The sequence below is a fragment of the Camelus bactrianus genome, chromosome 5 (assembly GCF_048773025.1).
Source record: "Camelus bactrianus isolate YW-2024 breed Bactrian camel chromosome 5, ASM4877302v1, whole genome shotgun sequence".
Lineage (NCBI taxonomy): Eukaryota > Metazoa > Chordata > Mammalia > Artiodactyla > Camelidae > Camelus > Camelus bactrianus.
In genome coordinates this window covers 91,886,980-91,959,068 of record NC_133543.1, presented here as the reverse complement: position 1 = coordinate 91,959,068, position 72,089 = coordinate 91,886,980, and the positions used below count along the sequence as shown (strand labels likewise).

Sequence of the window (72,089 nt, the reverse complement as noted above, 5' to 3'; positions counted from 1 at the left end):
TCTTATAGATGAGAAAATGAAAGCACAGGGAGGAACAGGAACTTCCCCAAACTACAGAACATATACCCAGAGATGCCAAATTCTGACATCTTTTCACTACAGCACAACGCCTTTCAAATGACAAGTATGTGTCATCATTCTGTCACAAACCTTGGGGAAGACTTATCCTTCCAGGGAATTCTGAGCTTCAAGATGCTCACAGGAACCAAAGTAAAGAGAACCACAGCTGCAGCTTGCTGATACCTTTTTTTTTTTTTAATGGGAATTCGTTTCCTCTCTCTGCCTCTCTTGCAATGACTGCTACTCTTTGGCATCTGAGCCGCCCAAATCTCCCCATAGGTTTTTTTATGTACTGGTAATAAGTATAGAGAATCCAGCAGTGTGTTAGGAACCCAACAAGCATCAGAGACCACGTCTTGCCTTCCAGCGGCTGTCTCAAATGGGAAGAATTTTTGGTAATCTCCCCTCAGAGGTTTTAAGTCTTTGATTAAGTAAATTCTTCAAGACAGCGCAAGATCCATGTGGTTTACTTTTTTACATAAATCATATTATGGGGAACTGATAACATTCCAGCCACTCTTTGTAGTATCTCATAATGAAGTCCCTTCTGAGATGTGCTAGCCAGGAAAGAATGCCGTGTTCTGGTGAGGCTGGCTGAAAGCTGCCATGTGATTTAGATAAAAGATTTCCAATGAGCATCTGGGTCACAAATCATTCATTTAGTGATTTAAAATTATCACGAGGCATCTGCTCCCCCAACCCAAAATGTAAAACACCGATAAGCTCTAAAATAAGAAAAATACCCAAAGTTAAGCACAATTTATTAGCTTAACATCTATTAATTCTGCAGTTGTCATCATCAACAGAATCAAATGGTGACTTCCCACCATGCTGGGAAAAGTGGAAAACTTAAGACAAAGTGCCTGATCTCAGGAAACTCATACTATAGCAGACACTATTCCTTCTGCCTCAGTTTCTCCACCTGAGAAGTTTTCTCTAAATGAGAAGGTTGGATTGGAGACTGTCCTGCAGGATTCTGTAAGGGTTATCCAGAGAAACAGAACCAATAAGATACATATGTGTATATACACATATATATATGCACACACACATATATATACATATACATACACACATACATAGAGAGACAGAGAGAGATTTATTATAGGAATTAGCTTACGCTGTTATGGAGGCTGAGAAGTTCCACAATCTACCATCCACATACAAAGAACTAGGAAAGCCAGTGATACAGTTCAGACCAAAGACAAAGGCTTGAGAACTAGGGGTCTACTGTGTAAGTCCTGGAGTCTGAAGGCTTGAGAACCAGAGGCTCTGATGTCCGAGGGCAGGAGAGATGGACATCCATCTCAAGAGGTGAAAGAGAGTTTGCCTTTCCTCTGCCTCTTTTGTTCTGCTGGGGCCCTCAATAGATTGACTGATGCCACCCACTCTGGTGAAGGTAGATCTTCTTTACTTAGTCTACGGATTCAAATGCTAATCTCTCCTGAAAACACCCTTACAGATACACTCAGAAATTATGTTTTATCATCTATCTGGGTATCCCTTAGCCCAGTCTAGTTGACACATAGAACTAACCATCATAGAGAATATATTTAAGAGATCCTATTCAGTTCAAACTAAGTCCCCAGAGAGCCTCTTCTAATGAACCTCTATTTCTTGCTCTCCAAATGTTGGAATCATACAGTCTTTTATTTTTAGAAATATGTAACTGGAAAGAACCTCAAAAGATCTTCAACTCCAGTCTCCTGCTTCATAAAGGTTTGTAATTTATGTGGTTTTTGGAGATCTCAAGAACCTAATCCATAATTTTTTTGTTGATTAAGCTATTTATGGGCTCCAACAGTCTAATAAGACACTCTTTCCAGAAACTTAACCCCATGTTCTGTTGGATTCTATACAGCTGGAGAAGTGTTGACTTTTTATAGCTGAAAGAACAACCATGAAGTCTTCACTGCTTTTTCTTTCACAAGCTGTCTTAGTTTCTTAGAATTTCTTCTAACTTCTTAATTTCTTAGAATTTGTTCCACTCTTGACGCATGGGTACTTCTGTGTTCTTTTAGATTCTTCAAGAGCTTTTCTCTGATTTTTAAGGATCCTCACAATTAAAGAATAACTAAACTAATGTATACCAACAACCAAAACATCCTAATAAGCAGTTTATCTTTGGTGATATGAAATAATCTCAGATTTTTTTAAATTTTCTTAACTCCTATCCACTAGTAGCCATTCCAACATGTCTTTAAATTCATTTAATGAGTTGAGATACTTTTAGGTCAGGTAACAAAATACCATGATTCATGTCTTAAACAATAGGAGATCTTATCTCGCACACACACACGAAGTCCAGACTTAAAGTGAGCTCTGGTTGTGCTACATCAGGACTTTCACTCTATTACTCTGTAATTCCCTTAGGTCAGCCCTTCTCCAGCTGGCAAAGATGGCTGCAGAAACTTATAGCAATTTAAGCAAAAGTTAATACAATTAACTTTGTATCCAGAGAGGGATTTTTGTTTCAGAACAAAACCTTCCCCAGTGGCACCTAACAGACTTCTTCTTGACATCTCACAGTCCAGAATCGAAGCAGTCATCCGTCCTTTAATCACTGTCAAACAAAACAGACTGCCTTTGGTTTAGACTCATCATCATGTTGCATTTGCTAAATTCTAGGTTTAGGAGGGGAAAAATGAGAATGAAAATGGACATTAAAGTTTGATATTAAGAATTCTATGATTTCCCTCTGGGAATTGTAGCATTCTGTACCACTCTTATTGTCCTTACCATATTTTTTCATTCAACCATCCAGCCATCTATCTATCCATCCAAGAAGTATTTATTGAGTGCCAAGCATGTGCTAGGCATTGTTCTAATTGCTGAGATACACAAGTGAACAAGACAGAGTCCTGCTTTCATGGAGTATGCATTCTTCTAATTTGTATTAGAGTTATTCTGATACTGCAAAAGTCAGAAATCTCCAGAGAAACAGAACCAATAGGAGATAGATGATTGATTGATAGATAGATAATAGATAGATAGATAGGTAGATAGATAGATAGATAGATAGATAGATAGATAGATAAATAGATAGATAAATAGATTTTAAGAAATTGGCTCACACAATTTCAGGGGCTGGAAAATCTAAAATCTGTAGGGCAGATCAGTGGGCTGGAAACCTAGGTAAAAGTTGGTGCAGTTTTGAGGCAGAATTTTTTCTTATTTGGGAAAATTCAATTTTTGCTATTAAGGCTTTCAACTGATTGGATGAGGCCCACCCACATTATCAAAGCCAATCTCCTTAAAATCAACTTATTGTACATCTTAACCCCATTTACAAAATACCTTCACAGCAACACCTAAATTGGAGTTTGTTTAAATAACTGGGTACTATGGAGTAGCCAAGTTCATACATCAAACTAACCATCACAGATGGCTTTCCCAACTCAACTCCACTGCCAGCTTCTTTAAAATGATTGCATCATATATCTGTCAGCCTGTAACCCCCACAGAGCTTCACATGATGCTTTGCAGCTAGTGGATGTTCAAGAAATACATGCCATTGGTTACCTTAAGCTCAATTTTATGCCACATGCTCTGTCTGCATGTCTGTGAATGAGAAGGGAAGTTCATATCAAAGAGTATCACCCAGAGCCGAAGCAAGATCACAAACTGTGAAACAAAGGCAACGACCTCCCCATCCACTCAGCCTGATCTGAAGATTCTGTCTTTTGAACCACACGCAGCATCTTGACTCAAGAGCACACCCCAGACCATCACACCAATGTCAAGGGATTACATCCCTCTAAAAAATGCCATTAAGTACACCATGCACCTTTTTTGGGAAATGAATTTAAGCCTAGGGATTAAGAGACTTCATTTTTTCCCATCTGACTCTGATCTGTTCTTGAGCCATCTGATCTGCTTCTTTTCATAAAGCAGATGTTCCTAGAGAGATTGCACAGGAAGCCAGGGGCCAGAGCCAGCCTTCTGATCTGCATGTGTCTCCACTGGCCACCCATGGGGCACTAGGAAAGCTGTGGCCTCAGTAAGTCAGAATCTGGCATTTCTAAGGATTCCATACACCTGATCTCTTATTGCATCCCCCACCCCCACCCAATCCTTAAGGAGAAAGACACTTGCAATGTGCTCTTCTGGTATGCCTGACCCACGAGGCATCTTACATGAACTGTTTTCTCCACGGAGTTAATCTAGACACACTCTCAAGGCTTGACCCTCTGTGCTCAACATTAAGAAAAAAGTTAATAAATCTTAGCTGAGTACCTACTCTCAGCCAATCACTGAACAAGGCACATACACATAGTTAATCTCTCCCAAAACTTTAAGAAGTAAGTGTCGTTATGTCCATGACGCAAATGAGGAAATTGAGGCTGGCTGTAATTCACAGCACAGATTGTAAGTCAAAGAAAAAGGCAACACTAATCTCACACCTTCATTCTCTAACTGACTGAACAAACTAATCCTAGGATAACTATGTGCACTTACCATTTGAACAGACTATAATCCTGTTTAACTCAGAGTGTTCTGAAGTATCCAAACTTTTCCAAAGTAAGTGGAGCAAGCTGGTTTGTTGGGGGTGGAGGTGGGGTTAGATTTTTTTTTTTTTTTAATATGAAAGGAGTGATGTGTGTGTGGAGTGGAAAGTGAATTCAAACATTTTTTAAAATTCTTTTCTGAAAGTATATAAATCGGTCATTGAAAAAGAAGCAATACTGAAGTCACTATTTACAGGGATATAGATTTTTGGTATGTTTTCCAAAGCCACTTTCTCTTTGGAGGAGAGTCGTTGTGCATATTTCCAGGCCTCGACACACAAGATCCTATTAAATAAGAATTAACTGAGTTAGCCAGTGAAAAACACATGTTCTATAGTATGTCTTCAATTAAGTTTGGTTCACACCACAGAAAATCCTTCTGCTCACAAGCTAAGAAAGTAAACCAATCAAGACTTGGTTCTTACCTCATACAACTCAATAACAAAACAAAAAAAAACCCAAACAATCCAATCAAAGAAGGCCAATAGACACAAAAGATGCTCAATTTCACTAATTATCAGAGGAATGCAAATCAAAACTACAATGAGGTATCACCTTATACTGGTCAGAAAGGCACCATTAAAAATGATAAATGCTGGAGAGAGTATAGAGAAAAGCAAAGCCTCCTATACTGTTGATTGGGATGTAATTAGGTGCAGCCACTATGGAAAACGGTACAGAGATTTCTTTAAAAACTAAAAATAGAGTTACCATATGATTCAGCAATCCCACTTCTGGGCATATATCCAGAGAAAACTCCGATTCAAAAAGATGTATGCACCCCAGTGTTCAGAGCAGCATTACTTATAATAGCCAAGACATGAAAGAAACCTAAATGTCCATTGACAGATGACTAGATAAAGAGGATGTGGTACATACATACAATGGAATACTACTCAGCCATAAAAGAGAATGAAATAATGCTGTTTGCAGCAACATGGACAGACCTAGAAATTATACTAAGTGAAGTAAGTCAGACAGAGAAAGACAAATATCATATCATATGATACCACTTATATGTGGAATCTAAAAAAAAAAACACAAAAATGAACTTATTTACAAAGCAGAAACAGACTCACAGACAGAAAACAAACTTATGGAAGCCAAAGGGGAAAGAGATTGGGAGGGTTAAATTAGAAGTTTGGGATTAGCAGATACAAACTACTATATACAGAATAGATAAACAAGCTCCTACTGTATAGCATAGGGAACTATATTCAATAACTTGTAATAACTTTTAAAGGAAAAGAATCTGAAAAAGAATATGTGTATATATATAACTGAATCACTATGCTGTACAACAGAAACAAACACAACATTGTAAATCAACTATACTTCAGTTTAAAAAAACACAGCTGGCACAAAGAAAAAAATTTGGCTCTTACTTCAGTGAGTTGTTGAATGAAATGGGTGAATGAATGAAATTCTGAGGTCATGGAGGCTATTTCATGGAATGCTGCAAAAAAAGAGTATTACGAAAGTAGAAGGACAGTCCTCAAAGTGAGAGAAAATATTTGCAAATCATGTATCTTATAAGGGACTTGTATCCAGAATATATAAAGAACTCTTAAAACTTAATAACAGAAAGATAAATTGGAATTGGAAATGAGCAAATGATTTGACCAGGGATTTTTCCAGAGAAAAAAATCTGAATGGCCAGTAAGCACATTAAAAGATGTTTGACATCACTGGCCAGCAGGGAATTGAAAATCAAAACTGCAGTGAGATGTCACTTCACATCTAACTAGGATGCCTGCCATCAAAATGACAATCACAAGTGTCAGTGAAGATGTGGGGAAACTGGAACTCTCAGACATTGTGGTAGGAATGTAAAATAGCGTAGACATTTTGGGAAACAGTTTGGCAGCTACCCAAAAGGTCAAACGCAGAGTTAGCATATGGCCTAGCAATTTCACTCCTAAGTACTCACCAAGAGAAGTGAACACATGTGCTTCCACAAAAGTACACGAATGTTCATAGCAGTATTATTCATAATATCTAAAAAGGGGAAACAGCCCCAACATCGTTCAATTGATGAAGGGATAAACAAAAAATGAGATATATCTGTATAATATGAATGCTATTTGACAATAAAAGGAAAGAAGGATAGATGCATGTTACAACATGGATGAACATTGAAAACATAAGTGAAAGAAACCAGTCACAAAAGACCACTTTTTGAATGATTCCATATATATAAAATGTCCAGAATGGGCTAATCTATGTAGACAGAGAATAGATTAGTGGTTATTTAGGATTTGAGACAAGAGATTTGGAGAGTAATGGGGAATGACAACTAATTGGTATGGGTTTTTGGAGAGGAAGAAAGAAAATTTTCTAAGATTGATTATGGTAATGGTTGCACATCTCTGTGAATATACTAAAAAGCTTGAATGGTACACTTTAAATAAGTAAATTGTACAGTATATGAATTATATCTCAACAAAGTTGTAGTTGTTTTTTAAGAAGTCATTTATCAAATTGAGAATAGCCTGAAAAAAAAAAAAGAGATTTTTATCCCAAGGATCTAAACAGAATTTTTCAAAGTAGAATGGATAATCCTTATACTATTTGGCTTTCTTGGAGTTGTTATATTTTTAACAGTTTTTGGATGAAAAATTAAGGTAAATAACATCCTTTTTCTCAGTACCATAATCTGCAGAAAAAAGAATATGGAAATATTCTATAGCAACGATTTCTCAATGAATTTCTATAGCAATGTATTCATCTTTACCAATTTTACTATTGCTTAACATATTTTTAAATCAACTCATTTTTCTCTTAAAAATACATATGTATATTTAAAAGAAAAAGTATTTCCTCATTATAATTAGAAAACTAGTTTCACTTGCCATAGATAAAAGATGACTGTTCAGTACAATAAAAATAAATCAATATTTTTAAATCTAGAGAGCTAACAATTGCTACCAGAAGACTCTAAGCCTGGGATTTGTTATCTTTCTTGTTAAAATAAGACATTAAAACAAAGAAATATTAAAACTTAGTACAATTGAATGACACTGTCAAAAAATAAAAAATAACTGAAAAGGAAACCATGTAGGAAGCCAGTGTTATTTAACGCTATATTCATGAATGACCTGCAGCTCTCTCTTAGCCATCTGCCTGGCAATCTGATGAAGGCATCTGGTAAGTGGGTGTCTCTTCTCTAAGTGGCAACTCCAGGTCCAGGTGCCTTCCCTCTTGTGACTCCCCTAGAGTCCTCTGCACCCAACTGAAGAGTGGTCATAAAAAATACACACCCACTTCCGAGAAATCCTGGCTCAGAGTTAGTACACATCTCTTTTGGTCATACTCCATCAAGGAAAATTCATCATATGGTCACTCCTAGATGCAAGAGGGACTGGGGAATGTGGTGCCTACCTGAACCATCATTTCCAGGGCAAAAGCTCCACACCACGAAAGGGGAGCAGATAATGGGGTGGACAGCTCTCTGGATCACAACCTTGGCTACTCCTGGGAATCCTGTAAAGATAAGCCATTATCTATAGCAGAAATGACTTTTGAAAGAATGCCAACGTGTCATATGCCTTCTAAAACAAACTGTATTTCAGGATATAGATTTATTCAATGGGATGGCTATTTAAAATTAAATGGACATTTAAAAAAATCTCACTCAAGCCACGCAATTTTAGATTCTCCTAGTTGAAGGGACCCCAGAGAGCATCTACTTATCACACAAAATATTTCACCCAGAACAAATGCTTAAAGAGCAGGTACATAGATTGCCTTCCCTTTGAGACTGACCCCCTGGGGCTTCATTACCAGGTTGGTATGTCCCTCTTTCCCTTAGCATCAGCAGCAAAATGTTCCTGTGGCTAAACTGAAGCAGATAAAAATTAAGAAACATAGGCTGCCTGCCTCACTTAGTGGTAAACTGTAAAAGGTCTCAGGCACCATTACTTCTAAATCAATAGAAAAGCATTTCTAGGCTATCCGTTACTCTCAGGAAATCGGTCTTGGTGGATAGCTCTTCTGGTTAGTGCAGTGTATCCTCTTTACAACCAATACTTGTTTCTAAAAATTAAAACACTAAATGTACTATGTACTTCATACCTTTTAATGCAGAAAACTATGTTATGTACTTCATATCTTTTAAATGTGTTATGTATAGTTATATCGATCTGTGTTAATGCATTACACACTTCATACATTTTAGACCAGAAAACCATGGGACAGTAGGCAATCTTCTCCTGATGACTCGGGGATTATCAAGAACATTCGTGTAATACAAGACCTTCCTGCCCTCACATTAATGACCAAGATGGGAGTAGCTTGGAAATCCTTATGGCTTCTCTTATTCTTCAAATGTAAAGCTGCCCCAGTCTCGCCTCATTTCTCTCCTCCTGCCAGGAGTAGTGGCTCCCTCCTTGCCAAGAGACATGCTTTTTATCTGCTGTCAGTTTGAAAACAAAATAGCAAAACTGCTAGGAGCATTTTGACTTTAACATTACACACAATCCTAAATAAAAGAGTTGCCTTTGAGTCCATCTTAGAATCTACAGTGTGTATTGCATGACACTGCTTTTGGCTCTTCAGAGTTCCCTCAAGCTCAGTTCACAGTTTTCTTCATGGCATAGGGTTGAGTGATTGAACAACTGAGTTCCAAGTGAATGATATGGTTGACTCTATTCTTATCATCTATTAGTTAGGACTCTTATTTGCAAGTACCCAAGACCAAATCAAACTGGCTTAAGCAAAATAGGGAATGTATTGACTCACACAGCTGAAAAGTCCATCTACTTCAGGCATGGCCAGATCCAGGTGCTTAAATAATATTGTCAAAGCTCCATCTCTTAACATCTTTGGCCCTACTTCCTACCATGTTGCCTTTGATCTCAGGCAAAGTTGGTGTGAGCTGGCCTTGAGATGAGTTAAGGTCGTGGGACCCAATGCCACAATCAGAGCATGTTTGTAGTATGCAGTAAATATTTGCTGTATGCATGCATCAATTATATAAGATTTAGAATAAAGAGAATAGAAGTACGCACGTGCTAGAGATATTCTGTAAGCCTAATGAACAAAGAAATTCACACTGTGCATGTGCTGACTGAGAACAGATAAAAAGCAGGGCAGGTGCATCATGGGAGCACCTCCCTGTGGCAATAGAATAAAGTGTTGTTAATCCCTTGGTGTCTCCTGCTGATGTCTGTCCGGTGGTATGGTAACTTCTCTTGCATTTTTTCGTTTGGGCCATTCACCTCCTAGAACCCCACATCAGCCTCCCTTGGCTGACAGTTGGCCACCAGCATCTATGGGTTTACATACTACCAGTTTACCAATCCCAACAGAAATTATGTACCTTTTTCTCAGTAGTTGAATAAGTCTTAGTGATTTTCATTGACCAAATTGGATCACATAACCTTGCTTGAACCAGTCACAGTGATTGATTGGCCATGCTCTAATCACATTCCCAATCCTGGAATTCAGTCCATCCAAAACTACTTGAATTTAGAATAGGAAAAAATGAGGTTAATTCCTTAAGATGAAATCAAGGTGCTATTAGCAGAAGAGAGGACAGATTCTAGGCAGGCAAGAAAAAAAAGAGAGAGGGATGTCTACTTAAGTTTATTGTAGGCCATTTAATCTAGGGGTTTTTTTTGTTATTGAAGTAAAGATTTACAGTGTTGTGTTAGTTTCTGATGTACAGCAAAGTGATTCATTTACACATATATTTCTTTTTCACATTAATCTTAGTTTCTAGAGGTTCAAAACCAAGCCAATTTTTGAATAATCATTCTGCTGTAGAGTCATTCCTGTCAGTAACACTCCTAAAAATTTCCTGTAGGCAGGAAGACAAATTTGGCCCCAAAACTATACAATACACCTCTGACATTAGGCCTTTTTAAATAGAACATATTTCTGTTTCCTGATTACAGTATGTTTCTATCATCAACTTTATAATAATTTTCACACTTTTTCTTTCACTTGAAGTAAAAATTTCAATGTGAAATTTCTCTCCTGTTTCAATATCAGTATGTGAGCAGTTTTTAAGTCTTTGTAAGTCTTTCTGAAATACCATTTTCTTCTAAAACAGGAAGTATGTGAGCCAAAAATAATCTTTCCTTTTAGCCTAGCAGCTTTCCAGTGAGTGATGCTGGAAGCTTTAATAAAAGGTAGCATTAGCAGCCAGGGCACTCCAAGCTGGTACTGCTCAGAAGGCATCTGTTAAACTCCTTTGGGTATTGATCTCCCAGGCTGATGTTCTTCTCCCTGTTTCCACAAGGAATAGGCCTGGCTATACCTTTGGCATCAAATAGAATCTTCTTGGATGCTGAAGGAATGCACAAAGTGTAGCCCTACTCAGTTCTGTGGCCAACACACTTACATGGTAAGGATTAGCTAGGCACCCTCCTGCACATCCCGCTCACCCACTTCCATAAATCCTACAGTGGTGTAGGGGCCAGGAAACAGATCTGTTCTCTATTCAAAGGCTATGGAGCCAAGAACTCCCAAAGTCCTTGCGTCAGAATCACCATTCCCTAACTCCTCTGGGCGTTCTTCCCTGACCCCACCTGGCAAGGGACCACAGCATCTCTTGGAGGCATCCACCTCCCCATGGTTCTGGGGGAGGAACGCAGCATTCACAGTAGGAAGACTGGGCTTTGTAATTTAGTCCTGCCACTTACCAGCAGAGGGATCATTCCTATTCACCTCTGCAGGTCCCTTCTCTCCCTTTTTGGCCACAGTCCCTGTCGTCGTCCCTGTTGTCTTTTAGCGCTCCCCTCTTCCCTCACCACTGAATTTATGGTCCAGGGGTCTCCCCAAGATGAAACCAATCAGCACATCTGCATCCCCCTGGCCACAGCCACTGGTTGAGCGATGGGCCCTGTTCTAAGACAAATGGGCATGAGCAAGTCAGAACAGTTTGTAAGAGTTACTCATAGAAAGTGTGCTCTCTCCTGCTGGACTTGAAGCTCATATGATGCTGGGAACCAAGTAATCACAGTTTGTCTGGTACTTTCCTGGCTTTAAGATGGAAATATGTCTAGGGACCCCCTTCCATCCCAGGCAAACCAGGGCGGTTGTACATCCTGGTTGTGAGCACTGGATATGAGGGCTGGAGCTGTTACAGCCATTTTGTTACCACATAAAACCTGACAATGAAACCAGCACAAATGAAAAGGAGCTGAGAGATGGAAAGAAGTCAGTTCCTGGTCACATCTTCCAATCCCTGGGTCCAGCTACATCTGTAGCAAAAAGCCCTTGGAACCTCTCATTATAAGAGCCAATACATTCACTTTTTGCTTAAGCCAGCATAACTTGGATTTACTGACACTTGTAACAGAAAAACTGCTCATTAATATATCAGTTATATGTTACATGAGTTGCTTAACTTCTGTGATCCTCAGTTAGTTCGTCTGTAAACTGGAATGATATTTCCTGAAGATTAAAGGAAACTACAGAGTCAAGTGTCTGCCTCAATGTCTGGCATATAGTTTTGTTCCCTTCTCCTTTGTAAGCTTGAACACTCATAAACTCTAGAGGTTGAAGGCTAGAAAGGAAAGAGATGCACTTGTTCCAATGGCTCATTAAACAGATAGGGAAACTGAGACACAGATGAAAACTAACCTCCCTAAAGCCTGTGGCAAAGTCAGGACTAGAACCAGGCTCCCTGAGTTCTGCCTAGTGCTGTTTCTGTCGCATCACGAACCCGAAATTTCATTTTGCCTTTGAGAGGGCTACCTTACCGATGCAAAGAGGAGGGCAAGTCTCTCACATCTCAAGGAGACACTATCCAAATATGATGGCTACAGCATGTCGGGGGCAATGCCAGGTGCTGGCCCAGAGCAAGGGCTCATCTGACCAGTCTTTCTAACTAGACATCAGTTTAGTATCTTCATAGGTCATTATCAACAGGTTCTTCTCCTGCTCCAAGACACCTGCCCCAACCAGAAGTCATCTTCTAAAGTGAAGACTTGAATGCAAGCCTGAGGGACCCAGTCTTCCAGCCACTTAATAATAAAATGTATCAAAAAGCAATTAGTCATTGCAAAATTTAGAAGCTACCTTTCGACTTGGTTTCCTTCTTAGGAAAGTAAAATTCATTCTCAAAAGAATGTGCTTGTAAATGTCTTTCCCAAAGCAAATGACACTAGGGGGGGAAATGGAGAAGAAGGACAGTGATAACTGCACCACCCTCGATTAGGGGTGGGACTGGGGGGAGGGCAGGGAAGGCTGGGCACCTTGTTGTCACCTGAGGGGGCTGTCCAGTGCTCAGCTGGTCTGCTTTCTCATTCCACAGCTCAGAGGCATGGCCAGGGGTCCACCGGGGTATGGAGAGGCGGCGCTCAGCTGTCTGCTGTGCGGGTAATTTATTTGCCCTGTCCACAGCCTGGCTAGTTTGACTCTAAGCTGACTTGAGATCATAAAAGGAATAGTCTCCTTGACTGCCACATGTTTGGGAGGGAGACTGGGACAGAGTGGCCAAGTGATTCCCCCAGGACTGCTGGGCTTCACTCCAGCTGCTTCAGAAAATCTTGGAAGAATGTACAGTACTGAACTGAAAGAATTTTCCTCTCCGTCGACTAGCGGTATAACCCCTGTGCATCAAAATGCGTCTGCCAGGTTCTTAAGGGCAGGGACCATTACGGGGCAGGACCTCCACCAAGTATCATAAGGCTATGTGTTAAGCACATAGCAAACTGAGTGAGTGTGAGTTTCACGGGTGTGCTGTTTAAGGGTCCATTTCATCACATTTCTCAATTCTATACATTATGGACCAATTGACAAGAGTCAGATCGCAATCCAAGCATCAGCTCTATCCTTAGTAAAGCTGGATCAGAGGCCTTGGCTTAAGCCTGGGGCCAAAAGAAGCTCCTTCGTCTTTCTTGTTACCCTCTCAGCTGGGCCCACTGACCCAGGGAGAGGTGAAACAACTGGACACCTGCCTGCTGCCTCCCACCAGGTCCTGCCATGACGGGCCTTCTCCAAGGAGAAGCGGAGGCCTATGGGCAGGCAGCCCTGAAGGAAAGAGCCATCAAGGACCTGAGTGTGATGTGCTGCAGGACTTCCTTTCCCCCATCCACCAGTTAGATAAATATAAATCACGCCTTATCCCAGGAGAAGAAGTCGGAGAAGGAAGTACAGAAGGAATTCGCCCACTGCCTTAAGAGGTTTGACAATGTTGCCTTTGGAATTCAGAAAGCAGGCCCACCTTAGAGGAAAAAGTGTCTTCTTGCTAGGACTCTAAGCTCTCCTGAAAGTAAACTCCTTAAAAGGGGCTCTCAGATGAACCCGCCTTGTCCCCAGGTCCACATGAAGACAAGGAGCCCCACAGCAAACCTCTCACACCAGTTTGTCCTCTGCCATGCCTTCACCACATTCATGAGTTCAGAATAAAGAAAGGAAAATTTCATTTAAAATGTATGGAGACCATCAGCTCTGTTTCAGAGTATCTGATAGCCCAGCCCAGGCATCAACAATCTGAGGCAGCTCTGGTGACTTCAGTCATGGGGCCAGGTTTATGGGGGAACTACAAGTGCTTAATTAAGTCTCAGGACCCCTCACTCACACAGGCCCTGGGGGGAGAGGGGAGACTCTGGGGACATCACATAGTGGTAGGTTTGGGGAAAATTTGCAAAGATAGATTAAATTAACCCCCACTGGTTAACATCACTGTCCATTTCCACTCTGATGTCCCCTCTTCGCACTCGCCTCCATGCTGAGTGGTATTGGAGTGACCATGGAATTTAGGGATCTGGATGGAGAAAAATTAATTTAGGAATACATTGGTTTGGGCTTAGCAATAATACATGTATGTAGTCTGCAATCCTTTCCATGTATAGTTAAGTTATTGCTAACTGTTGTAGAGTAGAAAGAACTCTCAGGAGTATTTTTTAATTTATTTTTCATTGACATTTTGATCGGGAAAATTGTAGATTCACATGCAGTTGTAAGAAATCATACAGAAATCCCTTGTACACTTTGCCCAGTTTCCCCTGATGATAACATTTGGCAAAACAATAGTCTAATATAACAACCAAATATTAACACTGATACTATTCACTTATCATATTCAGATTTCCCAGTTTTATTTGTATTCATTCTTGCGAGTGTATGTGTGTATTAAATTCTATCAGTCCTATCACCCATGCAGGAGCATGTATCTATTACCATAGTTAAGGTACTGACCAGTTTCAAAGCCACAAAGATCCCCATGTTGTCCCTTTATAAGCACACCCAGCTCCCCTCCTCTCTCTACCCTTCTCCCCAACCCCAAACAACTACACATCCAACCTCTATCTCTAAAATTTTGTCCTTTCAAAATGTTATGTCAATGGAATCATATAAATGGAATTGTACAGAACATAACCTTTTGGAATTGGCTTTTTTCCACTCAGCATAATCCCCTTGAGATCCACCTTACATATATCAATAGTTCTTTCTTTTTATCTCTGAGTAATGGCCCATGGATTCACAGTACACAGTTATTTGCCCACAGCTGACCTGTTGGAGGCCATCTGGGCTGATTCCAGCTGCTATGAACATTTGTGTACAGGTTTTTGTGTGAACGTAAGTTTTGATTTATCTGGGATCAGGGATGTCCAGAAGTGCAACTGCCATGCCATATGATACTTGCATGCTCATTTAAAAAAAAAAAGTACAAATTATTTTCCAGAGTACCTGTACTAGTTAACATTCCCATCAGCAATGTATGAGTGGCCCAGTTTCTCTGCATCCTCACCAGCATTTGGTGTTACCATTTTTTTTAAACTTTAGCCTTTCTGATGTGCAGGGATATCTTGTTGTGATTTTAATTTGTGTGTCTCTAATGGCTAATGAAGTTAAACACATTTTCACGTGCTTATTTGCCATCTGTATATCCTCCTCAGTGAAACATCTGTGTCTGTCTTTTTTTTTTTTGTAATAAGATTTTTTTTTCTACTGTTGCATTTTGAGAGCTCTTTATAAATTCTTGATACCAATCCTTCGTCAGACACATGGTTTGTGAATATATTCTCTCTGTCTGTGATTTGTTTTTTCATCCTCTTCACTTGAGCTTTGATAGAGAAAAAGGTTTTAATTTTGATTTTTCCAATTTATCAATTTTTCCTTTATAGATTGTCTCAGTCCATTCAGAATGTAGTAACAAAATATGACAGACTGGGTAGCTTACAAACAACAGAAATTTATTTCTCATCATGCAGGAGGCTGGGAAGTCCAAGATCAAGACACCAGTGTGGCGGCACTCTGGTGAAGGCCCACTTTCCTGTTCATAGCTAGTGGCTTCATCTCGTGTCTTCACATGGTAAAAGGGGCTAGGGAGCTCTGTGGGGCCCCTTTTATAGGCACTAATCCTATTCACGGTGCCTCCAGCCTCATGCCCTAACTACCTCCCAAACACTGAGACCATAGCATGGGTCATTCTTTCAGTGTCAGGACCAAGAATATTTTGAATGCCTACACTATCAATTAATTCATCGAGAAGCATGATATGATTGTGCAAGGTAAGTGGTCATAGGGCCACATGAATATGCCCCAAGTCATCAATACCAGGAAGAAAGTGGGTATGGAGGAAAGCAAGGTTTGAGATGTATGGTGCCAGGAAGGAATCTTTAAAAAATTCTTATCATCATCGGATGTGCCAAACTGTAAGCAGAAGATTTCTGTTTTCATTAAATGCCTAGTAAAATTAGTAAAAAGCTATTAAAAATAAAAATAGAATCTGGTTAATCATATGAGAAGACTGAGTTATCTTTATATTATTTCTGCAGATTGTGTTATAAAACTGTTATCATATAGAGAGACCAAAGAGAATGCAACCCAGAAAAATATACTGACATAAAACTTCATAGCATTATGAAAGGTATTTAACTAATAAAAGATAACTTTATGTTTCTGAATTTCTGTGATGTTTGTGTTGTCAGGTGTCTGAAATGTATACTTCTCTATAGTCTCTTTTCTTCTGCATAGCTCTTTGTCTTTGTCTTTAGCATTGCACTCTTCTTATTAAAGTAGGGTCCCCAAATTGAATACGGTTCAGGTCCCACAAAACCTAAATCAGCCCTTAACCAAGTGTTAACCCTATAGTGGCCAGATCTTGAGATATTCTGAGATGTCCCAAAGGAGGTGGCCGTGGGGAGAAGGGTAGAGATGGTCAAAGAGTACCCATCGGGCTCAGAAGAATAGTTACTAACCAACTAGTCTGTTGGTTTAACTGGTCTGTTCCCACTTTAACTTTAACTGGTCTGTTCCCACTGATGAAGTCCAGTTAAACATAAGCCCTGGCCCTCGTATTTATGTAAGTGCTTTGTTGGGGTAGCAGAAACTGGGCAAGGAATCAGAGGCCTTCAACATCAGGCAATTCTTGAGAAAGATAACAAACTTGCCCCTTGAAGTGTTCAACAGAAATTTATAGGGAAAAAAAACACTCAACTTTAAAGCCCAGAATAGGTAACAATAAGAACATTATAAATCACTAATAGTTATTAAACCAGAAAGTTTTAGCTACTAATTTTTTTTCACACTAGACTCCTATGTCAGGCATGCAACAAACTACAGATGAAAATTCTTGCTTTTATGGAGTCTTTCTGGTTGCTGTCCCTGCCGCACCATTCCAAGTTGTCTGATACATTGCCAAAGGTGATGAAACAGCTTGTTTCAACTACTGTGCTATCAACCGTGGTCAGGTACAGAGTAGGGGCTTTCTCTAGTTAACCTCATTTAAACCCCTGTATGTGCGAAGCCCCTCAGGTCAGCCACATCTCTCACTTCTTTCCAGGATCCCCTAGAGAGGACCTACAGAGTTCAAGACTTGCATAGAGCAGTTTGACAACCAGCAATCTAAAAAAAAAAAAAAAAAAAATTAGCTAAAAGGCAAACACCACCAATTAATGACACTGAAGATGCTGGGTGACATAATTTAATTTCTTGCCTCAGTTTTTCCTATAACCTAACCTAATGATGCCTCGTTGAAGCACTCTGAGGCTGTCGTCTCTACCTTCTTTGAGGCTCTTCAGATGCAGTCAAAACGGAACCCAAGTTCAGCCATGCACCTGTCATGTGACCTTGGACACGCCACTCTCCATCTGTGGCTTGGTGATTAGTGACGCCCTCCTCGCAGGACAGCTCCTGGGCTAAAGGAAGAACATGTGAGTGCAACTTAAGCAGAGATCCTAGGGACTAGCAAAGTCTCGACAAAATAAGTACTGCTAGTATAAACCAAATCTTGTACATTTTTAAACCACTGACGAACAGGAAATGACTCTCAACATTGAGATTCTGACGTTTATAGTCTATAGAGTAGCAATGCCTTCCGTTCCCCTCAGATGCTTACTATCATGAGACAAGACTATTATTGGAACTAGTATGAACGCTCAGATTTTCGTCTCCAGTTTGCTCTTTATCCTCAAAGCTTTCTCGGCACCAGAGAAGAGCAAGTCGTTTCGCTTCGTTCCATCATCCACATCTGACGATTTTAGAGAGATGAAGTAAATTTAAAAGGAGATAGTACATTAATTTACAAGGTTCTCAAAACTATGAAGATGCAGTCACAAATATGTAAACGCTTTTTTAAACCCTGAGTTAAAAAGTACCCTTTCCAGTATTTATGAAAAAATACTTAGTAAGCAAATTAGTAACATAGACAAGATTTCAAAGAAAAAGTTTTCACTTTAAAAGATTTCTAAGAGTTTTTTTTTAAAGTAACAGCATAACCTAAGTGCTAACCACACTTTGTTGTTCGTCTTTTTACCAGAGCAGGCCCAGAAAATGTTACTTTTGATACGTTTTAGCCGTTTTTAATATGAGGACTGAGAGTAATAAAACTGCACTGGGAAGTGTTTGTGGCGCAGGGGAACATTCATGGATGGGTTTTGTGATAATAAGATACAGATTCAAATCTGGATTCAAGAACCCATTAGCTTTTTAAGTTCTCAGATCCCTAGTTTTCTCATGTAAAATCAAAATAATGCTTCATATGAGAATTATTATAAGAAATTAAAGTATGTCAAAACTCCCAACATTTCCTTATTCAAATAATAACACATGTCTAATCAATCCAATTTTTTCATACCGATTATGCTAATGAAAATTTTTAATTTATACAGTTAAGAGTATGACACATATGATGATATGGGCAATTTCTTCTATTAAAACCCTGGGAAAATATAAATATATTTGAAAAATATATTCTATTGAGATATTTTGGGCCCCAGTTAGTTACTTTAACTTCTCTTTAAAAACAAAAGTTCCAAATTTGATCTAAAAACATAGTTCCCCTGATAACTATAAACATTGGAGCCCAACCTATATTTCTTGTGGAAGAAAATCTGACACCCCTGTCTACAGAAAGTCTGAAAAATTCAGGCCAATATTGCTTCACAGTATTTCTTTTTCCCATTCCTTTACACAAATCCAGTAAGATCTCAGAGAAGGTAATCAAATATAAAAAATAATATTCATCATCATAAAGATTTACATTTTTAAACATTCTGTTATCCAATTTCAGGAACTTGGCTTCTTTTGAACACTTTGAGCCTGTTTCAAAGACATGGCGAAAATATCTAAGGCATCTGTGTAGCTGCCAGTTTCAAATCCTCACACAATGATAAGACAATGGAAATTTTAAATAAACCAAATGGTTTTCTTGGCCAAAGTCATGTGAAAAATGTGTTTAATGCAATTGACCAAGGTGATTTTAGTTTTATCTAAACATTCGCAGAGGACTGAAATGGGAACTGGGTGTTGACAATTTGCCCAGCAGGATTTTTACGGTGCGGTGTCACCGGCAGGCACACTGGCACTCGGCAGCCTAGTTAGCATAATTCTAATCTGCATGTCCCACGAGGCAGTCCTTCCAGTCAAGGGTGGAGTCAAAGAAGTCAGCAGACCAAAGTCAAAGCCAGATGGAAAATCACAGACTCAACAACACAAACATCCATTTTCTCAAGAATAAAAATGTGCTAGGGCACAAACAACCTTGCTTTCTCACTTGTTCTGAAATGTGCAGCAGGTGCTATCCCAGGAGGTGGGAACGGGGAGTCACCTTGGATCAGACTACCTTCGCTTCAGGACGTTCACCAGAAATAGCCCTTTATAAATAAATTTTGAAGCAAGTGCCTTTCAGCTGTTCTGGGGGTAACGTTCAGGAGTGATGTTGGGTTTTGCAGTGCCTTGGGCTCAAATCTTATTGGTGATCAAAATGGCTGTGTCCCTCCTAATTAACCAGTTTGAAACTATCAGTTAATTCTGGGTCTAAAGATCCTTCCATGAGATAAGGAAGTGGTTCCAGACATCTCCCTTTTAGGTTCAAGGTTTTAGGCTCAGCCAATTGAGATTGGGGCCGTTCATAAGAAAATGAAACAACCAAATAAGAAACTTCCCAGAAGTAGGAAAGTAGAGTCTAGTTGGGTGGCCTGGGTTAAACACAAAAGCCCCAGTACTGAGAACATCTCATGGGTGATGACATCATAGGACCTCTCCTAACTAGTCACTGTGGCAACCTGAGCATGTCCTCAAGGTCAGCATAAGACCTCTAGAGGCCTTAAATACCGGGAAGAACATGTTTCCACACAGTCACCATTCCTGCCCTGAATGTCATTCAAACCAATAATTACCCTAAGCCATAAAATAAGAGTAAGACGGTCCAAGAATTTAAAACTAGCCAATAATGCTTATTTCTGCTTCTATTGCAATATCAAATTTTTCAAAAGAAACTTTTACCTCAATTCTTGTGCACTGCTATAGTCTGGATTTTGAGTTATCCAGCCCTGCCTTAAGGGAAATGGCTAACTGTTTGGGAACTCAAAGATCTACAGCCTTGGGACACTGAGCCTATTTTTGCCTAGAGAATCCAGAGCTAAGTGGACACTCAGTGAGCAGGAGTCCTCTCACGTATGGTGTGTTTCATAACCAAAGTACTTCCTGGATCCCTCAGGCTTGCACTGGGTCATCACATATCCTGTTTCCAACAACACCACAGAGACAGAGAGGACAGGGCTATGGCAATATTCCAATTGTAGGCTGAAACTAGGGCAATGGAATGAAAAGAAATCATTGGACAGAGAAATACTGTGAATAGAAAATCATGAGAAGTTTAGGGTAGACAGGGGTTGTAGGGGAGCGGCACAGTAAGAAGGGAGGAAGAATTTTTCATCTGGGTTACAGGGATAATGGTAATGCTACTCAGCAAAATAGAAATTATAAGCGGAGGTAAAGGAGAGAGTTAAGACGCGAGGATAAAGAGAGACATGGTGATTTGGGTTTATGGCAGGTTGAACTTGCTGACTGTCTCTCCATGAAGATCTGGCTGTGCCCAGGGGGAGGGGACATCCAGATCCCAGATGTGGATCTAGAACTTACAAGAAGGAAGGCTGGGAGTTATGCAGATGGTAGAAGGTAAGGGGTGTATGGAAAGACCCTGTGTGTAAAAAGACTCCAGTGTACTGAAAGCACTAACAGAAGTGCGACCTTGAGGAAGGAGGAGGAGGAACCAAAGTGCAGGTGGAGGAGCTGCCCTGGGAGACAAAGGAGAAGTTCTTTCTCTGAGGTGGAAGAGGAAGCAGAGAAGATGGACCAAGATGGCCATGTGAAGAGAAGGAAGAGTCGAAGAAGTTCCCATCAGACAGCTTGCCCTTCCCACAAAGTAGAGAATGATGTCATTGCTGAGCATGGTAGAGCAGAGGCAAATGAGAGGCTCAAAGAGAAAGAAGAAGAAGAGGAGGAAGAGGAAGGGGAAGGAGAAGGAGGAGAAGAAAAAGAAGGAGAAAAGGGAGGAGGAGGAGATGTTTAAGAACCCAGTGAGTTCAAGGCAGAAAGAGGAGTAAAACCCTGGTATGACAAGGAGAGGGCAAGGGTCTCCAGAAGACAGAAAAACAAACATTAATGAAAATCTTGGGCAGAAAATTAACCAATTGCTTATATTGGAAGTTATCTTCAAGTATTTTGGATAAAGAACAGAAACATAATTCTCAGATAACTACGCACAACCTAAAAACTGACATTTTTTTTTTTCAGGAATGGGATCTGTCCTATTTCAAATATATCAGAGACAGCCTTTTCAGAGATTACAAATATGTTGTGACCTAGATCTTTTACCTAGGAGGAAAAACAAGGCCCCCAAACCAAACAAAGACAAGAGAATAATTAGGTATTCAAAAAAAATCTGTTTAAATAAGATTACTTTTCTTCTTTTTTCAGTTTTATCGAAATATAATTGACATATAACATTGTGTCAGTTTAAGGCATACAGACATGTTGATTTGATAAACTTACATATTACAAAATGATAGCCACCACAGTGTTAACTAATGCCTGCATCATGGCGCATAATGACCATTTTTTTTGAAGAGAACATTTAAGATTTACTCCCTTAGCAACTTTCAAGTATGTAATACAGTATTATTAACTATAATCACCATGGGGTATATTAGATCTCAAGAACTTAATCATCTTACAACTGAGAGTTTCTGCACTCTGACCAACAACTCTCCTTTTCCCCAACCACTAGGTACTGGTAACAACCATTATAATCTCTGTGTCTATGAATTCAGCTTTTTTGGAGTCCACATATAACTGATATCATAGAGTATTTGTCTTTCTCTGACTTTCTTCACTTAGCATAATGCCCTTAATGTCTATCAATGTGGTTGCAAATAGCAAGGATGTCCTTTTTTCTCATGAATGAATAATATTCATATATATTTTTTCTACTGGTTCTGTTTCTCTAGAGAATCCTGACTAACACATAATATATATTTACATTTTAATACTATATATTTATATACTATATATCTATATATATAAAATAAACTGCATTTTTAGTGTCTTTGAAGAGTAGTTTTGGTCATCAGAATGTGATGCTGTCTTTAAGTTTACTGTGTATTTTTCCTTCCAAAAAAATAAATTAATCTTGAAAAAAGGGGATTGAAAAAGATTAACCATGAACCTGGAGTTTATTTCCTACTTCGTGTTTCTCCAAAGTCCGCCTTCAGCTCTGGTAGTGTATGCCGATCCCTGATCAGCCCTAACACCAAGAATACATGGGTGCAGCTCTTATTAGCTTTCTCACCTATAATGAGATGTTAAGAGTCCCCAGAAATGCAATTCAGCAAAAGGAACTGGATCTGCCAGAGGACGTGTGAAGCAAGGAAGTAAGTTTCATAGTGCCCATTTAGCAGGAAAATCATTCTGTAGACTAATGCTATCCCTCATTTTTAAGCCAGATACATTTTAGGATCCTCTCAAGGCAATATTTTACAATTTTCATAACACAAAATTTGTTTCAAGTACACTTCTTTCTTGCTTTTAACTTAGGGTACCTAACTAAAGACTTCATCTCTCTGGGTCTTTCCCCATCAGCAAAATATGGAGACACTAGGGAAAGTGACCTGGGTAGTCTCTTCTCATGCTGATGTCCTACTGTTAAAAGTTAATGTCAAAAGAGCATCTCTTTAAGAAGTAGATCGCTGTAGTTTTGTTATCCACTTAGAGCTTGCTTTCCTTTTTCTGTGAAACCAAGATGTCTGGTGATGCCTCCAGGTGTTATATGATATCTATATAAGATTGCATCAAAATCTCCATTCCAAACTCTGTTCATATCCTAACCCATCTTCCATAATTTCTGCAGACTCCGGGGAGAGGTTTTGCTCTCATGAGAACTGTTGGCTCTAACCTTGGTTTGCTCAGTTGATAATCAACTTGCCATTTCATATCTGCCCTCCATGGATCCATATATGAAACTCAGTTCTTTCCTCCATTTCCTCAAATCCTAAAGGAAAATGGGGGTGACTTTACTACAGATTTAAAAGCAATAAAAGGAGTATAAACAGAAATATAAACAATCCATGTGAAAATGAGGCATCCTCACTCTCAGCTTGGAAGGTCACCTGCCTTTGGGCATTTCCACTGGCCAGTTCACCCCTGTGGGACCCAGTCTCATTCTAAGAGTCTCACTCTGTTCTTTCCTCTGAGAGCAGAACAGTTTTTATTTTCTTGTTCTGAGCACTTTAACTGTCTCTTTTACTGTTTTGGCTCTGTTTTGTTAACCTCAGGCTCTTTCTCACCTGCTATCCCCAATGTCTTAGTAGATAGAAAACAAAGACAGTTTTCTCCCTAAGAAGAAGTCAAGTGCCAACTGCTAAGAGAATACAGTTTTCACACAAATGCTCTCCACACACACAGTGGTAATGGCAACCATGCTGCTATATTAAGACCTGTCATATTTCCATAGCTCCCTCACACATTTCAAGAAGCTCTCTCTGTCTGGTTCACAAAAGGCCCCTGGCCAGATGCTCAGCATCAAAGACAGAAGGGCCTTGAAAGTTCTCACAAGCCTGAAAAGAGCGATGTTCCCCTGCATGGAAAATAGCACTGGTCTTCAACAGCACAGACCTTCCCAACTGGTGAGTCACAGCTCACTCCTGGGCTGGGAGACCTTGGGTGGGGGAACGTTGTGGGATATTTACAAATTAAAGCCCACATTTAAAATCAGTCAAAACTCCCCAAAATTGAACTTATTTCTGAAAACCATCCGTATGGTTCTTTCCATATTTCTAAAGTCAGTGACTATTATTTTGGTGCATATAGGGGCTGCACTATGTTGTATCTCCCCTTGACCATCCTGGCAAGTCAGCCCAATTAAACTGGTTATTATTTTAGTCATTCATTTATCACCAATGATGAGTTTCATTTTAGGAATGCATGTAATTTTTATAAAATTTATCTTGTTTTCCACAAACTTTTTTACAAATAAAGGAGCCATATGTGATTTTTGTTCTTGTTACTGTTAACTAGGATTACATGTTCCAGAATAAAGTATAATTGATTTTATTTTTTAATTGTTTTTTCTTGACTTTTTAATAACTTACATTGGCTTGTAATTCAACAATTAGCTCAACTCTGATTCTTGGCAAAATTTTATAATAAGCATTTTCTAGATATATAAATAATGCTGACTTCCTAAAATAAATAACATTTAACATAATTTTGATAAATAGATTTTAAGGGCTATTATAGGCATCTACAGCTTCAGAATATCAATTTCAAAATAATTTGGACATAACATGAATATATGCAAATGTGATGTCTTGTGAAATTTTAGAATGTTGTTCATAGAATTAAGTGAAAACTTATATTTCAATACTTGCCATTTTGCTTACATAGTCTTTGTTTTTCAATTTTTTGACTCAGTCTAATTTTCAATGTTCTTAAAAATGCAGTCAAACTAAAAACTTTTTTGAAAGCCAATTTTTCTGAAACCAAAGAAGGGCTATAATCCTCTTAAGTATCTTGCATTTAAGTAGATTTAAATTTTTCTGACATTTATTTCCTCATCATAGTGGACAAGACTTTGATTAAAGCCAGAAGGCCATCAAACTCACAAAACAAACATAGAAGTCCCAAATATGTGTGAAGCCCTATTTAAGCAATCTACAGAGGATTTATCTCAAATTTGAATTTGTGAGACCCGAGCCTTCGCCGCCTCGGCTCAAATGACTTGTTTTCATGCTCAAATTAACAAGAGATGCAATGGTGCCAAGGAAACAGAGCCCAGCCCCTTGCAAAATCATCCATCTCACAGAGAAAAGGACTTGAACATTTCTCAGTATCTCTAGGGACAGAGAAAAGAGCAAAGCTCACTTGTGAAATCAGTCACAGCCATACCAGACAGTTCGAGAAGCTACTAGTTATAGCGTCTCACAGGGAACAGCTAAGGCCCAAACCCCATGTAATGCCCATCCCTCATTTAAGTAGCCAATCTGAAAACCCTCAGTGTGTCCGGGAAGTAACTGTATGAGTGAGCTCACTGACATTGTATCACGTGGCATAGAGAGAACTCTAACCTCAATTGGGATTAAATGCAAAGAATTTCATTACTGAATGATGAATTTCCAGGTGTTCGTGGCTTGGGGACACAGGACAGAAAACAGTTTGAGCTGGACTGAGGCTTTAAAGAATTGAAAGTGAGTTGGAAGCTACAAAACCATCCATGATGTCATTTAGGAGCCCTTCTCCCAGCGGAGAGGGCACATCGACATAGCATAGGCACCGATCGAAGGAAAAATGAACAATGTCAGTCTTTTGTCCCACCATTTGAGACTGTTCAGTAGGCTGATTCTATAAATAAAGTGGTGGTGACAGGGTGACAGCAGTAAATACTGTGTGTGTGTCCTATGAGGAGTGAAAGAGACGATGTCTAGCCAGTGCCTGACATACAGTAAATAAAAGAAAGGGGGTGGTGGGAGGAATAGCAGGACTGATGGGAGGAGAAGAATAAGAAGGGCTGGACACAGTGAAAATGATGGTCTGGGTTTCTGTTCCATCAGTGGTGCCCTGGGGATATGCATTGCTCTGTAGCAAGGTTCATGTCTGCTAAAGCAGACAGGAATCACTGCCTTCTTGAAGGACACCTGGGGCATAGTAGCTGCTCAGAGGCTATTACTGAACAGGTGGCAAATGACAGTCCAGACACGCTCAGCCATGCCCAGCGGTTCACAGCCATGTAACCGGCATTGCCAGAAGATCTCATTTCCTGGGCGCCGACTGCCACACACACTCCTGTCAACCGAGACCAGCTCTGATGAGACACTCTTGCAAATATCAGCTCTGCCTCTTTAAACCTCCCTGGCCTTTTAAAGTCCTTGGCTAACTGCCACTTCATCCATGAGAGAACAGGAGCGAAACGTATCCTCCAATAGTTTTAGAAGAGGCTGGGAGAGGTTTCTGGCTAGCTGTAGCGCTCAGTAACTTCTGTTACCAGGGCCTTTCCTGCCAGACGTGCTGTGAGTAATGGGCTACGGCAGCATCCGTTTCATCACTCAGCCTGAGGACGCCCAGTAGTACCAGGAGGTCTCTTAGTCTCCAGCCAGCTGCCCTTTCCTTCCCAAAATCCACTTTGCAGGCACAGAGGCAAGGCCTCCAGCTCTCTAAGCTTGATCTGTCCTGGATGGCAGTTGGGAGGAGAGCCTTGTGGCAGGATGGACTGGTGGTTAGAGGCGGGGGTGTGGGGCCTAGATTCAAATAATGTCTCCACTGTTTGTGAACTGAGTGACTTTGGGCAGTGCCATGGACTGAACTGGGCCCCCTCAAAAGTCTTTATGTTGCAGCCTCAGCCCCACCCATGTGACTGTACTTGGAAATAGGGCCTTTAAAGTGGTAATTGAGGTTAAATGAAGTCATAAGAAAGGGGTCCTAACCCAATGAGACTGGTGTTCTTATAAGAAGGGGAGGAGACACCAGAGATGGGGGCGCACAGAGAAAAGGCCATGTGAGGACACAGAGGGTAATCATCTCCAAACCAAAGAGCCTCAGGAGAAACCAAACCTGCGACACCTTGCTCTTCAACTTCCAGCTTCCAAAACTGGGAGAAAATTAATTTCTGCTGTTGAAGCCCCCTCAGACTATGGGGTTTTTTGTTATGGAAGCCCCAGCAGATGAATACAGGCAGGTTTCTTAATCTCAGTCTCAGGTCCCCACTGTATGTGGAGATAATCATCGACCCCACCTCAAAGGCTCATGTGAAGATGGAAGGAGACAACGCTTGTAAGATGCCAGGCCAGTGCCTGACACAGAGGAAGGGCTCCACACAGATAAGGGATTGCTTTTACTAGTACAACTCATCAATTTTTAAAATGCATAATATGAGGTCCCAAGAAGTTAAATCACAGCTCAAAAGCAGGTAGCTATTTGGCCAACCCGATTTGGGAGCCAGGATCCTCAGGGTCAACATTTAAGAGAGTGAGATTGTTGGCTGTGTCATCATGGTCTAATGTAAGCAGCTGCCTGCGTTTCTCAGGCCTGACAGCAGTGTAGGGTAGCGGTTAGGGGCACAGCAGCAGGGCTGAAACTGAGCTCTGACCAAGGGCAAGGCACTCTTCCAGGTGCTGGAGATCCAGAAGCAAACGAGGCAGACAAGGTCCCAGTTCTCATGGGGCCAAGTTCTGCCAGCAGGAGGCAGATGCTAACTAAGCATAACAGAATCATGATCATTTCAGAGAGGGCTGAGTGACTGCCCGGAGGGTGAGGGGGGTGGCCTCTCCAAGGAAAAGTCCCTCCAGGGGAAACCTGAAAAATAAGAAGGAGCCTGACAGGACAAGATCTCAGGGAAGGGAGTTTAGGCTCAAAGTAAGTCCTGGAAGCAGGATCAAGCTGAGGTGCTTCAGGAAGAGCGAGAAGGAATCGTGATGGTCAGCTTGTCTTTGACATGCCTTCCTGCTCCTCTTCTACCTAGAAATCAGGCTTACTTACATGTTAATGTCCAAGAGGTGTTAATTATCATAGCAGAGAAAAAAAATCCATGTATCCTTTTCCAATTTAACTGACACCCAAAGTAGGGCTGATTTCAAAGGGAAAAATCAAAAGGTAGTTGAAAGGGAAGGTGGTGGCAGAAACTGGCCGGCGCTGAGCAGAGACAGAAGCCAAGCAACCGTTCATCAGAGCTAGGGAGGGCCTTGGAGATTACCTGCCTGATTTCAAAGACGAGGAGACTGAGGCTATGAGGGTTCAAGGATCTGATTAAAGGCACACGGTTAGAACAGTAGCAGAACCAGGACTAGAATGCAGGCTTCCCAACTCTTAACCCAGACAAGAGGCTCATTTCCCCCATCCTGGTCAATACTTCCCTAAGGACCTGTGGGGTGAGAGGCAGGGATACGGTAAGTCTAGCCAGAGGGTGGTGCCCATACTTCAGGGGTTTATGATAAAACCAAGGTTGAGAGGAACTAAGTAACTGCCCAAAGTTGCATAAGTAAAAAGTAGTAGAAAATGCTTAAAACTATAGTCTGTCTGCTTTCAATACCTGAACTCTTAATTATGTATTAAGCAAGGTGATGTTTTGGCACCTGTCAATCATACCCACAGGCTCGTTCCTGATACTTAGAGGAAGTCACAGCTCTGACTTAAAGATGAAAATCAATCAAAGCAAAGTCTCTTGCAATTATAGGCTCTTGGTAAACTAAGCCAAAATCCAAAACACCTCAGGAAATTGCCAGGATGGAAGGACTCTCACTCAGCTCCCCAAGAAGCCTGTTGTGATATCTTCCTTTCCACCTCCTATTTTTCCTCAGCAATAGTGACTGCCTCTCCCATGTGCTGCTCCAGCCCCATGCACTTACCTTCATTATATATATACATACAAAATTCTTACTCTAACTTATCAGAAATTTTTAAATTATTCTGAGTTAGAAATAAAGTGGAGGGTAGGTAGGGATAGACTGGGATTTCAAAATTGTAGAATGGACTACACTGTATAGCACAGGGAAATATACACAAAATGTTATGATAACTCACAGAGAAAAAAAATGTGACAATGAGTGTGTATATGTCCATGAATAACTGAAAAACTGTGCTGAACACTGGAATTTGACACAACATTGTAAAATGATCATAAATCAATAAAAAATGTTAAAAAAAAAAAAAAAAGAAAGAAAGAAAGCAAAACATCTCTTGGGAAAACCAAGACAATCAAAACTTCTAACATGAAGGAAAAAACATTGGAACCCAGCAACCTGACAGCTCTCCACCCCAGGGCAGAGCTGTAAGTATGCCCTCTCCCTGTGCCTCTTTACTTTTTAACACTCACGACCCTGAGCACTCATCAGAAACAAGATAAAGGGCTGCCTAGGAAAAAAATATGACTCAAGTGTATTGGTAACCCTGAGGCCAAGGCTCTCGGCAGACTGTGATCCAAAAGTCGGGCCGTTTTTTGTTCCCACAGAGAAATAAAGATCCAGGTGTAAGCCGCTTTAGATTCATACTTGAAAATCCTCAAGGACCATGCTCTGTTTCCACAGCTCTATTTTACATGCTTGTTTTGTGAGTCTCTTGATGCAAATCTAAACCTTGAACGTTCTTCCACAAACCATGAATCTTTGAAGTATGGTTCAAGGAAGAGGCTGTGTGGCAATCAAGTGCTAGCACCCAGAATTGATGAAAAACAAAGGAGGCCTTGGGTGTTTAGAGGAAGTGCTTACAGGCTGCGGCTATAAGAACAAACTCCTCCCATCACCATGGTAACACAGACAGAGGTGACACAGCCCTGCAATCACATTTGCTCATTTCTCCTCTGAAATTGGAGATCTTTTAAGATTACCTAGCAAGGAATCAAAAGGAAGAAATAAGGGAGAGAAAGAAGGAAGGAAATGTTTAAGGTATATATTATTCTCTAGAAGTTGAGATACATCATAGAAACTTGTTCCTTAAGAAAATTTCCATCTTTTTTTTCCTCTTTTGTGGATTCTCTCTCAGGTGAAAAGGTCATTACTCTTTCCACATTTGCTCAACCTTGTACTTTTTGTGCTAATATCAACTTACCGATATCTGTTTGTTGAGTGCATGGTGTTTACAGAGCACTATATGGGATTATAAAAGGTGGAGAAAATACATTGTCCCAACATCAAGGTGAGTACAATCTAATTGAAAAAAATTTTTTTAAATCTTGAAATCATTTAAGAATATTCCTGTGGGAGATAATCTCCAGTGATGGTTCCATCATTTCCTCCCCTTTCTGCCTGCATGTTGCTTCACTCTTCAAGAGGTGGAGTCTATCTCCCCTCCCCTTCTAACTGGGCTAGCTTTGTGACTCACGTTTGACGAAGTGATGGAAGAAGTGATATTCTGGGACTTCTGAGTCCAGGCTTTAAGAGGACAGGTAGCTTCTGCTCACTCTCTATGGGGAGCCAGACATCACATAATAAGTCCAACTATTCTGAAACCACCACGCTATGAGGAAGCCCAGCCTAGCCAGAGAGAGAGAGAGGCCCTACTAGCCCCCAGCTGTTCCAGTGATACCAACTAATTCACTAGATTTAAGAGCAAAGAAGCCACCCTGGATGTTCTAGTCCCAGCAGACCCACAAGAAGAACCCCATAGCAGAGCCCAGCCCACATTGCAGAAACATGAGAAATTAAAAAAAAAAAAAAACTGTTATTGTGGCATTAAGTCACAAAGTTTTGGGGTTCAAGTGGAGTGATTTATAAAACAACAAGAAATACCTGAAACAACTCCAAAGCAACATGGAAACCTGATATTTTGTAATGCAATTAAATGTTATAAATGAGAACCACTGGGATGGGGTTTATTTGGAGACTGAGGGCTTAAGTGCCATTCACTAGTCTAAGAAATTTACATGTGTTAATTCATTTAAACTTCATAATAACTTTTATGAAGGACATACCATTATGTTTTCCCATTTTATAGGCACGGGGGGTTGCCTGTCCAAGTAGTTAGTGACAAAGTCAGGATTCAAATGCAAACAGTGGCAGGTTCCAGATGCTTGGACATAACCACTGCACTCTGCAAGTGCTCACAGTAGAGGAGACTTGGGGGCTGAGTTGGCAGACAAAGCAGCACAAAAATTGGCAAAGACAGGAGGGCTGCTCCAGGCAAGAGGCATGGCATAAGTCTTAGATCAGGTCAAACAGGGCCAATAACAGCACCTCACTCTTAGGGAAGTTTTAAAGATTAAGTAAGGTAATATATCCAAAGCCCCTAGAATGGAACTTGGAAAATTGTAAGGGCACAGTCAAGGCTCGTTATTATTAAAGATGAAAATCCACCCCATGAAGAGAGAGCTAACAGGCTGGTCACCACTGGTACAGACAGGACGCTAAGTTTTGGTTTGGGAGCCTTGGGAAACTTGGCAGCCTTTTACCAAAGGCATATCCAGTCTGTAACAGCTGTAGGTTTCATTCTTGCCCATGATAAGAAGGTGAATTTTGCTTTATCATCAGCACTACCCATTCACAGAAGAAAATGTGGCAAAACCTTCCTGTTCTAATGTTGAGCCCTCAGTGAATGAACCACCTCATTCATCTCATTCAACAAATATTAAGTTCTCACTGTGAACCAGGTACAGGACAGGAGATGGGGATGCAGCAGAGAAAAAAGATACAAATTTTTGCCATTTGAGAGTTTACATTCTAATTGGGGAAGACATACAATAAAAAAATGGCAAATTATTCTTAAAAATATAACTCATAAAGAATTACAAGTCTTGGGACCCTCGCATGACTCTGCACCAGCCTCTGCATCAGACTAGATTCACCTTCTCTTCCACTGAACACGTTTGCTGATCTAAAATTTCTTGTTGTCGCTGGTTGCCGTACATTTCAAAGCCGAAGGGTGAAATAAGAAGTCAGGTTCCTGTTTTAAAAATATAATTTTTTTTTCTATAACTACCTTATATACTAAATGCTTATGAAATTGAAGTCCATGGATTTGGGTCTAGTCTTGGCTTGATCAGACCCGGCCATGTAACTCTCACCGTATCTTTGAAATAATACAATTTAACCTCTCTGAGTTTTGTCTTTATAAAATAATGGAATTGGTCAATCAGTGGTTCTCAAAGTGTAGTCCCCAACTCAGCAGTATCAACATTACCTTGGGACTTATTAGAAATGCAAGTTCTTGGACCCTACTCCAGAATTACTGAATCATAAACTCTGGGAGTGGGATCCAGCAATGTGAGTTTTAACAAGACCTTCAGGATTTTTCTTTTTTAAAAAAAAATCAATGTCAATGCAAATCCCAAAAGAAAGTCTTTATCCTTTCAGCTAGGCTTTCTTTTGAACTTCTGTAAGCAAAACTCAATATTCAATACTCTGGAGATTCTTTTAAAAACTAAAAATAGACTTACCATATGATCCAGCAATCCCACTCCTGGGCATATATCCAGAGGGAACTCGAATTCAAAAAGATACATGCACACCAATGTTCACAGCAGCACTATTTACAATAGCCAAGACAGGGAAACAACCTAGATGTCCATTGACAGATGACTGGATAAAGAAGTTTGGGTGTGTGTATGTATATATATTATTATTAAAGATGGAAATCCACTCCTGGAGAGAGAGCTAACAGGCTGGTTATACACACACACACACACACACACACACACACACAATGGAATACTACTGAACCATAAAAAATAATAAAATAATGCCATTTGCAGCGACATGGATGGATCTGGAGCTTGTCATACCAAGTGAAGTAAACCAGAAAGAGAAAGAAAAATACCGTATAATAAAACTTATATGTGGAATCTAAAAAAAAGACACAAATGAACTTATTTACAAAACAGAAACAGACTCACAGACATAGAAAACAAACTTATAGTTACCAGGGGGGAAAGAGTGGTGGAGGGACAAACTGGGAGCTTGGGATTTTCAGATACTAACTACTATATGTAAAACAGATAAATTAACAGGGTCCTACTGTATAGTACAGGGAACTATATTCAATATCTTGTAGTAACCTATAATGAAAAAGAATATGAAAAGGAATATCTGTAGGTATATGTATGACTGAAACATTATGCTGTACACCAGAAATTGATACAACATTGTAAACTGACTACATTTCAATTAAAAAAATTTTTAAGCTATTATAAAATAAAAAAAAAATTCAACTCACTTTATAATCCGCCCAAAATTTTCCTGCAATTTGCAGTCTTTCCGAGTTTGGGGTTTTTAATTTTTTTGTACTTTTCCCTCCTGCTTCCCTCTGTGCTGAATGACAAGCATGTTTGATCACACTTTATAAGTTAATTCGTGTTGGTAATTTCTAGCCTCTTTCCTGTAAATTTCCTCATATTCCGAGTACTTGTTTCTCATGGTTGGCTCCATATTAACAATGCCTGCCTTCACAGAACCTCTTTGCCCCAGGGTTCTCTAGCATTTCACACAATATGAAGCAAATAATGCAAATCTTCTCTCCCACAGGGCAATGCAGCTGGCTTTCCAACAAGACACGAGCATGACTCAACAGGACAATACAACCACCACCACCAGAGACCAAGGAGGAATAACATGAGTTAGAGGGACACCTGGCAGATACCAGAGTGCTTAGGGGAATCAAAACAGGACATATGTGCACAGTTGTAAATCTTCATTTGCTGTTCCTGATCACAAAAACTGAATTTTACACTTTCAACTAAAAATTCTATTTCCTTTCCACAGTCCCAGCACTCAGATGTTGCCTCTTCCTCTTTCTTAACACTGCTTCCACTACCTAGTTTCAACTCATAACCCGTGCCTGGCCAGTACTATGCCCTTCTGAGTTGCTTTATGTTTTTCCAGTGAAGATTTGATATTGACCAGGTTTGTTCAATGCGTAGAGGTATACACTGTTTTAGGAATGACATTTAATATTTCAAAGATTCTTTACGGCAGTCCACAAGGAGTTGCTTGATGTGACAGATGAGAGTGGAGAATGCCAAAGTCTCTCTGCACTTTCTCTTATAACTTTTCATTGTCAGAATAGGACTGAGTTTTCCAGGAATATTCAATTGGGATAACTTGGATGTATGTCAGTTCAGCTACCCTGTTTGGAGACAATCTTTTTCAGTCATCTGGGGAAACATTTTTGTTTATTTAAAAGTGGATAACATTTCAACGTAAGAACCCATTCGTGAACAGCTATCTCATAGAAGCTATAATCTTCTTTTAAGGTATTTGTTTACTTGTCCTTAAAGATAATTTGGCCGGGAAAAAGCTAGCTTACTTCAGGACCTGAGGTTTATTTTGGGTAGCATGGTTTTATTTGCATAATGTTAATATTCTGTAGAGCTCTCTAACTCCCAAAGCAATAGACAAAGAAGATGTGTTAACAAAACTAAACAGACGAGCAGTAACCAGAAACAGAGATTGTGAATATAATTACAAAAAGTGACATCCAAGAAATGAATGGATCAGTGTCTCTGAATAGGGTCAGCAGTGGTCAACATCGTGATCAATGGCACAGATCACCACTCATCAAGAAATTACTTTGTAGTCGCAGCAGTAATAAACGTCCTCATCTAAAAACTGGACATGGGGTCAGACTAACTATCTCATAAGGCCCCTCCAGCCATAATATTCTATTATTCCATGATTTCACAACATCTTGGAGGTAGAGCTGATTCTCATCCAAATTGTCCTTTAGGATTTGTTGACCTAGATGCTAGACAGGTTCCCAAAATATAACCCAGAGGACCCATACTAGGTCTGCCTACTCAGTCAGGGTTTTGCTGCAACTAGAGATAATCACAGTTTTGTCAGAAGTCTTAAACTCTTTATGAAATATGCCACTAAACCACAAGCAATCTACAAGTACTGGAGCATGGTAAAACTGTAAATCTGGAGAAAAACAAGACATTTGTTAAAGTACCATTACTTGGCTTCATCCATATGTCTCTTGCATGCTAGAAGATGGTGGGACAGACCTCACGAAAAAGGTGGGGAAGAACTTGAAAAGAACCAACTGATTGAAAATGCCCACATTCAGGTAAACGCCTTGGAGGAAACCAAAGAGTTACTTAATGTGATTTATGGGGTTCTGGGGAAGATTAGCCATTTCAAAAACACTACCTACCCAGCCTTCCACAGACCTCAGATTCTCCTGTGATTCATCCTCTTTTTGATCTTACTCCTTAGATTAGACCCTTATAAAAACCTTGAAATATTAGCAACCATTACCACCTTAAGAGAAATTATGTTTTATCAGAGTAGCTACTCACACACTCAGCAGGTCTCTATGAGAGGAGAATGCAAACAGGTAAGTGTTGGAATGAAGGAAGACTCATCCAAACGTAGAGCCTCTGAAGGGAGTGGGGAGATCGGAGTGCCATAATAAGGAATCCTGAGATCCTAAAACAAAGGCAGACAAGTGAAGCAAGTGTAAGGAGTAAGGACAAAGAAGGAAACTGGTGGTTGATGCAGAGCTGCTGTGTGCTGGCCATGCTTCTACAAACTTTACATTGATTCTCTCCTCTTATCCTCGGAATAAACTACCAGTTAGATATTATTAATCCCATTTTACAGCTGATGAGACTATAGGCTCAAAGGGGATAATAAATTTGCCCAAGTTTACAGAGCTAACAAATGGCAGAATCTGGACAGGGACTCCTAACTGTGTGACTCCAGAGCCTACACGTGTTTCTCTCCACTGCAAGGCTTCCTATAATTCAGAAACCTCATCTCTAGGTCATGTGCTCCTCACAGCGCCCAGCACAGCACTTTGCTACTTACACGTGCAGGCCCTTGAGGAAAAGAGGAATGGAAATACCAAAAGTCAAATTTATCTTCTCCCCAACTGTGCTTTAAACCAATGGTTTTCAAATTGTGCATTTAACCATGAAAACTTGTTTTCAAAATAATCTTAAGCAACACACAATCCACCCGCCATGGTAGCCCAAAGCCTATTCGCCAACCGCATGATTGCCATGTAAAAGCTTAAAAACCACTGCAGAAAAGATGTGAACAAAAACTTCACAAGTAAGAATATACAAATGATCGCTAAACACATGAAAAGTTGCTCAAAATCATTCACCATCATAGAAATGCACATTAAAACAACAATGCAAAACCACTGTACACGTACTTGCAAAGCTAAAAGTTAAAAGACTGGGTTAACAGGGATGTGGAGCAACTGGAACTCTTAAAAGATTGTGAGTGGAAATGCAAAATGGTACAGCCATTTTGGAAAACAGTTTGGCATTTTGTTTATAAAGTTATAACAGATCATTACCATAGGTGAGCCAGCAATTTCACTCCTAAGTATTTACCCAAGAGAAATGAGAGTACATGTCTACATCAAGACTTGTACATGAATATTCATTGTAGCTTTAGTAATAAGCACCCAAAATTAGAAACAGCCCAAATATCCAGAAACAGGTGAATGGGTGAACAAATGTGGCATTTCATAAATGAAATAACCAATCAGCAATTAAAAGGAAAGAACTATGGATGCACTCAACAACATGCATAAATCTCAAAAATATGCTGAGTGACAGAAGGCAGACACAAAACTGTATACTGTGTTATTCCACTGACATGAAATGCTAGAAAAGATGAATCTGATCTACAGTGATTGAAAGCAGATTAGCGGTTGTCTAAGGTTGGGGTGTGGGATGGGAAAGGATTGTGAAGGGGTACAGTGTTTGCAGCTAATGATGGTATTCTATGTCTTGATTATGGGATGTTTTCTTGGGTGCATAAATTTGTCATAACTCAAAGAGCTTACAGAAGGTGTACATTTTACCTCAATAAGGTTGGATTTGAGGGGGGGAAAATGCCACCACAATTACCAAGGAATTGTTGAGGTGGAACTGGGCCCAATTATATAATCACTCAAGTGGCATTTTGGTCCCTTCTCCTCACTGAATTTTTTATTTCTTCCAGTCTCTAACTCAGCTCTGCTCTCTGCTGCAGCCCCATGAAGGATGGCAACTCCATCTGGCCTGCAAACTTTCAGTCAACTTGGTTACAAAAATACCCCCGGACCAAAGCCAGAGCTAATGAACATCTTAGACCACTTGGAAAAAGAAAGGCTATTTTTTGGCTTAGGATAATTGAGCTTCATTTCAAATCAGAGTCTAAGCTATTTTCTCTGTACTGAATCCAAATCACTCAAATTCCTGAAATTCGTCCATGGTTATTGTCTACCTGATGCCAAAATGCCCTGATGAAAAGTGAAATATTCAGCCAGTTGTGTGAATTCTTTGTCCTGAAATCTAAAAGCTCAGCTATTTGGCAGGATAGCAGAACAGCTGAGCAGTCAACTGATGCTTCTGCTGTGGACTGAGACGCCATGGAATTGTGTGGATAAGGTCTTCAGCAAAAATGAAAATGCAAAGTCCCAAAGCCAGTGTCCCTCACTGTTGATCAAGGGGGATCCACAGCATCTGAATCATGGAAGTTTGGATCACAAATGGATCCTGTCCAACTGCCTCTGTTTACGGATAAAGAAATTGAGGCAACTCCTATTCATCCTTTAAAACCTTGGTCAAACGCCATATTCTCTAGAGAGCCTTTCTCTACCTCTCCAGGCTGCTCTGTACTCTGACTCCCATGGCAAGCTAATACTGTATTCTACTACTCAGCTTATCACATTCAATTTGCTTATACATCTATCTCCTCCTCTTACATTGCAAACTACCTAAGCATAAGAGTATAAGCTCTGTACACCCAAATTCTCGCACACAGAGAGTGTTCAGAGAGAGCTTGTTAAATGAACTTGGGTTGAGAATCTGAACAAAACTGCACTCCGAATACATCCTTTCTCCATACCCATGTGGTAGTGAAATGGTGATAGTGAAATTCACAAATTCTAGACTTACCGTTAGTCCTGGGCACTAAAAACTGAGCCATTAGGATTTCATGTTCTTTAGACAAAGAGAACACTAATAAAGTAAATTGTAACAAGCCAGCACAGTTCTTGGTATGTAATAGGAATGTTGTAATTTAGGGAAATTAAAATACATTAATAAATATTTGTTATATTAATATCAACCTATATCTAATAGCAATAGTTAACATTTGAATGTTTACCATATATGAGGCACTATTCTGAGAAATATATGTGTGTATTAATTCATTTAACATAATTAGAAAGCATTTGGGGATTTTTTTTTTACTTTTTTATACAAGTTTTAAAGGTTACTTTCCACTTACAGTTATTACAGAATATTGGCTATACTCACTTTGTGGTACAATATATCTTTGAGCCTATCTTACCCCCAGTAGTTTGTCCCTCTCACCCCCCCCCAACCTTGATATTGCCCCTCTCCCAGCACTGGTAACCACTATATCTGTGAGTCTGCTTCTTTGTTGTTAAAGTCACCAGATTGTATTTTTTAGATTCCATATATAAGTGATATCATACAGTATTTTCTTTCTCCATCTGACTTATTTCACTTAGCTTGATGCCCTCCAAGTCCATCCATGTTGCTGCAAATGGCAAAATGTTGTTCTTTTTTATAGCTGAGTAGTATTCCATATACAATTTTGTGTGTGTGTGTGTGTGTATATACCACATCTTTATCCATTCTTTTGTTGATGGACACTTAAGTTGTTTCCATATCTTGGCAATCGTAAATAATGCTGCTATGAACATCAGGGAGAAAGCATATTTTTTACGCTTATCACTAAAACTATATGGAACTTGATTTTACATTTTGAGACTGATCCCTGTGTCTCCTCCACCTGTGACTAAATGAAAAACAAAGGTGATAGATTTTAACTAAACTTAATTGTGGTAATTATTTATATATTTACATATATATACACACATATATATGAAATCATTATGTTGTACACCGTAAACTATACAATGTTATATGTCAATTATATTTCAATAAAACTGGGAAAATATGTAAATAAAATGGACTAGCAAGCAAGAAAATTTTTAATTTAAAAAAACGAAAGAAATAAATATTTTAAATGACAGTAGTCAAACTTTCCCTAACAGTCTTTGTTTTCAAATTTCATTCCCACAGCCTATCATGACTTTCCGTTTTTAAAAATGAGACTTACTTAACAAACTGAAAATATTCTTTAGATGACAAATTGTTCTTCTAGAATGACATTTTGATTAACAGTGTAAGGGGCTAAAAGTATGAGGGTTAACATTTATTTCAATGAAAACAAGCACTTTAAAATCCAGAAGAACTGTGCTTAAAGTGAATTTATATGAGGCAACTGTTCCCAAAGTTTGGCCCAAAATATTTTCCCTCTCTGTGTTGTCTGTCACCATGGAGCTGGAGAAGATTCAGTAGATAAGGCAGAGAATGAACCTGACAAAATGAAATCTAATCCGGAGGGCTAGACTGGAAATTTCCATAAAAATGAAAAAGAAAAACAAAGGAATTGATTAACTCTTTCCATAAAAGGCTTAACTTCTATCAAATTGGTTCAATAATAAGCCCCCTTGGCATAAAAAAAATTAACAAAAAATAATTTTTTGATTCAAAAAAATGTTTCCAAGCACTTTGAAGGTACTATCCAGTCATCTTTGTTAGATATTTAATATTTCCAACCCTTCAAGTGTCTTGTTTTTCTCTGAATCATTCAGAGCACTAGAACAAAATGATCTTGTACACATCTCAAAAATGAATGTTTATTCTTACATTAATTCGAATGACCTTTTCCCTTTCTTCCAGTCACTTTTCTGCATCTACAGTAAGTCCTGTGATGACTATTCTATGCAGATCGACAGCTAGTGAATTTCCCACCCAAGGAGTGTGTCAGGCTTTGGTCTAGCCACTGCCAGTCTCAGGGAGGCACCTCAGAGCCTCCCTTCTCTTCCTTCTAGGACCCACCTGATCCTTGACCTTTCAGAGCCTGAGTTGCTCTCTTGACCTCTGGCTTTATTCCCACCACAGCAAGACCATCCGGGTAACCATAAGCTCAGTTCACGGCTTCACTTCATTTCCAACCTGTATTATGATAGTACCGCTCTGTCTACTGATCCTGAGAGGACAGTAGAGATAATTTGGGTGATGGTTTAGGATTTTGAAAGGTTTAATGGCTTCCCCAACTGGTTATAAGTTTTCAAACTCATGAAGAAGTGTGAGCTTTAGATAAAACCTCATGTGAATGCCCTTAAAACAGAAGAAAAAGATTATTACAAAATATTACCTTTTGTGGAAAATGAGGGAAGACTCTATAATGAGGGGTGGAAAAAATACGTGTGTTTGCCTCCAGTGGATGAGTTCAAATCTTAACTGTGGTCCTTATGAGTAGTTTGACTTTGGACACTTCCTGGAGCCTCAGTCTTTCACATGTATGATAAATATAGAGCCAGCCATTGTAAATACTGGATGAGACTATGTATTTAAAGGGACCAGAGGCACATAGTAGGCATTCAATAAATATTAATTGATCTATCACACATGTAATTTTTGTATATATTTTCTTATTGAGGTATATAATTTCAGATGCAAAGGATGTGATGATTGAAACTATAAAACCTAAGCTCTTATGACACCTCTAGGTGAGTTTGGGGGTGGATATAACTCAAAAAGCAATTTTATTTTTCACTTCAAGTAATATACTCATGCCACAATGTTAGTCAAAAGTACAGTTGATACAGTAAAGTGCCTTTTACTTGCAGGGCATAGCAGGACAGCATAGAAGTGCAATATGGATTGTTTTTTGGAACGAAAGCAACCACAACACAAAGGACTCATTTATTTTATAGCCAAGTTCAGAACAGGCACATTATATTTATGGGAACTCAAGTGTGTATGTGAGAGAGAGAGACAGAGACAGAGAGAGAGTCCTCTAAGCCCTTACCCTATTTAAAGTCTCCTTTGGACTGTGCTACCCAGGGACAGGGAGGCCATGACCAAAGCACTTTGAGAAACCACAGAAGTTTAAATTTTAAGAGCAATTAAAGGGCTTTCAAGGCTAAATTTGCCTTATACTCTGATTTTAGAGCCTAATCCCTGAAGTAAAATCAGATCCACTTCCTATTGAAAATATACGTCTCAGTAATAAAATATAAACATCTGATATTCAGGTGCCAGGTCTAGATTTTTCCCTGATTTTTGTCTTTATTTTAATAATATTATTTGATTTATCTGAAGAGCAAAATTATACTTTATATTTTTAGTTGAAATACAGTAATACCTTTAGGTGATTTTCAGCTGTCGAAGTCTGAATATTTAATCAGTATTAAGACAAAACAATGCCATTCATTAAGTTGCAAGGAAAAGGACAAAATAACTTGACTTTATCAGTGGTTCTTGGTGCAGCATTGTTTCTCTGGACTCTGCAACATCTGCCCCTGAGCAGCCTAAAGCCATCCTCTTTTCCATGTTGAAGATGACCTCCCTTGTTTATTTGTGATTTTGCAGGATGATGTACGCCTCTTCATAGACCAAGAAACATACTATCTTTAATGATGCTTTTTATTATGATGGAAGCCAACAAGGTGATCAAGAAACCTGTAGTATTACCCAGTCTCCACCAGAAAAGCTTTTTTCTGCGTTATCCACCCACTTACTTAAAGGTAGGTTGAATCACAACCAATATAGGTAAAATACACCTTAACCATTTTCTCAACACCCAGAAATTGAACGTAATCAATCAGGTATGGTAACATCCTGACTTTATTGTGACATTATGACATTTTCAACATTAAAAAAAAGCACAATTATATAAAAACCATACACCAAATCAATTTTCAAGCACATAGAAAAATTGAATTCCTGAATAAAAATCACTTCGGAGAAATACAAAATTCAGGTCAATTCTAGAGAAAAGGTCACCCTCTTATGCTTGGTGCTTTTTTATATAACCTGAAGAGAAAAATCATGGGAAAGCAGAGATTTGGCAGCAAAATATTTGTGTTCTGCTGTCTGCAGTGGGAAAGAGAAAGTCATGTTATTTTTACTTTCCTGAATCAGCCCTGTAACACGGCTTCTCCAGGCAACTTCTCCAGGCTGGCTTGATACCGCCCTGGGTGTCTTTGATGGAGATCCATCACGAATCTGAGAAGACATCAGCTCCTACAGAAACACACATAGAACGGAGCTCCACCAGCCCATACTACCAAAGGGAGTAAAAGTTGATTTGCAACCTAAACTAAGTAGCAATTAATGGCACGTGAAAAAGAATGCAGGCTCTGAGTATTTCCAACTCCTGGCATTACCCACACTACAATTTGCTTCGCACACTCAATCTTCCCAGAAGAGTCAGTTTATAGTGAGTGATTTATTCCTCAGTAGTCTTTTATACCATGATATCTCCACCCCACCACTCTACAAGTTCTACATTTTGCAGATACTAATCACCTACAAATCATCAAAAGGAAACTTCTTTCCCCTCCATCTCTCCGTGGTTGACCTTCTCCTCCTTCTGGAAAAACTCAGCTTGCTCGGCTCCTGGGCATTCTGCCATCCTGATTTTACTCTGTGGACTGCTTCTGCTCTTTCTGCCTTTCCTCCTCCAACCCCCAAGAAGTATCTGGTCCCAGAAGGACTGCCCTTTGCCCTCCTCTCCATTCCCACTTATCCTGGGCTATTTCAGCCATGCTCGGGGTTTCAAGTCCATGTAGTCCTGTGCATGGCTCCCAACTCTGTCTCTAGCTCCAGTTTCTCTCAGAAGTTCTCATACTGATTTTCCAAATGCTTTTTGGGTATTACGTCAACATCTCCAACTCAAAATGCACAACACGATAGAACCTTTCCAGGATTTACTGCCCATTTCTATAATTTGCACTTCCACCATCTCAATTACACAGACACAAACCATTAGAGTCATCTTTCATCCCACCCTCTTCTTCCTTCTCTAACATTCTGAATTTTGAATCTTGTCAATTTCAGCTCCTTTGTACTTCTAGCTTCTATGTCTCCATTTCTCCTGACGTTGCCCCAGTCCAGGCACTTCTCACCTGTCACCAGGGTTTCTGGTTTTCGTTTTTACTTCCTTCTTCTATCTTCTTCAGTTTTTCTTACAGAATGGAAAATATTCTAAATGTCATGATGGTAGACACTGGGTGTTTTCATAGAGCCAGTGCCTAAATCACTCAGTCCTAAATATTATATTACTTTTTATGTAAGCACAGCTCTGCTTACATGATCTTTTCCTGTTTTGACATTTCTCTGGTCCTCAGCATTTCCCTGATTAACGAAATACTTTTTGGTGTAAGTAATGATCATGTTGATGGAAAGAGGTTTCAGAGAGGGTCTGAGATGTAAGGTAAAGGAGAGAAGTCTTACCTGTGTTTCTGACACCTGTGAAATATAAGTTGGGGGACAGGCTTATGAGGAAAGGTAATAAGTTTGAGTTTTGATGCCAGGAATTTGAAGTGCTTATGGGACATGAGGTGAATATAACCACAGGCATTGGTGACCAAGAGAGAAGACTAGGCTAAAGCTGAATGATTGGGACTTGAAGACAGATAGACACGTAGAGCAGGCTGAGTTGTATCGACTCTGCCACCAGATTGCTGGGTTCAAATCCTAGTTCTGCTGCTAACTAACTGTGTGAACCTGGTCAATGTTCTCAATGTCTCTATGCCTCACTTCCCTCATCTTTAGAATGGGCTTAAAATTCCCTGTATCTTAACTTGTCATGAGAATTAAGTATCATGGGAATAATGCCTGGCACTTGATGAGCACTAGATAGGTGGTGATTATAATTATTTACATAATAGTTGAAGATTTGAAGGTGAATGAGATCACCCAAAGAGAAAACGTACCAAATAAAGCAAAGAACATGATGAGAGAAAGGCCTGAGGAATTCCAGCCCAAACTAGGCACTAACTACAGAAATAATAATAATATATGATTCTGGCTCGCACAAGGTGTATAATCCTACGGGAAAGAGCATAACTTTTGCGGTAATTAAGACATGAGGACAGTGTGATGGAGTATAAAAAGGAGACAACTGGGGGGGAAGAAACAGAATCTCTCTATTCAAGCACGCTTTCCAGGTCTTTGGCAGAAGTTCTAAGTGAAAAAGGAAGCTCAAGATGAGACAGAAATCGTTCCTTCCGTATCAAGGCTGAGAATATACAAACAAGGGTCACTAAAGTGTCTATTGGTTTCTGCATCATCTGGAACCCCAATGTAGAGCTGAAATTCCAGAGTTTACATTTAAGGATCATTGCCTGGAACCTAGGGACATAAGTCCTGGGAGGATTCTGCACAGGGGAGGCAGCTTGTGACCCACTATGGCACTGGAGCTAAGCCAAAACATGCAAAAAAGTTAAAATAAAATAAAACCGAAAGCCAAAATCCTAAGCTGTGTGCAGGACAATTACATCCAACCCTGTTTGAATATTTTCCTCCTCCTATTTATAGCTTCTTCCCTTTTATTAAAGCTTCCAGTAATGTTACATTGCACAGCTTTGGGGGAATGTGTTTACTTCTGCCTGCTCTGATCCATCCTTCCACAAAGGGCAGTAAGTGCCCGGGTTTGACCAGGAAAAAAGAAGCAACTTCCCAGCAGGGTTCATGGAGTCAGTAAATAGAGGCAGTTCCAGTGAGTCAGTGCTACTCAGGGAAGCTCAAAGTGAGAGGCTGAAGGGAGAAGACCATCCAGGTCTTTTGTTTTCACTAAGCCATCGCAGAGACCTCCATGGCCATATCCACCATGGGATTAGCACCAACTGCCAGGAGACCTGCGTTGTAACCCTAGCTCTGCTCCTGTGTCCCTCTATGACTTTGAACATGTCTCTTAACTGCTGTGAGACTTAATTTCCCCATCACTAAACAGAGTGGATGGGTTAGATAATCTAGAAGGCATCTTCCAGCATTCTGTGTCTCTCTAATACGCTTGTACTCTGTATTAATCTGATGGGTGAGGTTATGCTGCAGTAGCAAAAAAAAAAAAAAAAAAAAAAGTCTCAATATTTACCAAAACTTAGATTCTTATTGCTTTCTGTAAAGCCAGTTGCAGGTTTGAGCAACTCTCCTGAGCAATTGCCTTCTATGTAGTAACTCACTCTTCCAGGCTACACAGGCTTCACCTACATTTGTACCATCTGGAACACATGGTCTCACTGATAACATGCAGGTGAAGAGGGTGACTAGAGAATCATACGTGGCTTTTCACTGACTCAGCTCACACGTGGCATACATCACTTCCACTCAGTTTACCTCAGCCAGAATGAGTCACCTCCCAGCCTGATTCCTGGTGTTAGGGGAGGAGGGACAGGAGAAGAGGTTGAGATGTGGAAATTTCCATGTTTTCAGAAGAGGAGAAGAATTGATAATATTGATGAGTGCTAGTGACGTCTACATACGGCCCCTATTGAAGATAAAGAGATTAGTAATCTTATAAGACATTTTTATTCTTCCAGCTGCTTCATAAGCAGTTCTGACAGTGTTTTGAGGTCAGGAGAGAAGATATTACTATCTCCATTTTACTAATGAGGAAACGCGCCCAGAAAGGTTTTGAAACATATGAATGTCACAGAGTTGCCTAATGTCTGGGATGGGACTAGATTCTGAGTCTCTGTGCTTCCTAGTGATTTAAAGAACACCAGAGTGTATATCAAAAGACCTGCAGTGGAATCCTGATCATTCATTACATTGACCTGCAACTTCCTTGAGCCTTCAACTTTCATATGTACATTAGCGCTCAGAGTTTCCTTGGGATGATTAAATAAGATAATAGAGCAAAGCAAATATTAAATGAACAATACAATTTGTCCACTAAATGACACCACAGGATCGACAAACTGTTCAAAGACACAAGCTATGTATCCTTACATTCAGAAGACCCTGCACCCAGAAATACTCAACTAATGTTATAAATTAACCAGAAGCAGAGATATTTTTATTGGAATTCACCGATAGGGAGACTATGACTTCTCTGGGGGTTGGGCAGGTGTTACATTTTTCCCAGTACCTAGTAAAGTACCTAGAAGGGAGGAAAAGCTTAAAGCACAAGATTGTAAAAACTAGATGAAGTCTACACCAGACATTAGTTTTTAGTAAGTATTATGCATTGTGGTTACTCGGGTTTTTTTGTTGTTGTTGTTTTTCCTTTTGTGTCATGGAAGGAAGTGAGAGGGGCAAACAGAGGGAGGTTGGAAAAGAAATGTTATGGACTGAATATTTATGTCCTCCCAACCCACATTCATATGTTAAATCTAATTCCCACTGTGGTGGAATTTGGAGATGGAGCCTTTGAAGGTCATTAGGTCACAAGGGTAGAGCCCTCTTGAATGAGATCAGTGCTTCTAGGAGAAGAGGCCAGACAGCTAGCTCACTCCCCTTCTGCCACGTGAGGACGCAATGAGAAGTCAGCCACCTGCAAACTGGAAAAGGGTCCTGGCCAGAGCCCAAGTATGCTGGCACCTGACCTGGGACTGCCAACCTCCAGAACTGTGAGAAATCAGTCTCTGCTGTCTCTAAGCCACCCAGTCTATGGTACTTCTTTATAGCAGTTGGAACTAAGACAAGAGAGAACATTCATTCACCATCTCGGAACAGGGGATTATAAACCATTAAGGACAGGAAAAGGCATAGCTATGAATGTACAGGAGTCTTTGATCATGTTTCTTAGCATAAAAAAATGCAAGGTAAGAAAGTAAATTCCTACAGCTCAGAGAGCAAAACTGTGCCCCATATTGAACAGGGCACAGGGACTGCAAGGAGAAGAAAGACAGAGTTGTGCGGGGGTGTGTGTGTGTGTGTGTGTGTGTGTGTGTGTGTGTGTGTTTTCTCCCTGTGTGCCCTCCTCCACATCATGAATGGAGGCTGCTGTGGGCTCAAAGCTTCTCATCTTAGTCAGGGACCAAATCCCAACTTTATAAAGTCGCCGTAATGATTCAGTGCTGTGGGGCCGTGGGCTCCTTCAAACAAGTGACCTTGGCTGGTTATCTCCATGGTAACAGCTCACATCCCAAACTGTTCCTTCCTGTGTGGGAGGAAGCATTTCAGAAATGGGGAAAGGCAGAAATGAACAGTGGTTTTTCTCTCTTATGACCCTTCTCCTTCGGCAAATTGTGTCCTTTCCCTGAATGTTGTAGTCTCCCAAGGAACCCGTGCACAGAAGAGGTGGTTTCAGCCACTTCATTTGCATATGTATGCCCAGGACACATTTTAAAAAGTAGAAACCTGAAGCTGCTTTTCCTTTAGTTTCTTTTAATTTTCATGCAGCACTCAGTATTTCTCAGGATGTTTCACCATTCTTTTTGTTAGCAGCTCCCCAAAGAGGAAGACCACCATATCTTCCTCACTTTGAAACAGAGAGCCTGCAGGTCAGAGAGGATGAGGACCTCCCTCAGAGCTCCGGAGCAATGCAGCATCCTCTATTGAACCCTCATTTCCACCCCGCCTTCCTGCGGTCCCACCCCTGCCTGAGCCACCACCCTGGTCAATCAGTTGCCATGTCTCCCTCCAGCCCTAGACTCCGCCCCTGTCACATGACCCCTCATGCTCCCTGTGATTTCCTCCAGCTGGGTGTCTAGTTTCTGGGTGAGACAATTAAGCAAATGTATGCTCAAAACCTAGAGTATTCGCTGTGTTGTCAGCTCAATGTTCTGTCCATTCCACAATGTCTGGAATCAGAGCAGTTTTTTACAGGATGATAAATGACCCTTCTTCAGCTGAGCCCTGAAAGTACATGCCTGACCACAAACCCCTCCAACTGCTTCTCTCAAATGTACCATGGGGTCTCCTTTCCAACCAGAATCTCAGGCCAAGAGCACTCACTCCTTGGCCCAACTTTAGCCTTTCCCGGTAGTTTTGATCCCATGATTCTGCCCGTGAAAGAAATCTTTTTCTCTGCAGCATCCCTGCCGGACTTTGACGTACAAAGGTGTAATTAGAACAGCATGGAGCAAGCAGGACAATCCATTTACCTCATCCTTAACATTTAAGTGCTTTAAAATATGGTTCTAATATCCTAGGTGCACAGGGCCAAATTCCCTTCTCAGTTTCTCACATGCATGAGTAAATCCACACAGGCTAAACCCCTTGGGCCTTAGGTTCTGCTTAGAAGTTTTTTGTTTTGTTTTGTTTTTTTTAAGAAAATAAATATTCCATTAAAACGACATAGTGTACTCTGCATATTTTTAGGACAATTAGAGTTTAGAATTCCCTCTTCTTCCGCCCATGGTAAAAGTTTTTTCCTTGACTATTTCCTCACCAAGAATGACATTAATCTGGGATAAATTGAAGATTTTCCTTGTCTTCTAAAATAATCACCTCGTCTGACATTGTCAAAGTGCCAACCGGTAGAGTGAGACCCTGGATCTGCTTTGGGAAGAATCCAAGCCCTCGTGTACCTCTGCCAGATAAACCCTTCAGGGAGACAATTATTTGTGAACCTAATCAAATATTTACTTCAGACAGAAAAGCCAAACTCACAGGAAACAGAGAAACAGAAAAGGTCACTCTCTACCGTCTGCTTAATTCAAAGTGGGTCATCGGTGTGGGTAATTTTTCTTTAGTGCTTCTGCCCGTGTAAATAAAATCCAAAAGGAGACAGACTGGCTGTGCTCAGTCTGTGGGCCAGAGCTACAGCAAGACCAAGGGGAGGAGCCTAGACAGTCAGTCTTCACGTGGGGGTGATGGGGACAGTCCCACAGGGAGGGCCACCCTCAACTCGTGGCCTGTGTGCTTGGATATGTTCATGAGTTTGTATAGACAGAAATCTCCCTCCCCACTATGTATAAGTGTCTATGAGTGTGTATACAACATGGATATACAGAAGCTCCCTGTCCATTAGTCTGTGCAGCTGCGGCCACGTGTGGTTATTATCTGCCTAGCCAACATGCAAATCAAATGTTTCCTTGCAGCCAAATTTGGAGCAACATCTTTGCAATAATTGCTATATCACTGCATATTCAAGTTCAAAGACCCATGGCCACTAAATTTAAAAAGAGAAGTGGATGTTAAGACCGATCAGCAGTTTGTTTTTATTCATTGCAAATCATAGCAAAGAAAGGAAAAGCCCAGCCCTGCTCACTCCACGATTCAGGCAGAAATAAGATGTGCCCTCGTACGAGTCTGACTTGGAAGATGGCCCGGTTCAGAGACGGCTTGGAAAATGTGTCTGGGATGTCTTAGAAATCAGGAATTATACTGAAGAATCAAAGAAAGAACTCGTAACTTCGTAGGGCAAATGTGTTTGTTTATTTAAATTAAAAATATTGTGAAAATTACAAACTGTTAAATACAGACCATTTTATACAACTTAATAGAATAAGAAGGAAGTATATACATCACTTTTTAATAGGCGCAGATCGACTTGCACCAAGCTTCAGGATTAAGCAATGGAAAATGTGACAGCGCACATGTCCATCGCAGCAAAGTTTCAGAATTCAAGTGATTCCAGGCAAGGGGCCAAACTTAACTTGGCTTCTTTCACCCTAAACAGCCCCCTTTGGAGTAAATCCACACTCTGAATTTTAAAGTGAACCGAGGGCCCTTTTTCCCCCAAACATAAATTTCCTCTAAGGCGAACTGATAAACCAGCTCCTACACTGTTAACCCTTCCATGGGAACAGTAGTTATTGCTGTCTCCAATCTAGGGAGAGCGTGTTTTAAAAAAAAAAAAAAAATTTATGTTTTTACTAGAATTAAATTTGACCTTTTGGTGTGTTTTTCTTCCTCCTTGTCTTCAGGGGCCTAAAGAGTCTGCTACAAAGCGACTGACCACAGGAATACATGGAGACATTAGCAAGCATTCCTGAGCTATTTCTCTTACATGTCTTTTTCCCTTAACTGGCGGGTTAATAGTCTACCACCCAGAGAACTTTGCAGCATGAAATGTGGTATCTGCCTCTTTGGTTCACTGCTGGGAAAATGACAGCAGGGGTGGGCAGGGGATTCGCCTTGGATTTCCCCATTACATGTGTTCTGAGCCTCCAACTGCTCCTTTAAGTAAGCAGATCCTTCTTCAGACTTGCCGGCCAAGGGGGAAATATTCTGTCCAAGCTTCCTCACACCAGGCCATGCAGGATTTATCACAGAGTCTTAGAATCTACAGACATCCTCCCAGCCCCTTGGGGATCCAGATCATCAGGAGTCTCAGGAAAGCAGTAAGCCTTTGGATGGCATGCTCAGGACCACACGAGCGAAGCAGAGCTGGGACTCGGGTTCAAGAAACACAGAACTTGGACCCCGGCTCTGCGCAGTCTCACCGGAGCATGCCCTTCTAAGTCTCAGCTATGTGACGAAATGCCATGTCGTCAAGGCCCACATTATGTCCTCTCCCAGCTGAGAAAACTAGGCTGGGAAAAAAAGCAGCAGCAGGACCAAGGGTTTGGCTTTGTTCAACCCCACCACCGCCCCTTCGGGAAAGATCGGGAAGATTCCCTGCACGGCCATTCGAAGTGCAGGTTAGATTCTTAGGGAAACCCTTCCAAGCACACACACACACACAAAAAGCATGCCAGCATGTGATGCTGGATGCTCCCAGATCAGAGTTCAAGGTCACAGGTTAGACAAAGGGTCAAAATAGCAGATTGCGTCTTAGAATCCCAGCCAATGCTAACAGGTTTTAAAGTTGCATTTTTTTTCCTTACAGTATGCAAATAGACCAGGTTCAGATCTCCAGCTTTCTCCCATCAGAAGTCCTCCATCAAATATTCCCCCTCTAACCCAAAAGACGTGTAAGAGAAGCTCTGTAACCCGCGGTGAGCTAATGCCACAGGTTCACGTTAGAGGTACTTACAGCCAATCAGATCTAGAAGAACAAAGCTCTAGGCAAATTAGCAAATCGAAACTAGTCCCTCGGCATGCCCTCCGCACTTGGCAGCCCCGGGAGTGGGCAGCCGCTTCGGGAGCTACCCAGGGCATCCAGTGAGAAAACAACCACCGGCACATCGACCTGCCGGATTCTGAACAGGAACCCCGACCCCCAGGCTCCCCCAAGGAAAGGTACACACTGCACGTCTTCGGGGCTTTTTCGGTGCCAGGTCCACACCACAGTCCACACCTCATGGACTCGGGCTGCTGCTCCCGTTTAGCCGTGTCCCCCACCGTCCCCCATTCAGGGGCTTGTCGAGGGTCTCTGGAAAGTGGCAGCTGCACTGCAAAAGTGAAACCAGACACGGAAAGTGTCCTTCCTCTCTCTAAGGGTGCTGGCTGATGGCGCCACCTCCAGAGGTCAGAGGGGTGCTAGGAATTCTGATGCAGGTTCTCCGAGGACCCCTCGCTGCTTTCGTTGAGGGGGGTCTCCGAAGCCTCCTCCAGCTCGTCGTCCGCGCCCTCCTCCTGGATGGTGAGGTGCACGTCGGGCGAGGAGGACTCGGAGCTCACGCTGTCTCCTTCCATGGAGCAGAGCGTGCAGGACAGGGCTGGCGCCACGCTCTCCTGCAGCACGTTGAGCATCGCGGGCACCTGCACCGACCTCAGGCCCGACACCACGGGCAGCGGCTTCATGGCCTCCCCCCAGAGCCTCTCCTCGTCCTTGTACAGCAGCAGGAGGCTGGATTTCTTCTCCTGCCTTTTGGATTTCATGTAGCCCAGCATGATTCCAATCAAGAAAATGCCGTAAAAGGACATGACGACCAGAACGTAGAAGTACTCGTTGCCGTTGGCGTGGCGGCTGGCGCTGCCGGGCACATGGGACTCGAGGGGACCGCTGGGGGTTGCCGTGCTGGCGTGCGTGCTGTTCAGAGGTTCCATTCTCAGCATTGAAGCTCTGCTCACACAGACGGGATCTGGGGAGAAACGTGCAGGTTAGAACTCTTCCGGGGGCCACCGTACCGGGAGGAAGGCGAGCACCAAGTTCTCCGAATTGCAACATCCCAGAAGCTTATAACCGCGTGGAAATACAGTCGTAAGAGGTTGCACCAAACAGCTAAGGGGGGTTAGCCATGAGGGGCCGGAGTGCAGCGGGGAGCGGGCAAGGGAAGGAGGGAGGGGAGTGAGGAGGGCTTTTATTTGGTCGTGTGTCCATGCCCATTATATTTTCATTTCATAAAGTCAGCATATAAAAAGCTTTTGTAATTTTAAAAAGAAAAGGGAAAAAAATCAATATAGGACAAAGGCACATAGAGAAACTGACTATCATTTTAATCACTAGGAAACTTTTTTTAACTGATCGAGCAGAAAAAAAAAAGAAAGGTTACATTTTGCTTCTCAAATGTAAACTTATTTTTAATTCAAACTAACATTGCCTTAGGGAGGGGAAAAAAGGAAAAGAAAAGAAAATCGCATCTACACATTGCTAGAAATATCCTTCTTTCAAATGTGTCTGAAGAAAAGTAGCACTGCTCACTTACCAAGTGCTGGCAAATTTGTCCCGAGTCCTGAATTCCTAAATCGCCAAGCCCGGGAGCCTTCTTCCTCCGTGTGGGGCTCAGCGCTCTGACAGCTCGGCTGCTGCACTTGGGATATATAGTCAAGAAATGCATCGTCACGTGTTCTGGGAGGAAAATTTACAACAGAGGTTGGTCGTGGCAGAGTGAACAGTGAACTCACAGCACTGCAGTTCAACTCACTGAACTTTGCAGCTGTGAAAAGAAAAAGACTGGGAAGCGGGAACTGCTTCTCACCCGTCAGCACCAAGCCAAAGTTTTCAGGTGGCCATGAAAAAGGAGGAAAGAATGTGCCCAGTTGGAACCGTTCCCCTGAAGTCCAGTCTTACTGAAAATTAGTTCATGCTCCATCTCCCTCTTGAGGAATAATCTGGATGTCTCTACAGGCTTTCAGAGACTGATAGTCAGATACCATAATCCAGATAAAAGACAGTTGGAAGCCAGTGCAGGATTTACTGTCAAGGAACTAGGGCTTAAGTTTCAGCTCTTCCATTGACTATGCAAATGTAATAAATCCTCACTGAATCTTTCTGCACCTCGGATTCCTGATCTGTAAAATTGCTGCATGCGGCAGAGAGGGGCTTCCATATGCAGAATTATATGAACGGTGTGAGCCTTTGAGTTTCTGTCGGCGTCATCATTCTAAGACTTAAGGCTGGAGAGTGTGGATGAGCCCTTTAAAGACACAGAGAGATTTGCCTGTCTTCTGCATCATAATCTTATAACGCTTATAAATCTATATTTTTACAATAAAAAAATGTATCTTCCAGATGCTTTTCAATCGTCTGTGTGAAGTAGAAACCGGTTGCAGTGCAAGAAACTTCACGTGGGCAAATTTTACTCCAGTTCTCTGGCACGAAACTGCTCCTCCGTAGCATCACACAGAGACCTTTCACACATCTCTTCACTGTCAAGGGAGGAGCAGGTTGGGGGAGGAGCAGGAATTCTGGTGAGCAACTGAGCACAGTTCACACTTTGAAAAAAACCTAGTAGACCCTGTGTTAGAAATGGTCATGGGGCTCAAAATCGAAAAAAAGAATTGAAGACTTTGATGTTGGTCCATCTGCTCCCTGGGTTGCTTATTCTTTGAGGATCTCATCCTAAGTTGAAGTAAACTAGGAGTGATGCTCTGCCTCCAGTTGTCTGTGGCCTGTGAATCCTGAAGGCTTTCTTCCTCAGCTATGCCTGCAGTGGTTTGCTGGGGACACGAGAACAAGACAGACCTGTGAGATCGATGTCTGTTGATGGCCGATCCCAGTATTGTTGATTATGTACCTAGGGATGGATGGATGGGATTAGTAATCACCCAGGGATGAACAGACAACGCAAACTGGAAGTTTTGAGGGAGCAGAAAGGAGGTGGGGAAAAGGGTTACCAGATTTAAGGAGCAAAAAAATGTGAAGCCTGGTGCCAGGAAGCCAAACAGAGGCTGAACTTTCAAACAAGATAAATCTTCAAAACCAGGCTGACAGTCCCAAGACATGGATGACTCTGGAATGATGTCCAAAGGATAAAACAATTCGAGGACATAGGAAGGATAAAATTCATCACAGGTGTAAGGGAGGGAACAACCCAAATGAAACTCCGCTGGGTGACTTCTCAGTGTCCCTGCTTCCGCTGGGACCCCGTGCTGACTCCATGCCTGTGTTTCTCCCACAGTTAAGTGAAATGATGCATGTAAAGTACTTACCACCACGTCTGGTAGTCTGTGCTTTCTGCTGTCATTGCTGAAGGTGCCCTGTTGCTACCAAGGGCTCCAGGTTGCTCCCTGATGGGCATGTGCCTGTCTCTGTATTTTTCATCGTTGCTCTTGTCTCTCCCACCAAGAATGGAATTTAAGATGTAGTGCTTGCAAACTCATAACACAAAGCCCGATCTTCTCTCCAGCCCTCATTCATATCAATATGCTGAGAACTATGGCAGTGAGTAATGGCATAAATAGCATTCTCTCCCTGATAGAGTGCACGAATGGAAACACACGAGAGTTATGGGTTACATCTAATTTCTACCACAGTATCCAGAGACAGCAATGTTAAAGAAACAAACCCATTTACAAGTATGTCCTCCTAGTCTGTGGCTTGCATTTCTATTTTTTAATAGTGTCTTCTGAAGAGCAAATATTTCTTAAGCCCAACCTATCAAAATTTTTTAGAGTTTGTGTTTTCTGTGTCCTAAAAAAATTTTGTCTAACCCAAGGTCATAAAGATTTTCTCTTATTTTTCTCTTTGAAATTTTATAGCTTTAGCTCTTACATTTAGGTCTATGATCCATTTCAAGTTAATTTTTCAAGTTAATATAATACAAAGTGTAGATCAAAGTTCATTTTCCTTTTTGCATATGGATGTCCAATTGTTCCAGCACCATTGGTTGCAAAGACTATCCTCTTCCCATTGAATTATTTTGGAATCTTTGTCAAAAATCAGTTTACAATTGGTCTGTTTCTGAGCTCGTTAATCTGTTCTTTGGATCTATCTGTCTATCCTTGATTCAATGTCATACTCCTTTGATAAATCCATTCTGAACTGGCATTTTTAATGAGACTAAGATACGCTGCAGGCCATACCTGAGTGTCTGTTATGTACCAGGCACTGGGAGAGGCTTCCTTCCGTCCTGTGTGGTATCACCAGAACCATTCCATATATAAGGAAACTGAAGGTTGGAAAGACTAAACGAATTGCTCGAAACCATCTCATTCATAGTAGAGTCAGGGTTTGACCCCAGGTCTGTACAATTCCAGAACCCATTCTCTTTCCCCTACCCTTTGTCTCACTCAATGGGAACCAGAAAAGGAACTGAGATAGAGTGAAAAAGCAAAAATGGATATTGTTTCAACTTATTTTGAGTCTTCATAAAAATTTTTTTTGTAAGGTGAATTCCTAGATGGCCAGATACTGGAACATAGATGCAACCATACAATTATAAAATGTTTCTTCCACATTCATGCTATTTTAAGTATTGGAGGCTACACCAACCTTAGTATATTCTGGAAGTTATTGGTGAGGTAGTAATACTTTTATCATATAACCTTATTTCCCGTAGTAAAACAGTTACCATTTTGCTTATGTCTACAACTGATTTCTGGTCTTGTTTTGATTTTTTTTTTCCCCTACTTGATCCTGACACACAACTTTCTCCAGAGCTTTGAGTTTTTTAAATTCCTGGTAACGTCATTTTCACCAGATGACCCAAGGGTCCTTGACCACACATCTCTGAAATCATGTTAGCAGCTTCTGTGACTAAACAAACTCCGTGCTGGGATAACAGCACGGCAGTGAATCTCATCAGATTAAACGTAAATCTGGAGCCCAGAGATTTGACCCAGCTCAGCCTCATCCATGCTACGTGACTGGCTAAGTTGCATAATTTCTCTGTGTTCAGTTTTAGCCCCCTCAGGCATGTCAAAAGTAGGATAATTAATTGTCTCAAGATGCTCAAAAATGTCCCATAATCCATGAGGATATCCGTGTCCTGAGTAGACAGTAAGGAAAAAAGCAGGACAAGATGTGGGGTAACCAGGCTGCAGGGCTGGTGAAATATTTCCTAATGAAACCCTCCGTTGCCCACCGTGATTTTGCTTTTCCCAGAAACCCCTTCTGAAAAGTTGTGTCTGGGAACTCTTGCTGTGGTCATTCCTACTAATGCCCTGAGTCACCCTCCCTAGAAACTTACTTTCTAGCATGTCTAGCACTTGGAATAAAACAAGACTGGGTGTCTTATAATGTTTAAGAAGACCTCCAGACCCTCTTAAAATACTAGCTATGTCTCCGGGGGATGTATCTGTAGGCAGGAACTGCTTGGACATCACCCAGAAAAGATTTTAGGATGGAAGAACTCAGAACCTCTAAAATTAAATAGTGTATGGTAAACCTGTCATTAACTTGACTTTGTTATTTATTATTCAAACGTTTTTGACCTGACGTTTACTTAACAAGTACTTGCATAATGCCTGAAGTGTCTCAGGAACTGCTTTAAGCACTTGGCAAATTTTATCTTATTTAATCTTCCTAAAGCTTCTGAGAGGTAAGCCTTATGAGCATCCCCATTATACAGATAAGGAAACGGAGGCACAGAGTGGCTGCAGTAGCCTGCCCAATACCACACAGCTTGTACGTGGCAGAGATGGCACTGGAACCCAGAGCTGAGATTTTGAACCCAGATTCTTTGCATCTAACCATTATGCCGTATCGTCTCTTCTAGTTATTGAGTTATTGTGCTACTCATTGGAACTGTAATAGGTGAAAGGAAAGAGAGAGATGGACAGACAGACAGAGAGTGGGTCTAAGTGTCTCCTACAGCCTACAACCTGCTGGACACAAAGGACTGGGCTCATACCCACACCTGGAAAAAGCAGAAGGGGACTGTGTTTGGCCCTGGCTCTGGAGAGAGGTGCCTGAGTTAGGAAATCCATGCTCCTAGAGTTTGTCAGGAGAAAAGTATGACAGTGCATCTGATAGGCCAGATGTTTGCCACGTGGGTGGGGAACACAGACCTGGGATACAGGCTAGTTCCCGCCCAAGATGACGGCCAAGAGGCTGAGGAAGGAGATGCACTCCCCACGTTCAAAGGAAGTGCCTGGAATGGCGTCAGAGGTCATAGCCCTGCCCACCAATGGCTCCCAGTCTGCCCAAGGCCCAAGGGGTCAGGGGTAACATGGAAGGAGGATGGAATGTGGCATAAGGAGCTTTAACTCTAAGTGAACTTGAGGAATTTTGACCATGATGTGGCAATGAACATCTTAATTACTGAACTGAGGCTGTCTGGGGAGACTGGAGCAGCCAGGGGATTTTTATTACCTCAGAGTGACCAGAAAAGTGTGGGATCTTCCCAGAGATTTCCATCACAGGCAGGGGAGGAACTGGCCCTAGAGAATGCATCTGAAGACGTAGTGGGACTCAACATAAAGGTTTGATTCATGATGACACCCTGCAAGTCTGGCTTGTTTATCATAAGATTACATGTGCAAAATGCTTAGATCTGTGCCTAGAACTAGCAAGAGTTCATTTATCTTAAATATTAAACAACATTAGAAATGTGCCGAAAGACAACATTTGGGGAGATCCATGGCATTATCAGTCCTAAATTTAAGTTGAAGAATCATAAGTTGATTGTTCACTATTTTATTCCCAGCACCTAGAAGGGTACTTGGCCCACAGGAAACCTTCAAGAAATACTTGTTGAATGAGTAACAGAAAGAATGTGCTAAGTTCTCCTGACAGACTTTCTTATTTAATGTTCATAAGAGCCCAGTAGGGCAATGACTAGCAAAATTTTATAAATATGGAAAGTGGGACCTGAAAAGGTAAGTAAATCTTCCCACTCACACAGCAGGACAGAGCAGAGCAGGGAGGGACCATTCTGCCTTCTACTGAAATCTTGCCAGACACGTACTCCATTCCTGGGATGCACACTACTCAGTGGTTGTGGTCACTTCCTCTGACCCCAGCTAATAAAGGGGTCAGAGCTGGCTTTGGAGCCCCGTGAAAAAAAGGGTGCTTAATGCAGGGCTTCAGGATTCCAGCGGAGACAGGCAAAGCTGACAATCTTTCAAAGACAAGTTTTGAAGCCCTTAAAAGATTTTCTTAACACCTTCCAAGTACCAGGTTATCAGATGATAACACAGAAGCCAATAAAAACTGAGAGATGAACTGTAGCTAATAGCACAGTAGTGTATACTTATACGGGGTTGAGGGTAGACCTGAAGCATTTTCACTGTGCACACACACAAAAGTTGGCTATGTTAACTATGTGAGGTGATGGATGTGTGAATTATACAATTATATGTGTCAATTATTCCTCAGTAAGGTTTTAAAAAATTAAAACTAAGTGACAGAGCTGGAATCTAAAGCACAGGACAGCCCATGGCCACCAGCCCATGAAGAGTCTGTATTCGGTCATGCCTGTATCTGTACAAGCAGTCAGGGTCCACCCAGAGGACAAGGAGAATGGGCAGCTTGTCAAGGAGAGCTCATCCAGTGACGCCAGGCAGGGATGATTGCCTCTCCGGCCACAGCTGGGACCTAAAGATACCAAACCAGCTCTTTATGCACGGTAGCAATTGTGGGTCACTTCCCACACGTGACCAAGGAGAAGGAAGATCTGGATCCTGGACGGTTGAGTCTGAGAGCCAGGGCCACACTGAGAGGCAAGCATTCCTTCTAAGTCAAGAAATACTTCACTCCTGCACTGGAGCAGGAAGCGAAAGATTACTCATGCTGGAGAGTGAGCTTGAGGAGAGGAGAATGCAGTCCCATCCAGCCAGGGGAGTCCTGGGGAGTGAGGAAGTCACATGATAAGTTCAGCAGATCCATGGCTAGATGTCTCACTCCAAAATTCCCAGAAATTTCAGCCAAGCCCATGTCATGGTCCTGGCCCGAGGCTCCACTGTGCATAACCTGTATTAATGATATATTCATCTGGCCTGCATCTGTTCATTTATTCATTTGTTAATTCATTTAGTCAAATAGATCTATATGTCCTGCAACCTAGACCAATAGCTATTTCCTGAAATGCAAGGGTCAAAACAACAACAACAAAATGATTGATTGCAAAGAAATAAGTCAAAATAAAAATTAGTGTTGCACAGCAGTGGCTGGCATCGGGGCTTTGTCAGGTCCCAGCTTCTTGGCTGAATACTGCTGGCTGCCTCTTTGAACAGGACCAAACATTTGTCTACAGTGAGTCACACTCCAACTGCCAGCAGCGCAGACACGGGGCTGAGATCTCAGAGCGCTGGACCGCCGTGGCGCTCGGGCCTCAGGCGATCGCCTAGCGTGAGAGCAGTCGGGTTCAGCCCGGCGAGGACACTAGGAGAGGCCCAACCCCAGAAGGCCAGGCTCTGAAGGCAAGTCTCCTGGGAAAGGAACTCTTTTTTTTTTTTTTTTTTCCCCGATAAGAAAAAACTATCCAAAGCTCATCTGAAACTGTGCTCTATGCCTTTGCTTTTATTTCTCGTGTAAAAGAGGTAGGTGTTTCCTTAGGAGTATGAGGGCAAATTCTACCTATTTCGTCCGGCTAAGAAAAGGTTGATTAGATTATCCAAGCCACCTAGGCACGAGGAGAAAAATGATAATCACCTTAGCAGCAAGGCAGAGCAGTGAATTATTGAAAAACACAGATTCCAGAATCAGATGCCTGCACTTGAGTCCCATTTCTGCCACTCTCCAGCTGTGTGGCCCTCGACAATTTATTGAACCCATCCGTGCCTTGATTACAGTTGTTGTAAGGACTAAATAAGGTCATGGATAAGGACTTTGCACATTGTCTGGCACCTACTAGGCACGTCATAACTTAGCTATTACTGTTAGTCCTGACCAGGGCAGGGCAATGTGCCTAACATTCTTTTTTAATTGAGATATCATTTCCACCCCATAAAATTCACCATTTTAAAGTGTACAGTTCTGTGGGGTTTAACTTATTCATAACGTTGTGCAACCATCACTATCTAATTCCAGAACGTTTTCATCATTCCAAACACAAAGCCCATCCTCAATGCCAGTTACACCGTTCCCACTCCCCAAATCTACTAGCACTCTTTCTGTCTCTATGAATTTGCCTATTCAGAACATTTCATAGAAATAGAATCACACAATATGTGACTCTTTGCAACTGGCTTTTTTCACTTAGCCTTCAAGTTTCATCCCTGTTGTAACATACGTCAATACTTCATTCTTTTTTAAGGCTGAATAATATTCCATTGTATGGATAGACCACATTTTGTCTATCCATTCATCATTGGATGAGTATTTGGGTTGTTTCTTCTTTATATCTATTGTGGATAATGCTGCTGTAAACATTTGCATATAGGTTTTTGTTTGAACGTATGTTTTTTGTTCTTTTGGATATATACCTAAGAGTGGAATGACTGGATCATATAGGAACTCTATGTTTAACTTTTTGAAGAACCACCAAACTCTTTTCCACAGAGGCTACACAATTTTACATTCCTACCAACAATTTTTGAGGGTTTCAGTTGCTCTACATTCTGGTCAACACTAATTTTTCTGCATTTGATTATAACAATTCTAGTGACTGTGAAGTAGTATTGTGGCTTTAATGTGCACTTCCCTAATAGCTAGAGACATTTAGCATCTTTTTATATGCTTATTGGCCATTTATGTATCTTCTTTGAAAAAAATGTCTGTCAAAGTCTTTTGCCCATTTTTTAATTGGATTCATCTTTATATTGTTGTGTTGTAAGAATTGTTTATATATTCTGGATAATAAACCTTTATCAGATGTATGATTTGCAAATATTTTCTCACATTCTATGAATTGCCTTTTCATATTCTTGTTAGTGCCTTTGATGTACAAACGTTTTTAATTTTAATGAAGTCCATTAATCTATTTTTCCTTTTGTTGCCAATACTTTTGGTATCATATCTAAGAAACTGCTGTCTCATCCAAGGTCACAAAGACCTATATTTCCTTCCAAAACTGTATAGCTTTAGCTCTTGCATTTAGTTCATTGATCCATTTTTTTAATTTAACTTTTGTATATGGTGTGAGGTAGAGGTTCAAATTCATTTTTTGTGTGTAAATATCCAGTTGTCCTGACGTCATTTGGTAAAAAAAAACTATTCCTTTCCCCACTGAATGGGCTTGATACCCTTGTGGAAGCTCAACTGACCACAGATGTATGGGTTTTATTTGGGGCTTTCCATTCTATTGAGCTGTATGTCTAGCCTTATGCCAGTACCACATTGTTTTGAATTATGTACCTTTGTAGTAAGATTTGAAATCAGGAAGTGTTAGTCTTCCAACTTTGTTTCTCTCTATTAAGACTGTTTCAGCTATTCTGGATCCATTGTGATTTCATATGAATTTTAGGGGATCAGCTTGTCTATTTCTGAAAAAAAAAAAAAAAAAGACAGTCGGTATTTTGACAGTTATTATACTGAATCTGTAGGTCATTTGGGGGGAGTACTGCTATCTTAATAATATCAAATCTTCCAATGCATGAACACAGGATGACTTTCCATTTACTTAGATTTTTTATTTCTTACAACAAAGTTTTGTTGTTTTCTGTGCACAAGCTTTGTACTCCATTTGGTTAATTTATTACAAAGTATTTGACTCTTTTTGCTGCTATGGTAAATGGAATTGCTTTTTTCATTTTATGTTCAGATTGTTCATTGCTAGTGTATAGAAATACAATTAACCTTATATATTATTTTTATATCCTGCAATCATGTTGAATTTATTTATTAATTCTAACAAGGTTTTTAGTGAATTTCTTAAATATTTCTATGTATCTGATCACATCATCCACAGACAGAGATATCTTCACTTCCTCCTTTTCCATCTGGATGACCTTTATTTCCTTTCCTTTCTAAATGTTTCTTTGTTCACTAAATTCTCTGGATTAATTCTGCACTATCTGTATTCTTTGTCATGTGTGGCCACTGACGTCTCTACTCAGTTAGTTTAGTGGTTAGCTAATGTCTGAACAGAGATTTACTTAAATTCCTAGAACCAAAAATTTCCCTGTTCTTGACCATATTGGGATGTGTATTCAACCCTGAGATGGGCAATTTACAGCTCTGCCTTAGCCTTCACTTCCCACATGCACAGTGCCTCAGAGTCAGCCAGAGTCTTTCCTGAGCCTGCGCCTCCTCCCATGCACACGTGTGACTTTCTAGATTCCCAGGAATATGTCAGAGCTTTTCAAAGCCCCTGTGAACATCTCATTCCTCAGTTTATTCCTTTTAAGTTTTTATTTCTGGTTGTTTTTTTGTTTTGTTTTGTTTTGTTTTTGGTAAGTGTACTGTTTGCCCCAACCATTATCCACTGACTCAGGCAGTCACAAAGTTAATCAATTGCCTCTAATTGTTTTAACAAGTGCTTCTGGGTAAAAGGCTTTTTTCACTAGACAAGCTCTGAGTCAAGAAACTAAAGTAGCCTTGCAAATAGGGTCTCCCAGGGAATAACCAGAATGGTAAAATAATGACCATTCTCTAGAAATGAAGCTTTGAAGGAGCTCCCATCCCACTCTGCTCCCTCTGGTGGCTGCCAGACTACTGGATTTCAGTGTGATTTCATTTTCAGGCTGCTAATTTTTAAGGCTACTGCACAGCTGAAGAAGAAGATACACATAAGATAACTTAAAGCACCATAACTCTTGCTGTTCTTACCGAGAGTCAGCCATTTTTCTTGAATATACACTTCCCAGATCGCTGCAAGCCTTTGGTTCGTTTCCAGAGTTCTGAAAAAGTTGATTCTGACCATTTTTGTCAGTTTTCTTGTAGCTTTTACGGAGGAGAGCATTTTCAGAGGCCCTTACTCTGCCATTTCCACTGACATCGCTTCTGCCTAGCCTTGTGCACGCAGTGTGGCATCGTGGTTAGAGCTTAGGCTCTGACAGCCAGGCTGTCTGGGTTCAAATCTCAGCTCTCCCAGTAACTAGCTCTGTCACCTTTCCTGATCAAGTTCCTCAGCTTCTCTGTTGAGAACTGCCTCAATTTCCATCTCTAAGAAGTAGAGCTGTAATAATAGTATCTACTGCATAGGATTGTCATAAAGATGGAGCGTTAATACATGAAGGAAGCTAGTACAGTTCCCGGCACACAGTAACTGCTCAGTAAATATTGGTGTTATTGACACTGTGATTCTTCTGTTATTATTACCTCAGTCTTATAAGCACTGCTGGGGGAAGTGCTATTATTCTGTCCTTGACAAATGAAGAAAGGAGCAGAGGGGGGTTAAGCAGCTTTCCAGGGTTCATGTAGCTAGTAGTCCTGACAGTGCTGCTACAAAGCAGGGTGCACGGTGATCCCCCAGTTTATGTCTTCACGTGCCCCTGACCAGCCATAAAAGGAGTCAGCGCCTGGAGGCAAATATAACAAAGACTGAGCTCCATTCCTGGGAACACTGTGAACCCCACCCCACCCCAGTAAGGACTGGAGACTCCCACTGCACCTCCCTTTTCTCAGTACAGACGGTCCCCAACTTATAATGGTTCAACTTATAATCTTCAACTTTATGGTGCATGAAGCAATAGGCATTCGGTAGAAACCAGACTTTGAATTTGGGCTTCTGATCTATTTCCCGGAGCTAGGGACATGTGGTGGGGTACTCTGTCCTGATTCTGGGCAGTGGCAGCAAGCCACGGCTCCTGGTCAGCCAAGCAATCTCAAGAGTGAAAAAGGAACACTTCCTTACCTCCTTACCAACCAGGGATCCGCATGCCCTTAGAGCACGGGCAGCTAGAAAACCTGGTGGGGATTGGTTCCCAGGTCGTGCTGGAGCTGGCAAGGGCTGGGATGCCTCTGATATTCAGTCACAGGCAGGGAGTGTGGCCCAGACCAGCAAGGAATAGAAAAGAGAAAAAGGCTGGGAGGCTATTGTTCTATTCCTGGGGAAGGGATTGAAACGGCATCGTGAGAAGAGAAAGGAGGAGCTGGATGTGAGTGCTATTGTGGGGACATGCCACAGGCAGATCAAATTGTGCTTTGTTTTTTATTTCCTCTGAAATCGTCAGGGCAGTGATGCTCACATCCTACCCACTGTCTGTTCCATTCTGCCCCCTAAATTGGGCAAATGTGTGGTATGAGAGCATCACCTTTAGGGCATGGAGGGTAAGCACTCCAAAGATGGGAGAGGACTGATGCATCCTGCCGTGTTTAGGCTTAGAGAGGAGGGGCAGACCTTGGGAAACAGAGACCTTAGGAAACTAAGGGACCAGGGTCTGGATGCCTGGGCTCCCAGTCACCCTCTCCTGCACTAAGGCTATGGCCACCATGTTAGGAGGACCAAGCCCCTGTGAAGAGCAGTGAAGAGCATCCTGCCATGTGAGGGCTGACTGGAGGACCTGAGGGGTGCTGGGGGTGACTTCACGCCATAACAGCTCAGACACAGGCTGCCCTTTGCTTGAGGTAGAGCCCCACTCTGCCATGTTCCAGCCCTCACTGGCATCCTACAGGCCAGCTAGTGAGAAGGGTAATTGCCACCTGCACTTTAAGAACTTTTTCCAAATTACTCATCCAGTCAGTGAGGCTTCCACAAAACACCACCCACCACCACTAGAGCTCGATGTTGTGCAGAGGGGGGAGGAGTCATCCATCAACTGACTTCGAAGCTAAACTGGGGCACCCTAGGGCACACCCACAGATGTGGACCGATTGGAAGATGGTCAAAGGAAACATTAAAGTTTGCTAGGCTGGGTGAAGAGAGAAGTTGGAAGGATAAGCTCATTTGGAAGAGAAATGGTGAGCTCCCTTCCAGTGCAAGTGGCCAGCAGTGTACGGATGCAGCCTGCCATGTTGTGCAGAAAATTCTTAAATAGTAGCATGCCTCTGAACTGCCATTTCCCTGCTCCCCGAACTCTTCACCCCAGAGCACTGTCTCCCCTCCTGCCCACTCCCACATCTTTACTTTCTCTCTACTTTTAAGGCCTAATTCAAGTGCCAGGACCTTGTACCACCCCTACAGCATGTCTCCTCTTCTATTAGCCTGAGGAACACCTCCCCTCTCTGCTCTCCAAAGCACTTTGCTTATGGCTTACTTACTGCTCTGCAGATGGGTCTCTATTTTGCGAAGCAGAATGTGTCTACCAGGCTTAAGCTCCAAACTGTGGGGATGACCTCTTATTCATGTTTGTTTCCTCCACAGAATCCAGCCCAGGACCCAACTATAATTATGCTATGTATTTATCGACCTAATCAATTGCTCAGTATTTGACACCTTTCCAGATAAAGAGCTGGTTGTTAGAAAGTACTTATATCATTCCTGTAGCCTCTGACCATTAGTTATTGCTTTCCCCCTTGCGACTCAGAATGTCTTCCTTTGTCTTCAGCATGATAGCCAACAAATATTTGAAGTCAGCATTTATTCCTTGCCCACCCCCACCAAAGCTGTCTTCCTCTTCTTAAACTTACTCACAGTCTGAAAGGGGCCAAAATCTTGATTCAGTAACGAGACACTAGGAAGAAGGAAAAAAAGGAAAAACTGAGTTCAAAGACAATGAATGACTTGGATTAGTTTGAGGTTTGGATGAGGTCCAGCTCCCCAGTTCCATGATTCATTCTCAAAGAAGAAAGACACAAGTCCTTGCAATGCTCAAAGTAAACAGTGGATTTCTGTCACCCCCTCAAAGAGCACCCAAGGAAGGACCGTTCTGTAACTCGACACAGCAGTCAGGTGATGCTCTGCTGCTGAGTGGAGTTTTCCGGCAGCCCAGTGCTACCTTAGTGGAGCCAGGGAGACCCAACAGAAGCATATTTTGTATTTAACAGATGGAAGGGACCTGGAGTTCATCTAATCTAGCCCTTCCCATTTGCATGAGAGAAAATTGAGGCCCCAAAAGAGGAAGTGAATTAAACAGTTACAAATGTATCTTCAGAGGCCTAAATTTCCAACATCACTAACTGGGCTCACATCCAGTCCCCTGCAATTACAATTTCAGGCAAAAGCAGAATGACTCCTCCTTCACCTGCTCCCTGATACTTCCATCTTCACGTATGCTCAAGACTAGAGCTAAGAAATGCTTTCAATGATGTCATCAACTCCAGTGAAGCCTCTAAGTGATGCAAGTTGTGATGTTCGAGTTCTTAGGTTGATAGATAGCTTCAAGAATGTTAATTGTGTTATTTTAATTTATAGCATACACATATACTGTGTATTTTAATATGTATAAAATGTAATACATTTTAAGATCATAAAGAAAACACCACTTGAGTGACTTCTATCTACATTCTTTCCTTCAAGGAAAAAAGAGAAAGTGAGACAGGAGAACACTTACACGGGTTTGTCCCAGCGGAGAAGGGCATTTTGAGAAGGCTGCTCAATCGTTGTTTTTTACTGCAATACAACGTGCACAATAGACATTCCAGACCCTTACTCTAGGGGTGAGTGTATCTTTTGCAAGTGTTATTTAGGAGAATGTTTTCATGCCTGACAGGTTAATAATGTGTTTTTAAGCCACATTAAAATCCTGTGTATCTGTCATGGAGATCAGAACAAAGAGTGTTCTCACAGGTCAGTAATAAGCCAAAGATGACTTTTCCTGGTCTCTTGTGCCAACACTGTTCTCATTGAATGGGACATGAGGGGAGAAATTTAAGAGAAGAACAGATGGTGTAAAACAGGACAGGAAGAGGCTGGAGAAGGAAAGTCTACCAGAAAAACAGGAAAACACATGGAATTCTCCACAGCAGTTAAAATGAATACACTAGAGATACACATATCAACACACAAATCTCAGATACCTAATATTAGTCATTGAAAGCAAATTGCAGAAAGATACATATGATGTATCATTTACCTAAAGTTTAAAAGCATGTAAACAACACTGTCAGTTGGTGGTGGATAAGGACATAATAGTACAAGTATAAAAACTTGCACAGGAGTGGTGATCACCCAACCAAGTTGATGGTTACTTCTGGGGAGGCGAATGGAGAGAGGAAAGAAAGGAAGGTAGACTTAAAAAGAGGATGAAGCTGACTTCAGGTGACATTGTATGGTTCTGCTTCTTAAGCTAGATGATGAATACATATTTATCTCCTAAATTAGCGTGTCTTTTTGTAGGCTTGAAATGTTTCATAGCCAAAAAAAAAAAAAACTAAGTCAAGTGTGCCCCCAAAAGAACTGGAACACCTTTCCCATTGCCTCTTTTTTTCTGTTGCATCTTTCCTCTTTCTTTCTATCTATTGGTCTATACATGGTACATATCTTACATATTACATGTATGTATATGCACATGTGCATATATAAGAGACAGAGAAAGGAGGATAAATAGGTAAGTAAGGTAGATCACTAGATAGATAGATAATAGATAACAGATCATTTTGACAAATAAATGATAGATAGATGATGAGAGAGAGAGAAGATAGATAAAGCTGAATAGGATCATTATTACATGCCAAGCGTTTTCATGAACTATCGTCTTTAATCTTCACCATGGCCCATCTTACAGATGAGATAACTGAGGCACAGAGAACCTATGCTCACAAAGCTATGGGGGCAGCAGATCCCCTAATCCAGGCCAGGTGAATCTGCCCCCAGCACTATGCTGATTTCCAGCTCCTGATGCCACTTGAAATAAAGGGGCCAGGGAGTACTCAAAGGTTCTGGTCCTTCCTTTAGAAATCCAGAGAAAGGAGCTTGAGAAATTTTTTTAAGTAAATAAAAATAAATAGCATGAATAAAACAAGCTGCTCTCAGAGCAGACAGGAAAAACTGTCCCCCCAGATCCATCCACTGTCATCCTGATTTCTGCTCACAGCTGAGTGAGGTCTGGCCCTCTTCCTCACTGTCCCATGGAAGTCACCCTCTCTTCACACACACACAGACAACTGCAGAGAGCACTGTAATTGTCAACAGCTGTGCATTACAAATCTTTTCTCCTGCTTTAACTCATATCAGTTGACACTTCAGCACCAAACATTGATGCTTGTCTACACTTACAAACCCAAAGTCCTGTAAACAGTAATGAAGCAGCCTGGGGTGGACTTTTTGGAGGAAAAAGCTGCTTTCCTGGTACCAGACTGAATGATTAACCTCATAGTCCCAAAGGCTTAGGATCAGACCCGTTATGGGTAGTGATTCAGTAGGAAATCTCACCATCCTAGTACCTTTGCAACTATTTGTCTTTTTAAAAACCAACAATGACACAAAGTCACTGGAGATAAAATACATTCCTAGAAAAATTTGATCTGAGACTGAAGTTCAAATAATCATTCTCAAAATTCGTATTTGTGGAGACTTAATAGGCTTATTTGAAAATTGCATATGTAGGTTGTTGGAGATTAAAACCTTAAAATACATGCCATTTAACCATCTGCTTTGTGTTTGCTCTTAATATTAAAGTTGTGGTTAAATGATACATATTTTACATTAAATATTTGGAAACATGGCCAAGACTCATTAAAAAAAACAAACATTTAGCTCCCCACTTCCTCCAACTAATTTTTAGAACACTTTTATCTACATCTTCCCTGAAGAACAATTCATAATCACACCAAAGACAGATATGTTCATTTCAATCATTTCCATAACAGAAGAAATGAAACTTCTATCGACAGACTATAGATATTAGAGACGATCTAATCCAGCAATTTCATTCTGCAGAAAATCTCTGAGGCGCAGATAAAGGGAATGTTTTCGTGGACCTACATGGAAGAAGCTGACCTTTGCTTGTGCAAATTCTTCTGCTGTGCTCACAAAGACAAATTTTTTGCCCTCAGCAGTACCAGGCTGGATGGATGGGACATTTCTACAAGGCTCAGACTGTATCATTTCCTTAGGCATTTTTCTTCTTTTGCTTTGATTAAGTTCAATCATGCCATCAACTTGACTATTTGCGACTTAAGTCATCAAAATTGCATGCTTAGTTGATGGCTATCCAGCATCCTTAGTTTCTTGTTGCTAGTTATGGCAAAGATAACTAGCTGTCCACTAAAGACTTGAACTTTTCTTCCACTGTATAGAGTTTTTTGGGAAATGGCTGCCAACGCAGGACCATATCACAGTCTCTTTCACACCCAGTAGGGTCAGTTCTCATCAGTGGAGCATGAACAAAAGGGATAAATGTCACATCTCAGCTGCGATGGGTAAGAAGCCAGTGTGCCTTACCCCTAAGGTGGAAGGGGGCTGGACCACTGCTTGGGAGGCAGGATGCCTAAATCCACTGTGGACTCTACATGAGTGAGCAATGACTTGTACTGTATTAAGCCACTGAAGTTTGCGAGTTTAGCTTTATAGTAACTGGCATTATTACTAACACATGGATCAAATGAGAAGCATCTCAAAAACATAAAAATATATCCCAAGCCGGTAAATTACATGGAGGCCCTGTCTGCATGTTCTGCTTCTTAAGTAAATGATGAGATTGCAGTTCCCAAGGCTGTGACATCAATGCCTTCATCTGAGAAACAGCCAGATTCAACTCAGGTCAGCCCCAGGAAAACCCCACAAGAACCACTTGGATGACTCTGCTGAGGTCAGTCAAGACAGAGCACGCAGAATGCGTCAGCGTAACAGCCCCAAAATGATTCCTACCTTTGCTTAAGAGGAGTAAAGGATGTAGAGAAAATTAAGATACACAAATCATTCTGTTCTGAATTTCTAAAAAAATCCCTTAAGCCCTCTGTTTTACCCCTCGTAAATAATGAAAAGCTTAGCTAAGAATGCCCTTTTTAAAAAGGTTCCCAGTTTTTCATGTCTGGACTTTTCAATTGGTTTCATCAACTTAGTCAAACAGATCGCTATTAAGATCAGAAGGAAAAAAGTCAAAAAGCCATTGAATTCATTTGGCACATAACCCACTGAGGAAATGGCTACGTAAATACAGCCCCAGCTTAAAGCCCTCTGTTTGCTCAGCTGTGTTTATTTAAATTAAATATTGGCCCTAACCAGATCCAACCCCCATCCTGCTCACCTGAATTTGGGGTTCTTGGTTGCAGAGAAGTCGGACCAATGAATTAAATGTTTATGCTGTGCTTATCTGAACTCACTTGAATCCCCAAAACTTTGCCCCAGGGGCTCCAGAGACACCAGCTTCAGAGACTTGAAGCTTTGGCCTGCTTTGACGCAAAGCCCAGCACTTTTCAAACATTTTTCAGCACTGGAGTCCATATTTCTAGAGAGAGTTTACACAGAACCCAAACAAACAGAGTAGGCAAATTCCCAGCTGCTGTCATCGAAGCAGGGCTGAGGGTCCCAGAACACCCCACCCCTTGAGTTGAAAAGATCCATCTGATTCAATTCCCTTTCGACAAAGAAACTGAGGACCAGCGACTTGCTTATATCCAGTCAACAATTTAGCAGCTGGGCCAAGATTGGAAACCATCCCTAGGCTCCCAGCCCTGAGCTCTTTCCTGGACAATGAGCCGCTGCTCTCTCGTTGCTTCTTCTACATGTGTTCATGCAATCTCTGTCTGTGAATTTCCCACCTAAACTGGGAGAATTTCCATAGAATTTCTCATTCTGAGGTCAATTCATGCAGCCATTGCTGCAGTAAATACCCAGCGTCCTGGTGAACAGAAGTCTCATACAAAGGTGGTCAGCAGGTCCTTGAATTGGGAGCTCTCCCCATGTGGTGTCGACACACTCAGCTGCCCAGCCCCTCCCTTACCTTCCTCCAGTGACTGATTCACTCAAGCCCTGGAGAGCTCTCACGCTGGTCGTGCGAGCAAAGAAACACCAGTTCTTGGAGACAGAAGGGCTCCTGGAGATCGTCTAGATTCTGCATCAATGGCCTCATTTCTCAAATGAGAAAATGTATGTCCCGGCACTTTATAAACTGGAGAAAACTTTAGAGGTTTAAATAGCCACGTCTGCAAGGCAACTTGAGATAGGGGCTTCTGAGTGTGAGTGTGATGGACCACCTGTACTGGAATTACTAAGGGTGCTTAGTGAAAATGTAGATTCGTGAATGAAACATGACTTTGCGTTTTTGCCAACCATTTCAGAAAATTCTTCTGCATGTGCTACTGGTACAGTGGAAAGAGCACATTAGTTAACGGCAAGTAGTTTTGTGTTCAATTCAACTCTTCGGTCTTTAAATGGGGATGTTGGACCAGACCACGTAACCTCCCATACCTCCCATGACATGGCTGTAATGTTCTAGAGGGGTAGTGGTAGGCAACGTTCTAATAAAATACTAACCGCCTGCTGGAAGGGTTCTCTGGTCTCTTACTAAACCCCCTGAGTCAGTTAGTTCAGGCCTCTGGAAGAACTCCCGCTGGAGCAGAGCGGAGCCCTCTGGGACAGCTGAACTGTGTCCTCCACCCATCACACACCAGCTTCCCCCCAGCAGGCGCTGTCCCCAGGCTCTGATGCCCGGACTCAGCTTCATCAACCTGATGCTCAGCTGGCAGAAGGAGTCTCTTCCTTGCCACCCAAGTTCCTCTCTTGTTTCTTCTCACTTCCAACAATTTTTATTAACAATGAGACATCCTTGTAAACAGTAAAATGCTAGACAATGTAAGCCACCATTATTGTTACTAGAAGCCATGAAGGTGTATTAAGAGAAAGCCTAGAAAGAAAGGCTCCACGTTGGAGACAGAATTTAAGACGGAAGCTGGTATGAGCCCCTGTTGAAAGTGATGAGACAAAGAATCCCTCAGAGACGCTGTGGGCTCAGGAAGGCCTCAGGGTGACCAGTGGGACGTGGATTTGCAGAAGAGTAGAAAAAGAGGGCAGCTGAGCAAGGAGAAACCCTGACATAAACGAAAACCCCAAAGCAGCTCTCCATGGGTCAGGCACTGGGGCTTTGCCTGCATTCATGCCTTTAATCCCCTCCAGGTCCTCCAGCGTATGACGCCATTATCCCCATTTTGCAGATTTAGGAGGTTAAGTAAAATGCCATCATTTGAACCCTGGCGTTTGGCTCAGAGCCCTTGTGTCACCCTTATGCCACACTGACATCCCAGCGGTCAGTGGGCTGAACCCCAGAACTGATGTCCCCTCTTTCCATTCTGTCATTCTATCCCAGGGCACATATCTTAAAGCCCTCACTCTTTGGTCTAGAAACTTTGAAAATGCTCATTATAACCTCCTTTTGTCATGCTGATCCCAGCGTGTTCCATCGGGGGAAAGGGACTGAAACTAAATGTAATCAAGATCCTCTCGTTCTGTGAAATTACCCGGCTGTTCACGTAGCACATTATGAAACTGGAAGCAGGAGAAATTATTCCCAGGCTTTGAGCCTAATTCATTCCCTCCTTATTCAAATTCTTGTTATAAATATTTGAGAAATGGCGCCGTCAGCTGCAATTGGACACTGACTGCATCTCACCCCAGTTTTCCCTCGGTAGCCTAGGGCACCTTGTTCCCGGCATCACACAGGGGTCACATTTATATGTAAATAACAAATGCTGATGCAGGATTCTCAAGGGCAGCCAGCAGGCACCGCCTCTCAATTAAGGGGTGGGACCTCTTATTTCCCTACAAGGGCTTCAAATAGGGGCGGGCACTCCTGTGTGACACTGACCTCTCAGTGCTTTCATTTCCCCTCATGTAAATCAGGGGAAGTATTACCAGTACAAGTCAAGAGCTTGCAGCAGTGCCTGGCACGTAGGAGACCCTCAGTAAGTGTCAGCCATTCATAGCAGACAACTGCTTCCTCCCTGGGTGATC

At 41.3% G+C, this 72,089-nt stretch overlaps 1 protein-coding gene and 1 long non-coding RNA gene across 3 annotated transcripts; one reads left to right on the top strand and one right to left on the bottom strand.

Annotated features, from left to right (window-relative positions):
• Positions 1–23,829: 23,829 nt before the first annotated feature.
• On the top strand, positions 23,830–35,873 carry LOC141577657 (uncharacterized). Its single transcript, XR_012506892.1, has 3 exons — positions 23,830–23,932; positions 29,775–29,927; positions 33,248–35,873. It is a non-coding gene; the product is annotated as an uncharacterized LOC141577657 (long non-coding RNA).
• A 12,986-nt stretch (positions 35,874–48,859) lies between these two features.
• KCNE4 (potassium voltage-gated channel subfamily E regulatory subunit 4) lies at positions 48,860–52,501 on the bottom strand. 2 transcript variants are annotated; one of them, XM_010948859.3, is made up of 2 exons: positions 51,970–52,501; positions 48,860–51,400 (listed from the first exon to the last, which is right to left on the bottom strand). In XM_010948859.3, the coding sequence occupies exons 1-2, from the start codon at positions 52,110–52,112 to the stop codon at positions 50,872–50,874; spliced, it is 672 nt and encodes a 223-aa protein (XP_010947161.1). In that variant the 5' UTR covers positions 52,113–52,501; the 3' UTR covers positions 48,860–50,871. The 2 variants fall into 2 exon arrangements, with proteins under 2 accessions (XP_010947161.1, XP_010947160.1); XM_010948858.3 differs by having other exon boundaries at positions 48,860–51,416; positions 51,981–52,115.
• Positions 52,502–72,089: the final 19,588 nt, after the last annotated feature.

Bases quoted from the DNA above. Each gene is read 5' to 3' on its own strand.
- KCNE4 (XM_010948859.3), bottom strand. From the start codon at position 52,112: ATGCATTTCTTGACTATATATCCCAAGTGCAGCAGCCGAGCTGTCAGA. The intron at 51,401-51,969 runs GTGCTACTTTTC...CGTCTGTGTGAG, and splicing joins CAGCACTTGGTAAGTGAGCA to CAGAGCTTCAATGCTGAGAA.